Source organism: Trifolium pratense, linkage group LG2, assembly GCF_020283565.1.
Source record: "Trifolium pratense cultivar HEN17-A07 linkage group LG2, ARS_RC_1.1, whole genome shotgun sequence".
NCBI classification, from domain to species: domain Eukaryota; kingdom Viridiplantae; phylum Streptophyta; class Magnoliopsida; order Fabales; family Fabaceae; genus Trifolium; species Trifolium pratense.
In genome coordinates this window covers 29292243-29363448 of record NC_060060.1, presented here as the reverse complement: position 1 = coordinate 29363448, position 71206 = coordinate 29292243, and the positions used below count along the sequence as shown (strand labels likewise).

Genomic DNA, 71206 nt, shown 5'->3' with positions numbered 1-71206 from the left:
AAACTATTTTCAAAAGAAATCATACAAAAGATCACCTCATAAGAAAACACCATTTAAAAACACTAACCATCAAGGACCCAAAACACTATGGGTACCAAAAGTCTTACTAAACTCAAATGCAGGAATGTCTGCTAGCAGTCAAGAAAAAGCCATGGTACTTGGACAGTGGCTGCTCGAGGCACATGACTGGAGACAGACACAGCTTCCTTTCCCTTGAGGAAAAGGAAGGAGGAACCGTTACCTTTGGTAATAATGAAAAAGCTAGTATCAAAGGTAAAGGTATAATAGGTAAAATTAATTCTGCTAAATTAGAAAATGTTCATTATGTAGAGGGTCTAGAACATAACTTAATAAGTATCAGTCAACTGTGTGATAATGGTCTTGAAGTAATTTTTAAAACTCATACATGTGAAATTAAGCAAATATCTACTGGAAAAACTCTTTTTAATGGATCAAGAAAAAAGAATGTATATGTCATATATCTAGATGAACTGCCTGTTGAGTCATGTTTTGTATCTCTTGAAAAGGATAAATGGATTTGGCACAAAAGGACAGGACATGTAAATATGAGGACAATTGCAAAACTTTCTCAACTTGATCTAGTAAGAGGATTACCAAAGATAAGTTTTGACAAAGATAAATTATGTGAAAGTTGTACAAAAGGAAAACAAACCAAAAGTAGCTTTAAACCTAAAGACTTTATTTCAACTAAAAGACCTCTTGAGTTACTTCACATAGATTTGTTTGGACCTGTCAAAACTACTAGTCTAGGTGGTAAAAATTATGGCTTTGTTATTGTTGATGACTACTCTAGATATACATGGGTTTTGTTTTTAAAAAGTAAAGATGAATCTTTTGAATCTTTTAAAATCTTTTGTAAAAAGGTTCAAAATGAAAAAGGTTCAAATATCATTTCCATAAGAAGTGATCATGGTGGAGAATTTGAAAACTCCTATTTTGAATCATTTTTCAATGAAAATGGTATTTCTCACAACTTTTCTTGTCCAAGAACTCCTCAACAAAATGGAGTTGTTGAAAGGAAAAATAGAACCTTACAAGAAATGGCAAGAACTATGATAGATGAATCCAATGTTGAAAAATATTTTTGGGCTGAAGCTATCAACACTGCTTGCTATATCTTGAATAGAATGTCTATAAGAAAAGTTTTAAACAAAACACCTTATGAACTTTGGAAAGATAAAAAACCAAATGTCTCTTATTTTCACATTTTTGGGTGTTATTGTTACATCTTAAATATTAAAGATAATCTAGGAAAATTTGACTCTAAATCTGATAAAGGAATTTTCTTAGGATACTCTCTAACCTCTAAAGCATATAGAGTTTATAATCTAACATCAAAATCCTTAGAAGAAAGCATGCATGTAAAATTTGATGAATTTGATGATATATCATGTGTAAGAGAAATAGATGATGAAGATGAGCAAAACTCATCAAAAGAACAAGTTATAGAACAGGAATCACCACCACAAGAACCTCCTAGAACTTGGAAGGTTGTAAGCAATCACCCTCAAGAACAAATAATAGGTGACACTGCAGAAGGTGTAAGAACCAGAAGATCATTTCAAGTTGATGAGAACAATCTAGCTATGATCTCTCAAATTGAGCCAAAATCCATAGAAGAAGCAATCACTGATGAATCATGGATAATTGCTATGAAAGAAGAACTTTCACAATTTGAGAAAAATGAAGTTTGGAAGCTAGTACCAGATCCTTTAGACCATTCTATCATTGGAACTAGATGGGTCTTCAGAAACAAAATGGATGAAAATGGTAAGGTAATTCGCAACAAAGCAAGACTTGTTGCTCAAGGTTACAATCAACAAGAAGGTATAGACTATGATGAAACATTTGCACCAGTAGCAAGGTTAGAAGCAATAAGAATCTTACTTGCATATGCATCTCATAAATGTTTTAAACTTTTTCAAATGGACGTAAAAAGTGCTTTTCTAAATGGATTTTTAAATGAAGAGGTTTATGTCCATCAACCTCCTGGTTTTAAAGATGAGCAAAAACCTAATCATGTTTATAAACTTACCAAAGCTCTATATGGACTTAAACAAGCACCAAGAGCATGGTATGATAGACTAAGCTCTTTTCTAATTGAAAATGGTTTTTCTAGAGGAAAAATTGATACAACACTCTTTAGAAAAACAAATGAAAATGATTTGTTAATTGTACAAGTATATGTTGATGATATTATATTTGGTGCTACTAATGAAAAAATGTGCGAGGATTTTTCAAACCTTATGCAAAGTGAATTTGAGATGAGCATGATGGGAGAGCTCAGATTCTTTCTTGGCTTGCAAATCAAGCAACAAGATGATGGAATTTTCATTAGTCAAGAAAAATACATCAAAGATCTTCTCAAAAAATACAACATGAATGAAGCAAAGATCATGACTACTCCAATGCATCCATCAACAAATTTAGATAAAGATGAAAATGGTAAAACTGTGTCTGAAAAGGAATATAGAGGAATGATTGGATCACTTCTATATTTAACTGCAAGTAGACCAGACATTGTATTCTCAGTTGGTCTTTGTGCAAGATTTCAAACATCTCCAAAAGAATCTCATCTTACAGCAGTCAAAAGGATTTTTAGATATTTGGTGGGAACACCAGATGTTGGTCTATGGTATAAAAAAGGATCTCATTTTGACCTAAAAGCCTATTGTGATGCTGACTATGCTGGTGACAAGCTTGAAAGAAAAAGCACAAGTGGTGCTTGTCAATTTCTTGGTGAAGCTCTTGTAAGTTGGTGCTGTAGAAAGCAAAACACCATAGCACTCTCAACAACTGAAGCAGAATATGTATCAGCTGCAAATTGTTGTTCACAAGTGATATGGATCAAAAACCAGCTTGAGGACTTTTCTCTAAGGTACACAAATATTAAAATTCTGTGTGATAATACTAGTGCCATTAATTTATCAAAGAATCCCATTCAGCATTCTAGATCTAAACATATTGAAATTAAACATCATTTCATACGTGATCATGTTTGCAAAAAGGATGTTGAATTAATATTTGTTGACACTGAGTCTCAACTAGCTGATATTTTTACAAAACCTCTAGTTGAAGATCGTTTTAATTTTATTAAAGAAAATTTAAGAATTATAAAAATTCCAGCTGAACATTGTTGAACAAATTCCTCTTCCTGGAGAACGTCAGGAGAACATTCTTTCCCTGAACGAAAAAGATCATGTCTTAAAAATGATATAAGCCATGTCTGAAAACTCTTAAGTGTTTATTTCTCCAATTAATTATTACTTTTAAATCTTTTACTCTTCCCATGACATTTGTCTCTCTCTTTCTCACGCCTTAACTCTCTCTCTCTCTCTCCTTTTAGTTTTCCTAAGTACAATTTACAACTATTCATAATTGTACTAAGCTACACCTAACCTATCTATCAAATCCTTTCCTATTCTCTAGACACTCTCTCATTAGTGGTTTATTTAATCCAAACAAACTTTACACTCTTTCATCATCACTTCCGTAATCCTCATCTCTTCTCCACTATTCATCAAACCCTCACTGTTCATCTTCCCAAAATCAATTTGATTTCAATGGCTCGATTGAAGAGACCAGCCAACAAGAACAAAATGGAAAGTTGTTCATCCTCTTCTCAAAAGTCAGGTACCAAATCATCTTCCTCTACCTCGTCTAAATCCCTTTCAAATCGTGAAAATGAGATTGAAGTTCAATCAAATCCCTCAAATACTCCTCAAACAAACCAACCCACTTCAGAAACCACACCTGCATCACCACCACCATCAATGGTTCAAATCTCTGAAGTTTTAATTGGAGCCATTCCAATTACTTGTAAAACCGTCATTGAACCCATTCAATGTTCTCAAACCGCTGCTGAAATCAAAACCACCACTCCAAAAATCAAAACTAACCCTATCTCTAAAAAGACTTCAACTTCGAACAAAACCAAAAAATCCAAATCACTTGATGTTTCAAAAGTCAGAAAATCAAGTAGATTAGCCTCAGGTGCTGGGAGAAGACCAGCAATAGATAAAACTGTGTATTCTCTCTCTGATGATGATTCAGAAAATACACACTCAGGCTCTCCAAAAGCCAAATCCGTTCCTGAAATTAAAACCTACTCAAAAAGACCTTCATCGTCCAAACACCACTCCAAACCCTCAAAATCTGAATCTTCTGAAGAAGATATCATGATTAGAAAACTCAAAAAACCTGCTCCTCTTATTCATGAGGATTGTCAACAAAGCTTCGAAATCTTTTCAAAGAAAAAACCTGTTCTTCCTGGTAGAGTGTATAACTTTGATGATCTTATCAACACAGATCATGACCTAACTCAATATACCAACCCTCTTGGATGGACAAACTTGTTCAACATTAGAGAAACTCATTATCCTAACCTTATATCAGCTTTTTACTTCAATGCTGTTATTTCCTCTGAACAAACCTACATTGCCTCTGAACTCAAAGGAATCAAATTCAAGGTCACTGAACAACTCCTCAGTGATCTCTTAGATGTACCCTCATCTGGTCACAAACTGTATGGAGAAAGCTGGTTCTCCATGGCAGGAGTGAACAAGGAAACATTCATGTCTGAAATCTATGAACCCGGAACCTCTCTCAAAAATCCATCCTCTTCCAAACTTAAACTTGTGTTCAAAATGTTCCACAACATGTGTCTTCATGCCATCTTTCCCAGAAAAGGTAGCAAGGATAAAGTCACTGACAATGATATGTTGATAATGTATCATATGTTCAACAAAATTCCTCTCAACCTACCCTATGTCATGCTCAAACATATGGTTTCTGTCATTGAAAATGAATCCAGAAAAGTCACTCTTCCTTATGGTATGTTTCTAACAAGAGTCTTCAACAAGTTCAAAGTAAGCTTTGAAGGAGAAGAAGGAAAGAATTCATCTACCACATTCTCTCTAAAGAATATTGGAAGAATGAAGTTCATAGGAGATATTGAAGACCACACCATTAGTGAACAAGGCCAGAAAAGGAAAAGAGAAGAATTTGAAAAGGACAACAATCTGGACCTTCTAGCTGAAGTCATGACTACACAACAGGAAGACCGTCCAGAGACCGTTCTCCCTGTGTCAGCCAGTGAAAAAAGCAAGGAAAGTGTAAGTGAGAAAACCACCTCCATTCAGTTTAATCCCTTTGTATCCTTAGAATTTGATAACTTAGGACATAACTCTGAAAATCAATTCACCACTGTCTTAACTGATGGTTTTTCAAACAATCCAGTGAATACATCAATTTTCTCACCTTTGATGACATCACCTCAAACCTCTTTCAACACCACCACTTCAGATTTTCTGAGAAATTTCATTCAAACCCCTCCTGAGTATGCTCAGATGCATCAACCTGTGTTTACTGATGCTGGACCATCACTACCTTCTTTTCCTCCAAATTTTGCTTCACTTAGCTCTTTTTGCACAAATATCCCACATGATTCCGCTGCATATCAAAGTTCTGCCAACATTCATTCCTTCACTAACAAGTCTTCCAAAAAATCAAAAGTTGAAAAAGATATGACTAAAATCTTCCAAGCCATCAAAATCAACAACACTCTGATGAACTACACCATCAATGAACACCAACTCTTCAGAACTTGGCTCACAGAAGAATTTTGCCCAGCAATGCGTATCAATCCACCTCCATTCAATCCTCCTCCACAAGTTCCAGATTTTCCAGAACTTGGCAAAGACTCTAACTCTGATCCTTCCTCTCCTGCAGATCCTCAGTAGCACTCCTTCATACCTCCCAAGCCTTTTTGCTGTTGACAAAAGGGGGAGAATGGATTCTGTAGTAATTAGGGGTAGATTGTGAAACTTTTTAACTCTTTTGAATTAATTCTGTTTGTTTCCAATTATGTTTTATCAGTCTTAGAATTTGTAGATATAGTTGGAAGTTGTTTTGGTTTCAACTTCTAATTGTATGTTGTTTGAATTCTAAGAATTAGATTATGTTTTAAATCACTTTTATGTTTTGAATCACCTTGTTTTGATCATTAATCATGTACCTGAACAATGTCATATTCTCTGATTATGAGTTTGATTAATGAATGTTATGTTTGATTCAAATTTATGTCTTTACATACTTTTACTCAATTTGCATTTGCATATTTTATAAATTGATAAAGAATGCTAAAATTGAGGGGGAGCTTTATATGATTAAATCACAAGTATTATTACTGAATATGGTTTAATCAGAATCACAATCAAAAATTAATTAAAGGTTTTGTCATCATCAAAAAGGGGGAGATTGTTGAGACAAAATCCTATTTTGATGTTTTAAAGATAACAACCCTTAATTAAATTTTAATTTGATTCTGATCATTTTGTGATCTAACAAGTGCTCTTGAGTGATTTAATTTAAGAACAGATGCAATGGATTAAATTAACCTTGTTTCACTCATAAGAAAAGAATCAAACAAGTTTTAGACAAATCTGCAGTAAGAGAATGATCTCAGATTGGTCTCCAGACTTGTGTGTTCTAAAGCATAAGCACTTATTCAAGTCAACTTGGTACAAGACAAGAATGAACTTTTAAGTTGGACTTATTAAAGGATCATAACAGTGCAAATAAGTCATTTAAGGCAAGGAATTGATTTTGGTTCTTGAGCTTACTCGAATAAGCTTCTTTAAGGAATAATAACTTCACATCTTGCAACAAGGCTTTATGTTCTCCAAGAACATCATTAAAGAAGTTAATCTAGACCAATGAGAACTCAGCAACAAGTACATACAGCTTGCAATGAAGTTTCATTTCTGATCCAAAGTACAAGCTTATGACATGGGTGGCTACATTCTCCCATAAAATAGTACTTATCTCACTATTCATATGTCCTTTGAAGGACAAGTGAACAGTGGCTACTCTATGCCTTTGATGAAGAGTTTACAGCTGGTTGACAACTTGCAACAACTTGCAACAGCTATATTTTCGTTGGACCTTATCCACACCATCTCAGAGAATGGTCTCCAACGTCCTGGAGAATGATCTCCCAGTTTCTGCACTTAGGTGGCAATCTTATCCAAATGAATTCAAATCTTATTTTCCCACATGGGAAATACATTTGCAACGGATATACACTCAGAGACAACCCATTTACAGTTGGCCAAAGAATATTTCTGACCAACAAGTACAAGTGACTGTCAGAGACCATGAGAAGAACGATCTCCTGAAGCATCTGAAGGACAGAATCACATGGGCTGTTTTGTTTGTCTCTCAACGGCTATTTCTTCACTCACAACGGATATGTGTGATGTCCAAGCAACAAAGGAGCATCTCCATCTATAAATAGCATGTTGGTTTAATTGGAAGAGCAAGAACTTGAAGCACACAAAGCAATCTAAATACATTCCATCTCAAGCAATCAAGCTCTTCTTTTCACTCATACTCTAAAGCTCTCTAGAAATCTAGGATCATATTTTGTAAGAGTACTTTGAGTGTATCAATTTGTAAGCTTCACATCCGGTTAGGTGTATAAGCTTAGATCCAAAAGAATCATTGTTAAATCTTTAGGATTCTCTCAAGTCAATTGGGTATAATTGATTGAGGTTACCTTGTAAAGGTAGAGCAGCTGGTTATAGCTGGATACTTTGTGATCTTGGTTTAAGATCATAAAGGGTCTTTGATCTGGGCTTAGATCAAAGGGAAGTTTTTCTATAATCTTGGTCTAGATTATAGTGGATAATCTCACGCAAGTGGGGACTGGAGTAGCCCATACTATTAAGGGGTGAACCAGGATAAATTCTTTGTGTGATCTTCTCTTCCCTTACTTTTTTATTTGTGCAAACACTAACTCACACAAATCACTATATTGCACTTACATTTGAGGAGAACGTTCTCCAGTTAATCTAACCATTTACTATCATAGTGTGTTATTGTGCTTGAATCGTTTTTGCAGTTAGATTTTTAAAAGGGTCACAATTCAAACCCCCCTTTCTTGTGACAAACATTGTTACTTCACAACCTTCGACCATCTACCCCGAACAAAGGCTCTCCCCCAGGGTCACTCAGAAGGTAAGGAGGCAAGCCCTCCACGAACTCCAATAATTTCTTGTAGTCAGCTCTCTCCTCAGCTGACAACGCTCCCAGCGTAAAAACGAACTCCTTGGTCGACATGTGAAATTCTGGTACACAGTAGACAAGTGTTGTCCACGATGTTCCGACACTTGTCGCAACACTTGTCTTAGCAGTAAGAACAATAACACAGAGCATTAAAAACATATACTGAAAAGCATAAACGACACACATAATTGTTAACCCAGTTCAGCCTAACAGCCTAATCTGGGGGATACCAATCCAGGAGGAAATTCACTATCAGCAGTATTAATTCGGAGCTAAACTCCCCCGTTTACAACTCCTCACTTAATCCCTACCCAATGACACTTCTACCTAGGAACTCCTAGATATGAGACCCCGTCTCACTCCCCTCAACCTTACAACCAGTAAGGATTTCAATAACAACATAATGGAGACACTCTCCTTGACAAAGATGAAGACACACTCCAATAACATCACCACCTAGCCAACGACTAAGTTCACAATTTGGAGTTGCTTAAAAGCTTCCTCCAAATACAATACTCAACTCATTACCTACAGGTTTCTGAGTGAGGACATAGTGACCATCTCACAATCCGAGTGGTTCACTTTACACCAACTCTTCTAGAGAGTGGCTTAAAGACACGAAACCCTTAAAAGACTACATCTTTGATATTCTATTTTAGCTTCAAGTTTCGGTTCATAATAAGGGTTAGCAACACCCTTTAAATAGCAGAGCCTCGTGGGCTTTTCATAATGCTTCAGCTCCAATAAATCTTCTAGATGCAAAATATATATTTTTACCAAATCTTTATTTGCATCAAATATTCCTCCCATAAATATATTTGTTGTAAATATATTTTAAAATTAAATCTTATAATCTTCTTGAAGCACAAAGATTTATTTGAAATAAATCTTTTATATTTTCTGCAGCAATCTTCACAAGATATATTTTTGAAAATAATAGTTCTATTTTTGAAACACAAAAATATATTTTCCAAAAATATAATTCCTTTGGAAAATAGAACTAGAGTTCAGCTGCCTTCTGAAACACATTGATCACGTGCGCCTTGTTGTATAAGAAACCACGAAATAATTCTTCAAACAGATCTTCAAAAGATTGAGTAGAAAATAAAAACATCTAGCTGGCGCGCGCAGAACAGAGTCAGGTGTTGTTCCAAAGTGTAACAACATTTGTCACAACACTTGGGGTCAGCACATTTGTCTCAACACTTGGGGTCAGCACATTTATCTCAACACTTGGCTAAAATATGTTTTTGCAAAATGTAGCCAACATACAAAAACCCAACAATCTCCCCCTTTGGCAAATTTTGGCTAAAACAATATTAGACCAGTATATAGAGAGATACAGTATTACCTTTCCTTCGAGTCAACATGATCAACACAACTAGGAAAGAAAGTAACACATAGTAAGACTACTTCCAAGAGAGGTAAGTAGCATCAGAGGCATGCAATAGCAGGAATTAACACATATAGCCTCACAGAGCAGATAGAGAGAAATAAACTCTCATAGTGGATTCAAAGATAGGAGAAATAAACTCCTATAATCAGAGTACATCCATTCAACAAAAGATCACCAGGGAAAAATAAATTCCCACAAACATAGAACTAGGAAAAATAAATTCCCAGCCACCAGAGAATAAAGCCAAGATGTCTCAGCATCTGGCATCACACTTGTCACTTATTCATACTACCACTCCCCCTGAATTTATGCATGACAGAGCACAAGCATACAATGTAATCAACCATAGGAACTACAACATCCTTGTAATAGCAGAAGCATTCAATCAGAGAGATTAACGCTTAATAGTTGCTGTAGACACACATGTGTGCATTCATAAATAAGCATGTACAAGTTACCCATATTTCTATGAATGTAACTAACTAAGTCACCCATATTGCTATGAATGTGACCTAAATCACCCATATTTCTATGACTGTGATCCTAAGCATAAAAGTCATCCATATTTCTATGATTATGACTAAGCACAATGAATCATCCATATTTCTATGACTATGATTATGATCATGCCCTATGCTACAAATTTAAATGCTTTTTGGAATTCTTGCAACACATCACACAGAGCTGAAGGTAACATTTACTCCACTCAGACATAGGCCTAGAAGATTAACACATCGCAGAAAGAACCGCAACAACATACACACCAGATGTCAGCACATCTGTCCACACATCACGCAGATACCAGATGTCAGCACATCTGTCCACACAGATAGATCTTACATATCACAGATCACTACTCCCCCTTTTTAGCCACAAATTCTGACAAATAAAGTCAGTGTGCATTAAACAAAAGAATAGAGGCAAAGAGGTACCATAGCAGTATCAGAAGTGCAAGTTACATAACAGAGAGAACTAAACTCTCACAAAAGAACCACATAGGGAGAAATAAACTCCCACATACTGAGAAAAATAAATTCTCACACATCAGATCAGGATGTCTAGACATCAGACATGACATCACACATCAGGAACATAACACTCCCACAACCATTAAACACACTATCAGAGCATAAGCTAGCAGAACACATTATCAAGCTAGCTACACACTACTACTCCTCCTGAATAGCATTTCTCCCCCTCAACACATGCATATATATATATATATATATATATATATATATATATATATATTACTCATACTCCCCCTCAATACGAGCATAGAAGCATAAGAACATCAATACGAGCATAGAAGCATAAGAACAGCAACTTCACCAAATGTAAGAACATCGGTCCACACATTTGTCCACACACACACTACTCCTCCTTTTTAGTCATAATTTTGACAAACATCATACATATCAGAACACAGAGTAGCAAAAACAGAAATATCCAGAGTGCAGATATTCCAGACCATAGGCACATACAGGTGCTAGAAATCCATGGCCTAGCCCACAAAAGATACGGAGAACAAAAGTAGTGGAAAGAGAACATGCGCGCTTTCATCCACAATACCATGACCAAACTCCAACAGTATAGCATGAAGATCATAAGTAACAAGGCATAAACCTATACTATCTTCATCTCATCAACCACATAGTGCACAGAGCTACTACAACCAAATATAACCCCATGGGATACATAGTTCATCAGATATATATCAGAAGTGGAGGAACCATATCATATCTACCACATCAAACTCCATAGTTAACACTCATAGAATAGACATTTTCCCCTTGTTTCCACAACATGACAAGAGCATGAGAAAACATTGTTCTTGGAACCAACATGTACCAACCGGCAGAGAAAACAATGTTAGGAACATGTGGTCCGACAAAAGAAATCTATAGTCAGAAGTCAAAGACACTCCCTTTTTTTTTTGGCTTTGGAGTGCTTCTGATCTTTCAATCTCAAAGAGTTGTCTCATAATACTCTTAGAGATTACACCCATAAAGGTTATTGGTAGCTTCACCATAAACGTTGTAGCTTGCTTCATAGTTAAAAACATACTCACAAAAAAAAATCCAGCTTCTCATAACATTATCTTCTTCAAAACACAAATTTCTATTTCTAGACATTTTCTTCAAAATGAATGAAACATTCTCTAAGAGGACAGAAGAGATGTCAACTCTCTTTCTGTCAAGTGACAATGATGCCCAGAACATCATCCTCAATATTTGGCTCATAGTCAACCACATTCTAGCATTTTGGTGACAGATGTTGTACACAATGTTGGAACACTTGAGATAACACGATGTTGAGACAGATGTTACAACATCTCGTACCAGAACAGACAAGTTATTCAACACAGATGAGTATTATTCAGTGTCAATCTCAAGAGACATATACCAAAAACATCTTCAACAATAGATATATTGTCATCACATAAGAACATCAAACTAGAGGTTTCAGAAACAGGTCTGAAACAATCACTTACCATAGTAGTAATCACCTTTGATCATCACATATCTGAGCATTATCGCATCTGATCATAACACATTTGAACACATATAATACTTCTCAGCAGAATGCACATCCAAACAATCGTACCATGCTAGTTCTCTTTTAGTCACACTTTGAGCAACAACTTTGGTCAAGTGGAAGATCATCAAGATTAGTTTCTTCTACCACATTCAAAACCTTAATACTCCAAACCACCATTAGTTGATCTTCTACCTCATTAGATTGAGGACTCTCAGAACCATATCAACATAAGTTTGGGGGATTGCAGAACAGGTTTCAACAACACTAACTGGTTGGTCCAGGATGTTTCAACATCCGATATGACATTAGACTTATGTTAGGTTCCTTTGGGGGACTCAACCACAACTTTAGTGAGGGATGACAAAGTGTCAGAACCAACAACCTTGGAAGATGACACATGCACGATTTCAACAATAGTGTCATCAATAACAGCAACATTCATATCTGACAGATGTTCCAACACTACCCACAACATTTGAACTGACAGAACCTTTAACATGAGTAACAACATTTGATTCGATATTAATAAAATTTACCCAAGTAAATCTGGAGGAATCATCAACAACTAAAAAGACATACTTCTTTCGAACAGGGTTTTCAACTTGCATAGGTCTCATCAAATCAGCAATCATCTCTTTTTCTGGTCATGAGCCTAGAAGTTTTCGTGCCAGATGTTGCAACATTATGTGAGACATTTGTCCCTTCAACTAGTCTATAGTGCAATGTCAGAGGAGATTCCCTCTTACAGATAACATCAGGGCTGATCAAAATACTAGGATGCTGATCAAGAATAGTACTACAAAGCACATTGGAAATGTTGTTGGCATCTTCACATCCAAAGGCTTAGCATGCTTAGTAGTTTGAAAAATATAAGAGTCAAAATCCCATTTGGTCTTGGTACCAACAGTGTAGATAAAGTTACTCAAGCCTATAGCACTGTCAGAAAACTCTACCTCAGCTTCAGGTTCTTCACTCCTGCCCAAAACTTATTAATCACATCAGGTGAAAATTCAACACATCTACCCATGTCAAAAACCTTCATGAATTCTTTGCTCAAAGGATCATCACAGTCTTCAGTTTCCTGAGAGCTCTACTAGACTCAATCAAGTCAGTTATCATTTGCTGCCTAGTGAGAGCACCAGCTTTTGCTGGACAGATGTACCAACACCTGCTGCAACATTTGTCCCTGCAAGCAGCCTTTGCTCAATATTCAGCTTTCCTTTTCTTTTACAAGGGACATCAGTGTCCACAAGAATATTTGGATGTTGGTCAAGAACAATACCACACAGTAAAGTAGGAAATGCTATGGGTAGAGCAAAAGATTTAGCATGTTCCAAAGTGGCATAAAAGACATAAGCACCATAATCAAACCTGGCCTTAGTTCCAACAACATAAATGAACCTAGCCAATTCTTTGGCTACATTACTGGAATGAGTGGTAGGAACCCGATTAACAACAACAATCTTATTCAGAACTGCATATAAAGGAGATAGTTGAGATGCAGAAAGTTTCATTTGACAAGGCCATTGCTTCAGCCTATTCCCAGTGATTGTTCTACAAATATTATCTGTGACTTCCAGCTCAGCTACTTCCTCATTACTTCTTCCCAAAAATTTGTTGATTATAGAGGGTGAGAAGTGAACACACCTTCCTCTCACAAAAACCTGCCTATACTCAGGGTTTTTAGGATCATCACAATTGTCACCAACATTCACTACAAATCCCCTTACCAGCTTATCAAAACAGTCACCTAGATCAGACACTGTTCTCATCAGACCTTCATTCCTTTCACACTTCTTCTGAATGTGTCACCAGATGTAGCTACACTTGTCTCCCTTTCAAAGTCTGATTTACTAGAAGGGGGTTCTTTCTTTTCAGACTCTTTTTCTTCTCCCAGTAACAGATAAATTATTACTTTTTGTCCTTGGTGGACCGTAAAAATGTTTCTTCCCAACAAATCTTATCACCTTTCATGATTTAGATTTCTGGACAAGTGTATTGACAGTTGTCACATTTTTACCAGCCCTACTTCTGATTCTTCCTACAACATTAGCACTAGGTGTCTTATCTAGTGACTTGTTACCAGCCACTATATCATTCACAATGACAACATCAGGATCATCACCCACACTTTTGTCAACAGAAGGTTCTTTATCAGCAAACAAAGACCTAATACTCTCATCAGATTTATAGTTCACAACACAGTGATCAGCAGAATTATTACCAGTCATAATTACTTTTGTAGTATTCTCTTTCTCAGTAGTATTCATCTGGTAAGAAATATCTGAAACATTATGATCTATTATAGTTTCAGGTGCTGCAGATGTATCAAAATATGTGGCAGTTGCAGGTGCCACAAATGTACCTACACTTGGTACAACATTTGTCTCAGGGATAGTTTCCTTGAGAGTTTCACCAACACAATCACTTGTGGCCTTAGTGGAAGCACCAAAGTCACAATTAACAACAGCAGGGGGACACAAGAGGATCAACCATCAGTAGTTGATTAACCTTCAATACCAGATCATCCACACATGTTTGAACAACACTCTAACCCTTTTACTTAACAAGGACATATCTTGATCACTGTCCTTGCAGAACCACACTCTGTATCATGACCTTTTGAATAGGCAAGATGTCATGCTTAATAAGTGTGAAGTCACTCACAAACTCCAAAACTTCTTAGTTTGCTTAAAAGCTTGACTAAGATTCTGATTATCAGCCCTTTTCTCGAGTGACTTGCAGTAGATAACCAAAGACAATTATCAGACCTCAGTATCTGACAATATTTTGCTGCCCTTACATCCACTACTAGTGGAATCAATAGTCATGCATTGCTAGAGCATACTATTAAAGAAAGATCAGAACCTCCACATTCTGATTCACATAGGCAGATAAGCTTCTTCTGACCATACAACTTGAGCACTCCTATGCATAATTCCAAGCACCTTACATGCCCAACTGTCATCCAACACAATTCTGCATAATCTGCAGGTCAGATGTACCAACATCTGGGAGCACATCAGTCCCCTTCTCAGGTACCATAATAATAGATCCTTTATCAAGCTTACACAGGAAAAGCAAAACACACATCTGCACTACCACTTACTTGGATCAGAAATAAACTCACCCAAGAAGTCAACCATAAGTTTCTAGTGTCAAAATAAATCCAACAAGATTCTGCATACTGCTGGTCAGATGTAGCAACATCTGGGACGACATCAGTCCCCTTCTCAAGGAACACACCAAGAGATCCTTTATCAAAGCCACTGGAAGTTGGCTTTTAGGGTTAGAAGCAAAAATAAATTGCTCACAACTTCGTTCAGATCTCTCTTCAACAAACTCATATATGAGTGCCTTTATGAGTGGACTTGAGATCACCCTCAAGTATCGTTGGCATCTCCAACAAGTTAGTTGAACCTCACCAGAGAAGAACAGAGTGTAGCACACTCAAAACCACCAGGAGTTTTCCCATCATATATGTATGCAGCGGAATTCAAACCAGAAAACTCCTCAACAAACTTCAGGCACACCATAATGACCTTTGCACAAACTCCACACTTCAGGTGCAACAGGTTAACATAGGTTTGAAAATAAATCAAACCATACAGAAGCTCAAACATCAAAGCTATACATCGTGCCATGAATAGTCCATCCTCCACTTCTAGGGACCATTCAAACAAATATGAACTTCTTCAAGTCCAAACAACTTTTCAGTATTCCTTACTTGTTCATAACCAGAAAGTATCTTCCCTAGGATCTCACCCAGATACAGAACAGGATGCCTGCTCTGATACCAATTGAAATTCTGGTACACAGTAGACAAGTGTTGTCCACGATGTTCCGACACTTGTCGCAACACTTGTCTTAGCAGTAAGAACAATAACACAGAGCATTAAAAACATATACTGAAAAGCATAAACGACACACATAATTGTTAACCCAGTTCAGCCTAACAGCCTAATCTGGGGGATACCAATCCAGGAGGAAATTCACTATCAGCAGTATTAATTCGGAGCTAAACTCCCCCGTTTACAACTCCTCACTTAATCCCTACCCAATGACACTTCTACCTAGGAACTCCTAGATATGAGACCCCGTCTCACTCCCCTCAACCTTACAACCAGTAAGGATTTCAATAACAACATAATGGAGACACTCTCCTTGACAAAGATGAAGACACACTCCAATAACATCACCACCTAGCCAACGACTAAGTTCACAATTTGGAGTTGCTTAAAAGCTTCCTCCAAATACAATACTCAACTCATTACCTACAGGTTTCTGAGTGAGGACATAGTGACCATCTCACAATCCGAGTGGTTCACTTTACACCAACTCTTCTAGAGAGTGGCTTAAAGACACGAAACCCTTAAAAGACTACATCTTTGATATTCTATTTTAGCTTCAAGTTTCGGTTCATAATAAGGGTTAGCAACACCCTTTAAATAGCAGAGCCTCGTGGGCTTTTCATAATGCTTCAGCTCCAATAAATCTTCTAGATGCAAAATATATATTTTTACCAAATCTTTATTTGCATCAAATATTCCTCCCATAAATATATTTGTTGTAAATATATTTTAAAATTAAATCTTATAATCTTCTTGAAGCACAAAGATTTATTTGAAATAAATCTTTTATATTTTCTGCAGCAATCTTCACAAGATATATTTTTGAAAATAATAGTTCTATTTTTGAAACACAAAAATATATTTTCCAAAAATATAATTCCTTTGGAAAATAGAACTAGAGTTCAGCTGCCTTCTGAAACACATTGATCACGTGCGCCTTGTTGTATAAGAAACCACGAAATAATTCTTCAAACAGATCTTCAAAAGATTGAGTAGAAAATAAAAACATCTAGCTGGCGCGCGCAGAACAGAGTCAGGTGTTGTTCCAAAGTGTAACAACATTTGTCACAACACTTGGGGTCAGCACATTTGTCTCAACACTTGGGGTCAGCACATTTATCTCAACACTTGGCTAAAATATGTTTTTGCAAAATGTAGCCAACATACAAAAACCCAACAACATGGAATAATGATCCCTGCGCCAATAGAAAGGAAATCTGGCAAAATCCTCCTCGATAGGGAGCCCCTGTTCATCGAGCACTTCCCGACCCAGCTCGTCTATACGATGCCCCCTACGAACGAAGTTATTCCAGCCTTTCGTCGTTATGGGCCTAACTCCATAGAAAACGGATTTGAAACCCCGTACCGACTCGTCGAACATATCAAAGAGGCGTTTCCGTTGCCTCAAAGAAACCCATCCATGTTTGGTGTCCGGTACCGGGGCTCCTTTCACGAGTTTCCCTTTTGCCTGTTCCCCCCGAGGGCAGCTCCGTTGAAGGCCAAAATGGTAAAAGAATAAAGGCAAGGTGGGGCCCAGACCCAAATACTCAGCAGTTTTTTCGAAAGCCTTGATAAAGGCCAACGAGTTCGGATGAAGTTGAGAAGGGGCCAAGCGAAGATGACGAAAGATGGACACCTCCAGATCTGTGAAGGGCAACCGAATTCCCAGATGCTTAAAGGCAATCTCGTACATGGGAATCGTCCCCCAAGCCCAATTACTGCAGATCCTATGACGAGTAGTAGGAATCCGCACTTCAAAATCTTCGGTAGGAGGAGTCTGTATGTCCGTGCACATCGTCTCCGGGATGTCACTCTCGCAATTCTGATAAACCGACTCTGTCTCTCGAGGTTCATCCGCCACCCACGAAAGGTCGGCTCGGATACGAATTGACGAGGACGGCTGTTGATCTACAAACGAGACTTGACTTTGAGATCCCTCAGCCATCTAAAGAAAAACCTGAAAAAGCAGAGGAAGGAAAAATGAATTCGACATTCAAATCCACCCTTCCACCGCCAAATCAAGTGAAAGGGCGAGGATCTCAACAAAAGCCTACGCGAAAACGGAAAGGGATAAAATAATCTCTCCGGGCGCTAAGTTCATACAAATAACCGAGCACGAAACGCATGTGGTGCTCGACACTGTTCTAAGCCAAAACCCAACCGTCAGTTGGTAAAAACAGCGATTTCTCGCCTGAAAACCGCAAAAAGGGTGCTAATCATCACCTACAACCTTCAAAAAAGACTACCCAAGCTACACAGGAAACAAAACTACAAACCCCTATCGCGCAACTAACTACATAATCAAAGTAAAATCCAAAGCAACCAAAGCAAAATCTTCAAAGATTAAAAGGGATAAAACACTTACTTGTTGATTAAATGAAGATGGGAGTAAGGAGTTTGTAGTACAAGAGCAGAAGAAGAGCAAAACCACCAAAGGAAGCTTGAACCGGAAGGGCAAAGTGATGGAGAAAGTGAGTGAGAAACTGTAAAGTTTCAAACGAAAAAACCTCCCTCCTATATATAGGCGAACGACCCTGTGTAAGGAAATTCACGCCACTCCCATCTGGACCGTTAGATCAATCCAACGATTCAGATCAATCGCGATCAACTGGCCCAGATTCAATCTCAGGAGAAACGAAAAGGCGCGAAAATCCAACGGTTCATGAAGACCTCGAGATTCAAATCACAGTAATAGCCACTCGAGTGCTATTTAAATAGTCTTTACACGTGGCGAGAGGAAACGAAGCGACTCGTCCTTTCAAGTCACATCCGTCTGCTCGCGCAAATCTCGCGAAATCCAAGACACCACATCCCGAGAAAATTGCGACCAAATAAGGAAATGCAAGATCCTCGGAATCCATTCCCCTTATTTCTTTGCTAAAAATACGGGGAAGGCCGCAGCAACCGAATAAGAACACCGCGCTCCTCGACAAATTCGTAAAGTCGAAAACATGCTCGAAAAAGGAGTACAGTTTTTGATCGAAAAGTCCGCTCGGAATCATTCGGAAAACCCACGACATTATTAAATTAAGAGCATACATAAAGCACGGATGCAAATAAAATGTGCTCGAAATATTTAAAGTAAAAACGTTCTTTATTAATAAGAAACCAATACAAGGGAAAGAAAGTTACAAAGGACCCGAGCACCTAATCCTCGTGCTCGGAACCCGAACTAATTACGGAATCCGAATCGGTCTCCAACACCTCCGCTGGCCAAATCTTGGACTCCTTCCCATCCCAAGATCTTCCTTCACCAAGAGAGGGGCAAGGAGGATAGAGATGGGGAAACTTGTGAGCCCTCAGGAACTCCTCAAATGGATCCTCCGATTCATCGGAGCTTGAAGTGTCAGAAGTTTCTGAAGATAGGATCATCACCTTGGCTTCCTTCCCCTTCTGAGAGCGAGCCACCGCAGCCTTGGGAGCCTCCGCTCTCTTCTTTCCCCTTTGAGAACTGAAGCTCTCAGCAACAACCTTCTTGGAATCCTTCTTATCCATCGCTGACGCTCAAAGCACAAGGTATGGGTGGCTAAAGAAAAAGCAGCAGGTATTTATAAAGATACTTGCCGCCCAAAAAGCCTGTCGTTTTGCCTGACACCCCATAAATGCGAGAGGCAGCTACTGATACCTAGGATTGACCACTTGGAAAAAACGCTTCTTCTTTTTCCAAAGCTTGACTTTGACCAAAGGGAATCGCGAAATTCGACAAGTCCAACTCGAAGCAGTTATGTTCGACAAATCGAGACAAATCGAAAGAACTTCAAGTTATTATCCTCGCCTACGAGCATAACAACTTGGGGGGCTCCTGTTCTGGGCCGAGCATCAAGCTCGAGCATCAGAAGGTGTCGAACATACACGATCCGAGCAAGACTCCAACGGTCTGATACTCTTACGTATTATAACGGCCGTAAACCGGAATGATGAGCATTAACTGCACATCATGGCTCCTTAGCCGTTTTCCGGCAGCCACTTGATGGCCATTAATGCCATCAAGGGCCTTGGCCCTGCGCTGGGGGCTATATATATGTGACTCCACTTCATTTGCAAGGTACGCATTATTTTAGCCAAGAAAACCTTACACACAAACTGACTTGAGCGTCGGAGTGCCTGCAGGTACACAACCCCCCTCCGCTTCAACAGGGGTCTCAAACGCTCTCAACCACCGCAAACGCCGGCGAGGTCGCTTCATTCTGGTCAATACGATCAAGTACTATCTTTTTTGACTTAAGGGATGGAATAGAATAACCTGCTAAATTAGTAGTAATAGCAATATTAAGAATATATAGTAATGAATACATATAAACTGTGTTAACAAAGAAAAATACAATGTAAAAAAAGTGGGAAGAGAATTTTCTTTTTTTAATGAACAACTGGGACGCTTTATATTGTCTTTTGTTTGAATAATAATTGAAATTGAGGTCCTACACAGCTCATGTGTGTACTTAGTAAGGCAGAAAGATTGAATAGAATAGAATAGAATCTGAATCTCCTTTCAAACTGTATATACTGTATACTTCTTTTACCGGATATATATACTTTAGAGTAATTAAAAGAATTTTCTCTATCAACACCTTAAATAGATCTCAGTTACCTCGAGGGGATTAGTCTCAACAGTTGCGCGCGGAGGATAGCTTTGGTTTACCAAAAAAAGAATTTTCTCTATCAACCAAAACATTTTATTCAAGTGACGAATCGTTTAGGAGATCTCATGTTCAGTTTCTGGTGGAAATTTTTTTTGGCTAGACTTTACTTAGTCCGTGGCCGAACTCTGCATTACTGGGGCCCTTGAGAACCAGAAGGTTAACACACTAAAAAATAGCAATTTCGATATTTATGTACAGCGTTACAAGGACTTTATGTATAATGTCAAATAAAATAAAATAAAATAAAAATCCATATGCATCTTGCTAGATTTGCATGACATCAAACAATATTTATCAAACAACTAAGGACATTAAATAGACTCAATACACTGATCATTTAACTTCACATAAGTAATAAGCACAAACTACATACTATACTGCAATTCCTCAACTTTTCTATAGGTTGCCATCTAGCAATCAGTAGTGTTTATTCCATTCTAGGATAAAAATAATAGCAGTACTTATCTTTCTTGCATTCATTTAGCAGGAATTTCAACCAGGATATACATGGTCACTGTACATGTGAGCTGTCAAATTTAAACCCTCGAGCATTGCTTCTCCTCGAGTGTTGAAGTTGAATACACATATTCCACCATTGTTGATATCAAGGGATCGAAACCTGAACATTTTGATCAAATGTCTTAATGTTAGCTCAGCTGCTAGATTGGACAAAGCATCAATAGGTTGCTTCAACCGTGTAACAGATTTTGACATTTTAAGCAAGCTATTGAAAAAGAAGTGGTAAGTATTGAGGTAGTAACATTTAACCAAATGGAAAGCAGATGACTTAAAATCAACGTGTAAAAATATCCGAACCAAACCAGCCAATTCAACTGATTAAATTGGTCAATTTGGTGGTAGGGTTGGTTGACCCAGAATTGAACTGGCTACTGATTGAATCATGGTTGATTCAACCGAACGAACACTGATCCGAATTCATGGTTGGTCATTTGGAATTTCTTTATGTTAGAAGACAATATCAATTAAAATTAAAATCAGAAGTACATTTTCGAATAAGCACAAGATCGTCAACTTAATTATTTAATGATATGACCAAACAATGCTTACCTCTCTGGGCCAAGGCCTAAAGCAGTGCAAGTTAATGCCCTCAATATTGATTTGTGAGTCACAACCAGAAAGCTTTCTCCCTGAAGAGTAACATAAATCTTGCAACTCACTTTCAAATCAAGATACTTGCAAAACTAAGTATCAACGAGAAAGAAATCTTACAGGTGACAACAAAATTTCCTTCCAACAATCTCTTGCAGCTTTCCATAGATCTCGTACGGGATATCTACCATTCATTAAAAAATTGGCTGGATCTTCTCTCCAGATTTTGTATTCCTCTTGATATATTTGCTTAGCATCCACTGCCTCCAAATTAGAAACAAACTGATTTAGTTGAATCATGAAAAGCATAATAAGAACAATACATATATTGAACAATGAAATAAAATGACAGCATATCATCAATATTCAGTAGCATCAAATATACTCTTCCTATCAACAAGTATGACAGTTTACTATAAAATAATAGTCTATTTAAGCATGCCAACATCAAAATGAAAAATGTAATGTATAAACATATTAAAAATATGTGATCGTTGTTTTCAAAATTGAGTAGAGACAGGCTCACCATTTCTCAAACCTTCAAGGTGATAAAGAGATATTTCTTTAAGTGGGTCAATGTAAACCAATGGTTTTTCCCTTCCTTGCCATATAATTTCAGCAGTTTGCTACATCAAACAATGTCAACCAACTATATATATAAGTTGATTATTAGTAATAGTATTAGCACATTTGAGAATTAATTTTACCAGCGCCTAACCTTAGCGCGAGATATTGGACTGGCGAGACATTGGTCAAAGTAAATGTTTTCCAATGCTTTCTTGCACCTCTCGGCTTGCTCCACTCCAGCTTCAGTTAGTACTGACAAATCCGAGCTTCCCTAAACACATATGATCAATTGAATGACAAATAAACGAAAACTTCAGTCCTGGAAGGAGTAAGGCTACTTAAATTTTTGAGCTACTCTATGTACATTTTTTAAATGATCAGTAAAGTATTTCAGGATAGAGACATAGGCTTTGTTTGGTAAAAAGTAGTGGATGACGAATAAGCTAACTGGTAGCGGATAAGCTTATAGTGGATAATATATGCTAGTAGCTGATATTGGATAGCAAATAAGCTAATTGGTTGAATTTGGAGTGTATTGTGTATGGCAAAATTAGTGGTTGAATTGAGAATGAGATAAAAAAATGATACGCTGAAAGTTATAAGCTCAAACACTACTGTTAATAAACGATTTAAACTCATGAGAGAATACTGTTAATAAACAGCTATACTTTAACCATAGCTTATATGCTAGCAGTTTGGCCATAAAGGAAATAAAGTATCAGACAGGCCCCAACTTCATGATTGAGCTAATAACCTAAAAAGTAGAGAACAAACCTGAATCCTACTTTCTGCATTCCAAGTGCTAAGACCATGCCTTAAAAGAGTCACTTTCTTTGATGAAGAGATTAACTCATTTGTAAGTGATGTTGTTGCTTTTGTGAAATCATATGCACCACCACTTACAGAAAAATCAGTACTACTAGTTGGAAGTTTATCTGCATCAAAACACCAGAAAATCAACTTTAATTTAGACCAAAGTTGGAGTACATGTCAATAATATAACAACCATTCCACTATTTCTTGACAAATAATCCTCCTCACTCACAAACTAAAAGCTTTTGAAGTTGGCATTGAACCATTAAATTAGTATAATTACTACAAGTAGTAGATATATAGGTAGAATAATGACAAAGTAAAATGCCCCTTTTGTTCCTAATTATGCATATTTAGGCCATAGATAAAAATATTAAAAAAAAATGAGGGCAAGCAAATACTCCTAAAACTTTTAGGGTGTGTTTCATCCACTAAAAATCAAGTCACCAGACAACTTTTTTTGTACCATGTTTGATTTAAAAACCGGTATTCCCGGATACTCGGGTTCAAATATCCATGGATTTGATGTTTCTTTACTGGCCTCATATAATTCAGAAAACACAAGTTTTCAGGAAGCCTCTTGTTCATATCTCTCATCAAAAGGTGATATTCGATAATGTCTATTTAGCTTACTCCCAGCTAACCCGAGTGAGCATTCCAATAGCTGTCCTACATTCATTCGTGAGGGTACCCCTAATGGATTGAAGACCATATCAAAGGGTTTTCCATCTTGCAAATAGGGCATATCCTGTCTAGACAAAATCTTTGAAACAATACTTTTATTTCCTGAGATCCGACAAAACAGGTAGCAAGAACTGACAAAAACAAGAATTTTTGTCTTCGTTGAACCATGGGACGACTTTTTGTCCCAAGTAAGGACTATAAAAAATATCAAAGTACTATTTTGACTTTCCAACATACAAAATATTATGTCTCTCCGATACGGAAATGGATTCACTGCTGTCACTATTTGACTGCAGGTGAATCTTAGCCATCCATTTTTAAAACTGGACCCATTAAAATTCAATCTAAAGGCATGCAAGACATGACTGCATCTGCATGTACTTTTTGACTGCATAGAATCCTGGTCCTATCGAGTACTTAAATGATTTGCGAATGAAACGCACCCTTAAACTCAATTATTAACATTACAAATAGAATAAATGGAGAAGTTGAGATGAATTGACCTGTGGCAGGGTGTGAAGTAGAAATTGAGCAGTGAATACGGTGAGTGAGAGGAAGATGAAGCTTAGAAGAAGCTGTGGAGGAGCGGGAAATAGTGATACTGATACATGGTGATGGTAGTGAACACATGATAGTGGTGGTGCTCAAAAACACAACCTTTGCCATTGTCTCCTCTCCTTACACTGCTTGTTTCTGTTGTGGTTCTTGTTCTTCTTTTCATTTCATCTCTATGGTCCACATTATCTTCACTTCATCTTCTAATTGGTTATGTGGTTTCAAAATATTTAATTTTAACTTCATTTAATTTAATTTTATAAAATTAAGTTAAACTTAACGTAAATTATGTATGGTTTATTACATGAGAAAAAAAATATATATGTACGTGTAAAATAAAACTTAACATTGTTTTTCAAATATATAAATTAACATTATTTATAAAAGGTTAAATATAATTTTTTTTTTACAATGGTTAAATTATAATTTTAGTCCTCTAAATATTTCAAATTGTTCAAGAGGTGATATATATCTCACGTTAATAAAAACACTTAACAAATTAATGGAGCTTAATTGCATTTTTTGTCATTCTATTTTACATGTTCCATAATTTTGGTCTTCCATTTTAAAATCAAACATTATTATCCTCCCCTTTTTTTTTGTTACAGATTTAATTGACACATAAAACGTTGACGTTACAATACACATGTCATATATAATTATGGCAAAATCTTCTTCATCAGAGTCAAATGTCTATTTCATTAGTCATTTTAGTTATTGAACATATTTTTATGTAGTTTATTTTGTCCTATGATACATTTTGTTGTTGTTAATTTAGTCAAATAAAGTATTAAAAGTGTATTTACAATTTCAGCCGATTAATTCAAAAACCAAAATGATAATTTACTCCCTAATTCCTTCTATAACGGGAATGGATTCTCTAAGTGTAATTTACACTTAGGTTTGTTACCATTGATCAAGAGAGAGAAACATATAAAAATTTAGATAAAATAAATTGAAATGGTATTAGATTACACTTTATTCTCTCAAATATAAATCACATTTTTTAGAAAATTCATTCCCTTCTATAACGGCTCCTTACTTTTGACCAGAGTATTAAAATCTCTTCCTGCGGTAGGGGCAAAGGGCACTACCCCCTTACCAACTATTTCTTTCACATTTTCAGATCTTCCAAAGTCCAAACCCAATTCTTTAAGGGGAGGGTGCTTTTGGCTATTAGTGCCTTTAAGATACCAATTAAAAAAATAAAAGAAGTCATTTTTACATTAAAATAAATATTATATAACTAATATTTCAGAGAGACACTAGCCAATATTTTTCATTCTTTTAACATTATGGATTAATTAACTCACTTGGGGTTGGTCTAATGGTGTTGGCTTGGGTCATTGAAATATGCTTCTCTCAAAGTCGATTCCTCTGGTGCCAATTTCGGTGGGCTAAGTCCATACAGAGTAAAAAAAAATCTCCGACTTTAAATGGGATCCTCGCAAGTGGGCGGTGAAATTGGTCCCCTTGAATTAATCGATCCTAGGGTCGAATACCAAGTTTTCAAAAAAAATATTATGGATTAATTTCTAATATTATGGATTCATTTCTATCATGAAAAACAAACAATTTCAGCTCTCTATAGATAGTAATTGCGGAGAATCTAATTGTAATACTCCTACTAAATTCAACGTGAATCTTATTGGACTAACTATTAATTAGTTTAATTTATTTTGATGTCCAAATGCATTAGTTCGAGTTTAATTAAGAGATATCTAATGTGTAACAACAAAAAAAAAAGAGATATTTAATGTTAAATAGACAAGGAAAGCTAGGTTGGCTGCAAATGTCTAACTTGTTTTTTTGTCGTGACAAATGCCAAACATTGCCTACTTTTTCTTTTATACTAGCTTTTTCTTTTCTTTAGGAAATTGTCTCTTTTTCAAATAAACTTTTTTTAAGGCATTCAATAGTTTTATTATAGTATCTTTAATGTTGATACCATTTCAGTTTTATATATTACTAATAAATCGTTCCTAAATGACATATAATACTTATTAAACTTATACATATTTTTTTATTAAAAAAAAACTCGTACATATTTTACTTTAATGATATTAAATTGTATAATTCTTAAGCAACTCATATTAAATAAGCCAATATTACATTGAAAAAAAATATTAAGATGATAATACGTAGGGGTGGACAACGGGCCGGGTTGGGCCGGTATGGTCCCAAAACCCCCACCCGGCCCAATCCACGGGTGGAAAAAACCTGTCCATACCGACCCAAATTTGTCCCACGGATTCGGCGGGTTCGGGCTGAACGGTTCGCGGGTTTACGGGTCGGGTATATTCGGATAATATTTCAAACACAGCAAATCCAAACAAACAAAATTAGATGAATAAAAAAAAATTCAGTATAAGCAAAGAATAAAAGATCTAAAATCTACAAAAAAAAGGAATAAAAGATCTATTGTAATAGAATTAGATCTGTTAGAAATGAAAAAAAAAATCCAGATCTACAAAAGATGAAGATATTAAGTTCAGACTGAGATTTTTGAAGAAAGAAGAAGAAGAAGAAACATGAGGTAGGGAGTAAGAGAAAATAAATGTGGTCTTGTCTTGCTTAGTTGGAGATAAAAACCCAGATTAATCGAACATTGATGGCGAGAACGAGACACATTGAAACATTGGTGGTGAATGATGATGGTATACTGATATTTTTGGTAGTTTTCATTTCAAAGGAAAAACTATAAAGAGAAATAAATATAAATATTTATTGTAGAGAAATAGTAGTAGTATAAATATTAAATTAATGTAAGAGAAATAAAGTTGGTGGATGGAATACAGCTATTATTATGTAAACACGGTTTGGTATGGGTATCCGTGGTTCCATTTTGTTGACCCGGACCCGACCGTGTAAACTCACTAGAAACCGCAAAACAGACCCGCGAACTCGTAAAACCGTCCAGATCCGACCCAATTCAGTTTTTTATTTTCGGTCAGTGCGGGCTGGGCTGGTTTAACGGGCTTTGTCCACCCCTAATAATACGGTCCTTAAATATTTTTTTAATACCCGCTCTGCCAAATCATTGTTGTTCCAATAATAAGAAAAAATAAGGTACAAATAATTAGCATATGAAATGAATATCCCTATTGAAGATGTTCTTAGGAGTGAGGAGTATCACAAATGCTACCCGGTGGTGTATCAATAGTCAATACCATTATATGTTAGTGAATTAAAAAATGTTTAAAAAAATAACCAATAAATAAAAATATTGTTATGAAAAATTATTTTCTAACAAAAAAAAGAAGAAAGAAAAATGTATTTAAAATAGAAAAATGCTAAATAGTGCCCAGACACTAGTTAAGGATACAACAATATATGAAAAAATTTTCTCGTAAATTGTGCATTCAATGTTTTAATCATGTAAAAAATTATTCTTTCTCATTATTAATTTTATCATTTATTTTCTTTTTTAGTATGCTTAACTAGTGCATCGGGACACTGTTTAGCATTCGCTTAATCAGTAAGACATTTTTCAACACACTGATAGTGTCCAATAATACTCCTTCATTTGCTTATAATTACTCACTCCGATTTTTTTTAAGTGTCGTTTTAGATCACGGCCACACATGGTAATGCACAATTTTAATCACTAATATTTTTAATTATATATTATAAAAAAATTATATTTTGAAAATATCCATCGAGACAAATTGAACAATATCTTATGTGCTAACATTTATTTTTATATATCAATTAAAAAATTTGATCAAAATAGATTATATGAATAGTACTGCATACGATTCTCAAACGACACTTAAAAAGAAACGAAAAGAGTATAATTTTATTTTTTATTTTTTTACATATTATCAAAATAATTAAAAAATTCGTTACTTTTAATATCATTATTTTTCTATGGCACATTTAATCTTTATTACCTTATTCCTTTATAATGACAACTAAATGGTAATTTTTCCCTGCAAATAGACAATTAAAAAGAAAATGAGAAAATAATAAAATTGAAGAAAATATGTTAAGAATCAAATATGATAATAAACTCTGTTTGGTAAAAAATAGCGGATAGCTGATAAGTGTCTTGAAAATTGCATTGTCAACTAGTTAAAAATTAATAAATAAATTTTTAACACAACTTGTTTTTCTTAGCTTCTTAACAAAAGTTAAAATTCTATTTAAATTTGGACCAAATACATTTTAACTTTTGTTTATATTTAAGATTATCATATTTCTTGAAAAGTAAAGGTTGAAAATGATTGTGTTATATACTTATATGTAGAAAGACAAGTGTAGGGTATACTATAATTGTCAAAAAAAAAAGAAGTGTAGGGCATGAGCATGTATGATGTATGTACCTGACCCTGCCCTGCTCCGGATGATATGTACCTATTAGAAATTTAGAAGCGGTGTTGTCTGTCAAACTGTGGTAGGCTTGAGCTTGAGTACTACTATCATAAACCGGGACTGCATTGGCAACCAATAAAATCTCCTCAATCACGTAGTCACACTTATTTGTTTGATTTTACATCACTTTGTTTTTCTTAAAACTTTTTTATGAAATAAAAATTTCCTTAAAATTGACCAAACAAGTAACAATTACATATTTTAAGTTAAGTACTACTCAAAAAGGGAAGTGAGATGGGTAACTTAACTGGTTAAGTTAGTTGAGCTAAGAGTTAAGGAGTTGGAGATTCAGAGTTTAAGTCCTGACAAGGAGAAAAACTAACACAACAATATAATATACTAACAATTTGTTTATAAAAAAAATACGTACTACCCAATGACATAGTTGGTAACATCATACTTTAACATTCGATACTTAAGAGAAAACACGAATTGTATCAGTCTCCTTTTCTACGTTTCCATCATCAAAGAACATTAATTGTCCGATACGCGTATCGGAGAAGTATCCGACACGTATCGGTTATATTTTTTTAAAAAAAATAATATTAATTTCCGATACGTGTATCGGAGAGTATCAGACGAGTATCGGTATCGAGTACGTATCAGACACAATATTTCGCCATTTTTAGAGTATCAGGGCTTCACATGTATGGAGTTCGAACGCTACCCCTACATATAAAATGTGACATTTTTACCAATTAAGCTAAACTCATAAATGAAAATTTTAAATCATGTATAAATAGACATTTGTCGCAAAAATATCTAAATAGTATAAAAAAAATTATAATATTTTTTCATTTAAGTCAATGTTAGAACCATTTTCTTTTTATAGAAAAAAAACACTAGAAATATTAGTGCATTCAATCTTCTAAATATTAATTTTTTTTTTTTTATCTCTTCAATATATGCTCTAAAGGCTTAAAATTTGTACATTCAAATCCAACCTTTAAAATATTAATTTTTTTAATTCTTAAATAGAAAATTCCAATATTTAAATATCTTAATATATATATATATATTTGGAATCAATTAGTATTTTTTAATAACCATGTAATCATTTTGTAAAAAATAATAATATCATGTTATCATTGTCTTAGGCCTATCCAGCACTATATAGACACGAAAACACTTGCTATGTCTTCATTCATTTGTCGTTGCTTACACTCAAGAAATTTCTCAGAAAGCCAAAGCTGTTCCCTTTTGTATTTATCTTTTGGTATGTTTCTGTTTTCATTTTTGTTATATATTCTGTTTGATTTCTTTGATTCCATTTCCACTGTGCTTCTTTTATCATCATCACCAGGTTATTGTTTTTATCAAGATTGTTGTTTTTGTTTTGCAAGCCTTTACCTTGTAAACTAACAAGGGGTGTTTGGTTTCACTCCTTAGATCTCGTGTGTTTGGTTCCTTGCAAAGCCTTTTTCATTACTTTTATAGAATTCTGAGGTATGAAATGAATGCAAATCATGTGGGTGTTTATAAAAAACCAATTTTTATTTGGTTTATGTTTCAGGGTTTTTAATGTCAAGCAATTTACAGTTACCCTTTGTTTATTTTTGGATTTTGAACTAGGATCATGTTCATCTTCATGATGATGTGGTTGAATTTATAACTGTTTACTCTAGCCTTTATGTGTACCTTTTAGTAGTTTTTGTTCTATTCAAAAGCTAGGAAGGAACTAGCACAAAGGTCAAACATGATACTGATACTCACACTTATACATCGACACCAATAATAATTTGAGAAAATTGAAGTAATTAATGGTAATTACATGTGTTAATATCGTGTCAGTGTCACCAAAGCGTGTCAGATACTAAACATGCTTTTAATTTGAAGTGTCACTGATACATAGTGCGAGGTTTCCAGAGAATCTTAGCTGAGGGATGGATTTATTCCTATATATGCATTTTCTTATCAACTATGAATATGAATCTATGTTGTTAGCAGTGCTTGATTGGTGCTAGTACTTTATAAGCAAATTGGGCAAGTTGATGAAATTGTAATTGACTTATATACTTTCAGTTTCATGATCTATAGTTAGTTTCAATTATGCTTGACTGCATCTATTAATATGATTCTCCCATACTTTTCCGATTCTGTGTTATTAAGCTGTTTTTTCTCTTGTATATTCAGGGCTAAAGAAGCATCGGTAAGTAATTGTTTGCAACTTGTGAGAATTAGATCCTTCATTGATTCATGGCACTTCAGCATTGTTTTTCACATGAATCGAAAACCATTCCAAATTCCATGTCAGAAGCAGAAAATTCCAATGGTTGTTTTGATTGCAACATTTGTTTAGACTTTGCGCACGAACCGGTAGTCACTCTTTGTGGCCACCTTTACTGCTGGCATTGCATCTACAAGTGGCTCCATGTACAGAGTGATGATTCTCTTGGAGTCGACGAACACCCACAATGCCCTGTATGCAAAGATGATATATCACATACCACAATGATCCCATTGTATGGCCGCGGCGGCCATGCTCCACCGAGTGCGAAATCATCACATTGTGATGATAGTTTTATACCACCAAGACCAACTGCTTCAGGTGCTCAAGCTCTTTTGGCAAAAGTATCTCAAAGCGAACAGCAGCAACAACTTCCATATCGTAATCCTTACCGGGGTCAATATTTAAACTCTTCTTTGTACCAACAAGAGGATGATGCCACATCACAAATGCTCAACCTTGGTGCCTCCATGACCTCAGGATCTCACCACCATCCTTTGGTTGGGATGTTTGGGGAGATGGTTTTTGCTGGAGTGTTTGGCAACTCGCCGAATTCTTATCAGCAGGCAGGAAGTAATAGCTCTAGATTAAGAAGGGAAGAGTTGCAGACTGATAAATTTTTGAACAGAATTACAAATTTTCTGTTTTGCTGCTTTATTCTGTGTCTTATTGTCTTCTGAATGTGCAGCTAGGGGTGTGCATGGTTATGAACCGAACCAAAACCATTTGAATTAGTGAATTAGTGCAGCTAAGAGCTTGATTTAGTGAATTATCATCAGCTAAAGAATTTATGTACTTGTAGTCTACATTTAGTACACATCTATGGAGCTCAATATTGCAGAAAATCACTGTCAGCCAAAACCATTTGAATTCCAACCCTAAAATTAAATTTACTTATATACAGTAAATATGAAATGGTTAATCATTAGTACAATAAGTCTTTTTGTGAATTCAAAGGACTTACTAGTATTTTTCATAGCAGATTTTTAAAGCAAATAATGACAAATACTGGCATTTAGCATTTTCCTTTATTGAATTATTAAGATACGAACATATATTTATTACTCATTCTCTTTCGATACTCACTTCCACGTCTCCTTCTTATCTTTGCATACCTTTTGCTGTATGCATGTTATAAGAAGACAAAAATATGATGGGCCTTTGGTCCTCTATTGTACAAAAAAAAAGACAAAATGTGCTCGACAGTTTTCCAAACTTTATCCTATAAATGAGTCCCGACAAAAGAAGGGGACAGGGTATATACTTCATAGTAACATATCCAGATTCGGTTACGGCTCTTGTTTGATAAAAATAAGTTATAAGCTAGCTGATAGCTGATAAGCTAACTTATAGCTGAAAAGCTAGTTTATAGCTGATAGCTGATAGCTGATAGCTGATAACTTATAGCTGAAAAGCTAGTAGAATAAAATTAAAGTGTTTGACAAATTTAGCTGTTGTAAGTATAAAATGACATAAAAATACATGGTTAGTGGGTAGTTTTTTTTTTTGTAAGTGTTAGTGGGTAGTTATTATAATTTTTTAAAAATAAATAAATAAAATTAATGAGGGTAAATATGGAATAAAATGAAAAAGCTATAAGCTATAAGCTCATACGCTACTTGAAATAGCATCTCAAAAAACGCTATAAGCTAGTTAGAGAAGCTCATTACCAAACACTTCACATTTTTTTCAAACAAGCTTATAAGCTAGTTCAATAAACTATAAGCTAGCTTATTGGACTTACCAAACAGTGCCTACATTGCAATCTTATCTTAATAATAATGTGTCAAAAGAACTTGCAATCAACACTCAACAAGGAAGAAAGGCAAATTGCATTTGCTTGCACACCATGAACTGAAGTGGAAGGGGAAATGAATCTATTAAGTTATTAGTGCGAAGTATCTATCAACTTTGTCAATAACTAATAGTATTCGTCTGAAAATTTATTAACCAACTTTAGTGGAGTCTTGTCCAGAGAAGGGACCATGATTATTAAATGGTAGGGGTGGCCAAATTTGTCTACATGTTGGAGTGTTTGTTGACTTCTCACAGACAACTACAGTTGTAAAACTTCAACAAAATGCGGACATAAAAGAAAACAAAACAAAACCATTGAGAATAGACTACTAGGGTTCTATTATAGTTTATTTATTTATTTTCCCACAGTATATGATTTTATTATGGTGCAACAAGCATATAAAAATTTGGCAAGGAGACAAGCTACTATAGTTTTATATAGACTTAAATTAGATCGACGTTACATTGGGAACTTTATTTTCTTTTTCTTAAGATGCAATCAGATGTAACTGCCATAACTGGAAAATAGTTTTATATAGACTTAAATTACATTTTATCATGTAGAAGTTTATATAAATATTTTAGAAAATAATGCTATAACATAGTACTATAATTTAAGTCCAAGTTTTAGATCGTTCATGCTAATTGACAAGGATAGAACAGACTCTCTTGAGAACAATCAAACTAATTGAATCACAATCAAGGAGTGATATAAAATGAAATGTGTCTGGTTAAATGGTAAAATAAAATGTTGAAATAATAGATATACATATAAATGAATAAATCTTCCACTTCTTTCTAATCTAGACTAGCACTCTATCTTTTATTTGGCTGATGAACTATAAAAATGTAATAGATACTCTCTATATTATTTACAATCTATCAATTTAGTCCACAAACTATTACAATCTCTCTTTTGTTTAGAAGGGGAGAACCTACAGTACCTTGTGTACTCAACATATTCTCTAACGAAGATTGATCACCGTTAAACTGTGGTAGATTAATCAATGCTACTCCAGCACTTGCACTTCGTGGAACCCCTCTACCTAGCCTTGTAGGTGAAACCTGGGATGGAAGTAGACCATCCTTTGTTGCTACAAGAACAAACAATCACAATTCACGCATTTCTTCAAGTTATCCAGGATTCTTTTCAATGGCCAAAACACCGATTTCACTGCTATTCTGGGGAAAGAACCATCACATCCAACACAATCCACAACCACCACACTACCAGAATGATTCACCAACCTAGTAGAAAACAACCCATCAAATTCAAAGCTGGTATCAATTTCTCAGCTGTCTGGTTTTCCACCAACCCACAACATGATGCACCCGTGAAACAGCCACGACTTACTGTAACAGAATGGTCAATTTGAGATATTCTCTCATGTTCATTTGACAATACACCATATAAGTATGTTAGACAATTAGAACTAGATTTGGACAGAAGTCTTTGGGTCCAGAACAAAAACAGATAACTTATTGTTATTGAGTATCATTGCCAATGAGAGTCTAATTCTATGTGTTGCATATACATTATACTTTTTGTATTGGATTTCCAAGAATGGAATAAATCATATATTGAGTCTAGCTACGAATTGACTACAGAAAATTATTGGCAAAGGTATCTTTCAACCTTCAGAGTTTCCATCGTTCGTCATTTGGTACGGTTGTAAAGTTACATAATTTCAGCAATCTCCCCTTAGGACCCCTCTAAGCAAAGCATAAACTTGATTCCATTCTAACCTCAGACTCAACCCAGCTAAATCCACCAATCTTCTTCAATCCAGGGCCTCTCATTGTTTTCCGAACCTTATTAGCATCGTCCCACCTTTCAGAACTTGCATAAATATTGGATAACAAAGCAAGAGTACCAACACCAACATTTTTATCACGGATTTGTCCCCTAATCCATTCAGACATCTCTTCATTACCATGAATTTTACAAGCCAGAAGAAGAGCACCCCAAATAGGTCCCTCAGCTTCAACAGGCATACCTTTAAGGAAAGCCACAGCTTCCTCAAACAAACCAGCACGTCCATACATATCCACCATGCAACCATAATGTCTCATTTGCGGCACAATGCCATAACTATCTCCCATGGCTTTGAAAAACATAATTCCCTCACTAACCAAACCAACATGGCTACATGCAGACAACAAACCGATAAAAGTTACATCATCCGGTAAAACCCCATGAACCAACATACGCGAAAACATCTGTACAGCTTGTTTCCCATATCCATTCATAGCCAATCCACAAATAACAGTACCCCAAGAAATAACATCCTTGTGAACAACCATGTTAAAAACTTTCAACCCCATTTTCATATCACCACACTTAACATACATATTAACCAATGCATTTCCAATATTTCCATCAACATCAAGATCAATCCTTTCATCAACATAAGAATGCACCCAACATCCCAAACTCAAGGAACCTATAGAAGCACAAGCCGACAACACATTTACGATTGTCGCCTCATTAGGTTCAGCTTCTCCACTAACCACCATTTGTTTGAAAACCTCAACAGCCTCATCACAGTGCCCACCACGTGCATAAGCCATTAACAAAGTAGTCCAAGTAATAACATCCCTTTTAGACATTTTCACAAACACATTCCGCGCATTCAACAAAGACCTACATTTTGCATACAAATCCAACGCAGCATTATCAAAAACAATATTCCCGTCAATCAATGACTTCAACCCATAAGCGTGAATCGCTTTACCAAATCTAAGAGCTCCAATGCTCGAACAAGCCGAAAAAGCGCTTACAAGAGTCAATGCATTAGGCTTCACAGTCATGGAAGAAAGCGCAGCAATAGCTTGCGATTCAAATCCGCATTTTGAAAGACCTGAAATTAGCGAAGTCCATGAAACAACGTCGGGGAAAGGAATCGATTTGAAAACGCGCTTTGCTGAAACGACGTCGTTGGAAGAAAGGTAGAAATGGAGTAACGAGTTTTTGATGAAGAGATCGGAGATGTGACCGGACTTGATGAGCCGCGCGTGGATTTCGATACCTTTGGAATGCGCGTGAAAGGAACAACAAGCTTTGAGCGCGTGGGTGAAGGTATAGTGATTATGATAGGAAGAATCAGAGAGCATTTGATTGTAGAGGTTGAAGAAAGAATCGCCATGATCGTGTGATTTTGAAAGGAGTGCGAGATTTTGGTTTAATAATTTGGGATTAGGGTTAGGGTTTCTGATTAATTGAAATCGAGCGAATTTCACTATCTGATTCATTTGTATTCTGTTATTGTTCCCTCCAACCCAAATATCTCAAATTGGGTTATAAAACTGATAGGGTCGGGTTTGTTTAAACGGGTTGACCCGGTTTATGTTACAAATTAAATTACCCGGTTTTGGTACAAAAAGTACACTTTGCCTCGTGAGTTCATAGCTTCTTCGGTTACTTACCTCGTACCCTGTACGAGATTCGTCATACAATTCGATTTTGCTGTTTTGAAAGTACTCTTGTAGTCTTTGAAAGTTATTGGATAGTTTGATTCGGGAGGAAAGGTATCTTGTTAATGCTTGTGCTGATATGCACACTATGTGTTTGAGAAAATGGCTAAGACAGAGAAACTGTTTTTTTATTGAAGAGTTTCTTCTCATTTTGTTGTATGTTTTTGTTGTTTACAGAATTGGAGGTAGGGCAAGTGAGGGATAAATTATGGGCAAAGCTTCAAGGGATAAGAGGGTGCGGTTGATTTAACTCTGTTTTTTTTTTTTGGTTTGTTTTTTTTGGGGGTTGGCTTAATGTGAGATTAATTGGTTTTCAGGATATATATTACAGGAAAGCGAAAGAAGAAGGTTGGCGTGCTCGAAGTGCCTTTAAACTTCTTCAGATAGATGAAGAATTCAACATTTTTGAAGGTGGGCATTCTCAACCTTGAAAGCTGTTTATAATTGTTAAAGTTTGTTGGGCTTTTTTTTTTGTTGCCCTTTTTAGCAGATATAATATTGCCCTTGGTTTTGAATATATAAATAGAGATATTTTTTTTACCCTGAGATAGTAGCTAATGTCTCAGAAATAATGAAAAGTTCTATGACTCATTTTGTTCCACTGTAATGATTACAGTTTCAATTTTGTTCTTTTTTGCAGGGGTAAAACGTGTTGTAGATTTATGTGCTGCCCCAGGCAGCTGGAGTCAGGTACTGGTGATGAAATTATCACTGCCATGGCATATGAATTGTTAACAATCATACTGCCATTTGTGATTTATGATTCAACGATTTATTTCATATTTAACACAACCATTCTCTTGAGCTTTAGCTTCTCAGAAATCAAAATCAGCTTCAATTTTTTTTAACAAACACAAACTATGGCTCTTTGTGTTGAAAAGCCTTAAAATATGTAGCCGTAGTGTCAATGAAGGTTGGCTCACTTAATATCATTAAATGTAATTGACATGAGGGTCTTGGCTTAGATTTCTTCTGGCTATCCTTCTTTGATAAGTCGTCTATGAGCTTTCGCTTTGAGACCTATTGAATGCTCTAACTTCAGAGTGGAATAACCTCCTCCATTCCCCCTAAACTTTTCTTAAGAACCAGTTCATATAGTATTCACATGTGTTGTGATTTTAGCTAATGAATCTGTTTTTTGTCTTCTGCTTTATTATTTCCATAATCGTCCTTACATAGTATTTAAGGAATGATTTGAATATTACCTTGAGGTCATTCCATGAATTCTCGCATTGTGGCTAATGTGAACAAACATTTGACTAGTAAAAGATTTTAGTCTTTTTCCTCCTTCAAAGATTTCATTTATATAAAATACAGTAACAAAATGTTTTCCATATTAATGCAAATGAAGGAGGCAGAATGCACCAGAAATACCAGTTGTACTAGAAACCGCTTATGACCCAGTAAATAGTATTTGCTGTTTTGCTAAACAAATTAACACCATTAAGGATGACCCAGTAAAAATTATTTGCTGTTTTGCTAAACAAATTAACACAGTTAAGGATGAGAACCAAATTGGACTTAGGTATTAGTTATCGATGCTAGAATAATGATACAGGTTTCAAATTATTACCATGTATAAACAATAGGAGGATAATGACAAGATCAAGCATTCAAAAATCTCATCTGGCAGCCATCTTGATATCTGAACAATACTTAAATTCTTATATGCAGGTTTTGAGTCGTAAACTGTACCTTCCAGCCAAGCTTGCACCTGATGCAAAGTAAGTTGACTTTCTTTGGAAGTTCTATGTTTTGTTAAGGATTTCCTTTACATTGAGCTCTCAAATCCTGTAAATGCATTCTGGGACCTAGGATTGAAATTAACTATACTATCCTTTTCTGTTGGTCATAGTTATGTACAATTGATAACTTTATGGTATTGTTCTTATAAAAGAAGAATTTCATTATGCTGCCTTGTTATGTGTGATGTGAGGTGCAATCTCTGGATTAGTTCCTCATTTTTCCCGACATTGTTTTCTTGCTGTTTTGTTTTAAATTCTTTGATTTCTTTATGTTAAGGAGAGGATCCTTCACCGTCCAATAACACTTTTAATAAATCACATATATTGTCTCTGTCTCTATCATCATTAATTTCTTGCTGGATCATGATATGCAGGGATGAAAAGCTTCCTCTTATTGTAGCTATTGATTTACAGCCAATGGCCCCAATTGAAGGTGTTATCCAGGTGCAGGGTGATATAACTAATGCTCGGACTGCTGAAGTGGTATGTATGTACAGCAGTGTTCCTCTTTTACTTCTGTTAACAGATGTCTTTTTTTTTTCCTTCTCGAAATATGAGTTAAGTATGCACTCTTGTCTCAGTAGAATTAAAAAATGATATCAATTCTTTTGCGTGTGAAAACTTTGTTCCCCAAGTTTCATCATGTGATCAGGTTCATTACAAATTTAGATTTATTGAAACATGTGTATGCATTATGAGTTTCATTTGATATAATTATTTCTGCTTTTAATATTTTTGACAAAACATAATGACATCATTTGATATATGTATCCATCTCGGCCTATTATACAAAGTTTTTCATTGTTATTTCTCCGTTGTCAAATGTTAACTATATAATTGTTGCTTTATTTTGATATACCGTGTTTGTTTTTCCAATTGTTTTTGTTCAGTTCATGTTTCTGTAAGAAAGACTGACTGAAATAATTAAAAGACAGTGTGATCATATGAACCGATAAATTCATGCATCATAAAATCGACCAATTGATGTGTATAGGGTTAATATATACAAGTAAATCTCTTGTTGTTCTTATATTGATTTTTTTGCTGCTGGAAGTCTATGGTTTATGGAACTTGGAAGAATCATATAACTGATATAAGACTTGCTTTTTGGAGGTTGCTTTATCCCATCAATTAAACTTTCTTTGATGACTATTGTACCCAGATTGTGAACAACATTTTTTTTCTCTTGTTCTATTCAGGTCATTAGACATTTTGATGGGTGCAAGGCTGACCTGGTTGTGTGTGATGGTGCTCCTGATGGTAAAGAAAATGAATAATTTAAATTCATATATCTCAATACATAATATTTACCAAACAGCTACAAATGATGCGATACTTCTTTTTAATCTCAACCTCTTTCATGGGACTTATGAGAACCATTTATCTCTCTTATGCTGCTCCATGCCATTTATAACACATTCCATGGAAAAACTCTTCATGATATTTATGCTTTTACTCATTAATGGTTTGTAGCTTAAAAATATAACTTCGTTTTTTTTTGCAGTTACCGGGCTTCATGACATGGATGAATTTGTTCAATCCCAACTCATACTTGCTGTAAGTACTCAAATTCCTGTCATTATTTATTATTATTCACACTTTGTATCTTTTAGTTTGCCATCTTGATGCTTGATAGTTCATTATCCTTAGTCCTAACCTAAAATTGGGGATGGCAAAGAATATTCAAGGCTATAAAATTAGTGACCTCGCCTTTATTATCGCTTCTGCTTTAACCTCTTGCCAAGCAACAATGGACCAATTTTAGCTTGTCCAGTTAGTCTATTTCCTTATTAATAAGCACCTACTGGTATATAGTTTAATTCAAATGGATTATTTCATTGTTTGCTTAGAATTACGTGTGCCTTTGTCTATAGTTTTGAATTTTTGTTGCAAATTGATGCTTGATTACTTGCGTCTTGCAGGGGTTGACAATTGTTACTCATGTACTGAAAGAAGGAGGAAAGTTTATTGCGAAGATATTTAGAGGAAAGGACACAAGCCTTCTATACTGTCAGGTATTAGAATTTTTCCTTGCCATTAAAATTTCAGGACACATAGCATAAGTATGTTTGGCTTTAATCACATAGAGTCCTCCACCTTTTAGTTGGCTTCTGTAACTTCTGTAGTAAAGTGACAGTTGATGTCCATCTCTGGAAATAAAAGTAAAACAGAGAGTGAAAGTTTCAAACCTTTGAAACCAATGAAAGAAGTAGAAATACCACTAAGGCTTCTAACTTTGAAAGTTAGATCATCGGAAAGATCCAGAGTATTACCAAAATTCTGAAGGCAAACAATGAGCCAAATTGGTTGCTAACAAAGTAATTCACTTTGTGAAGGAAAAGGAAAGCCTACTCTCTTGATAAATAAAAAGAGTGCACTTGTAGGAGTTAAATATAACTTTTCTGAACTGATTCTGTCACTTGCAGGCTTTTGTCTGCTTGGAACTTAGAACCTACTCATATATCTAAGATTTTTGTTGTACTTGTGAAACTGTTGTGTTATTCCACTTTATGTTATCATAAGTCTTTGAATTCTAAAATCATAATTCCATTTATATGTTGTATTGTTTGTTTGCAGCTAAAATTATTTTTCCCCGTGGTGACTTTCGCAAAACCAAAAAGTAGCCGTAATTCCAGCATAGGTAAGAGTTTTAGTTTCCCTCTTTGTTATTACTATTTTTTTTGAAGCATACTTTTTCAGCTCTTTATAGTTTCTTTATATGATTGTCTTGTGAGCATTTTCCATACGTACTTAGCAGTCATACTACTCATTATATATGACATAAGCTTATCTTTTATATCTGACAATGTATATGAACTTAGTTGAATTTAGTTGTTTCCCTTGTGCCTCTAAACACCTTTCAATATGGGGCATGAGCTTAATTTTGATCTCAATTCTCAATGACTATGCTGAGGAGATGGTTTAAAATGATAAAAAGATAGGTTAATAGTAATACTATTTGTGATCATTTTACTTTTTCATCCCTGCAGAGGCATTTGCAGTTTGTGAAAACTACTCCCCTCCAGAAGGATTCAACCCGAAAGATCTTCACCGACTTCTTGAAAAAGTTGGAAGTCCATCCGGGGTAGATGATACAGGTATATGTCGGTCTTTATAGCTCTCAAGTCCAATCATAGAATTTAAACAAATTCAGCTTCAAAGTTTTACCCCTGAAATGCAATGTGCATCATAAACAAATTCATTTGTATCACTATCATGTATATGTATAGTTATTTTCATGGCATTGACGTGGAGTGATTAATGCATGCAGATTGTGTTAGTGGGTGGTTGGAAGGCCCTAATAAGGTGTATATCCCATTCCTAGCTTGCGGGGACCTCACTGGATATGATTCTGATAGGTCATATCCACTACCTAAAGTTGATGGAGGAACATATCAGAGCTTGGATCCAGTACAACCCCCTATTGCCCCTCCTTACAAGAGAGCTCTTGAGTTAAAAAAAGCCTCAACTCAAGGATTCAAAGAACTTGAAAATCTATCCTTGGATTCCTGATCTTGCATATCCACTCTTTATTCATTCACAGTGTCGTTTGGAATTTTTCTTTTCTCTTGCCATGATTAATTAGGTTTATGGATAAACAATTATCAAAGTACTTGTGAACTTGTACCATCATTGCCTTACCTTCCTTGCTAGTCTTTTATGATCACTGTTTTTTAAATGAATACAAATCATTTTATAGATAATCATCTCAAGTTCTAAACTGTTTCACTGGATAACTTGATGATGTTTTGAACTGTTGCTTTATTTTAAATGCTCATCGATTACAAATATGCATTAAAATATTGAATTATTATGGATGTCAATGTAAATCAAACTAATATAGTACATTGCATATTTAGTTTTTTACCAACCTAAAAATAAGCATTTCAAACTAATAAAAGATAATCTAAAAATAACAAAGCACAAAACATATAGATACTTATTACATGAATTATACTACCAACCTTTTTTACAGTATTTGTGTAAAATGTGTTATAAGATTTTATAAATAGGAATGAAAAGGGTAATAAAATATAGGCTTAAATATGATTTTGGTCCTGCAAATATAACTCATTTTTATTTTAGTTGTAATTTTTATTTATAAACCCTTGCAATTTTCAAAAAATAAAAATAAAAAAAATCCTTCAACTGAGTTTTTAGCTTGTGCTTATGTGGCCAATTTTTGTTGACGTAGCTCGCCAGTAAAAATATTACATACAAGATGGAAATTCAAATTTTGATACATCTACTTATTCATCATATCTACTTATTCATCATATTATAAGGTGAAACTATAATCACTTAACAAATGTGTTTAGGTGGTTTAGTAAAAAAATAAAAAGTGTTTAGGTGGTAGATAATTAATTTTTTTTGGTTACAATGAGACGGGAATCGAATCCATGAATTATAACGTACTATCCAAACCTCTCAGACTAATACTAGTGACTTGATAATTAATTAATTTTGTTTAAAATAAAATGGAGACTCTCATCCACATTTTTGTAAGGAAAAGACAAATGAAAATCTAATGTATCTAATCCATTAAATATATTAAATTCTCGATAAATTTAAAAAATAATTTTTCTCTTATATTAAGGACGGGAGGGAGGATTAACAGTTACTGAACCGTGGTGGGGCAGATAACATAACAAACCAAAAATGTGCAGTCTCGAGAAACGTGACAATCTATGGATCCTAACAATCACCGGCGACGATCAAAACCGTCTCAATCCAACCCTAATCCAATCCCTTCTCTCAACCCTAAAAAATCTCTCTTCTCAATCCACACCCGGTTCCGTCCTCATCACCACCGGCAAAGGTAGATTCTTCTCCAACGGCTTCGATTTACTATGGGCACGTGCCTCCGGTTCCGAATCCGCCGCAGCTGAACGATTAAATTTCATGGTTGAATCTTTCAAACCAGTTGCAGCAGCGTTAATTTCACTTCCTATGCCGACGATCGCCGCAATCAACGGTCACGCTTCCGCTGCCGGATTCTTGCTTGCGATCTGCCATGATTATGTTTTTATGAGGAGTGATCAAGGTGTGTTGTATATGCCGGAGGTTGATTTAGGGTTACCGTTGCCGGATTATTTTGCTGCGGTGATTAGAGAGAAGATTAAGTCTCCGTTGGTGTTGCGTGATGTGTTGTTGGCAGGTGTTAAGATTAAGGGGAAAGAGGGGGTGAAATTGGGGATTGTTGATTCGGTGTATGATAGCGCGGAGAGTACTGTTGAAGCTGCTTTGCGCTTGGGGGAACAGTTGGCAGGGAAGAAGTGGGTTGGTGGAGTGTATGCTGAGATAAGGAAGAGTTTGTATCCTCAAGGTTGTTTGGTTTTAGGGTTAACTCAGAAATCAATCATATCTAAGATATGAATTGAATTTCAAAGTTCAAATTTCAACTTTAAGATTGTGTTTTAAATTTCATTGCATGTGTGCTTGTAGATTGTGTTTGTGCATGTTTGGATTGACGATAACATTGATAGAATCACGGTGGCAGTGTGATTTTGTTGAAGCTCGAGAGTGTAGTATGCCAAAATCACTGGCACACCGTGATTCTGTCAAATTATCAAGCAATTCAAAGATGCATTTAGTGGGTGTTGGAAGAAGTTATAGACCAACTAAGTTATAAAAATTATACCATATGCAAAGAGTTACAGAAATAAATGTAGATTAAAGTTTCTCAGAATTGCTTTCTTGATTGTTAATCAAACTATATTGACAAAGTGGTATGGTAATGGAACACAAAGGATTAACTTCTATTTTCTGTTAATGAACATTTAGATTGAAATCAAGATAGTATATATAGCTTTATCTTTAATTAATATACACATCTCTTGCAAGTAATTTTAGAGACTGTTTCAACAACAATTTTTTAGAGACTAACTCAACTAGGAACCTCTCTAGAGGAAGAAGAATGCAAGAACTCAATGCAATCTTCTACAGCTTTAGCACGGTGTGAATCAGTGAGGTTTGAATTTGATAAGGAATGTGACCTTACCAAAGTGGATGAAGAAACCTTCCTAGAGGATCTTCTTAAAGAAACAGCTCTTATAGAACTTGCTACCTTTGCTCCAAGCTTCATTAGGACTCTAACCGGTGACAAAATAGGATCTCTGCAGCGAAATCTGAAAGTCCAAGTTCCAATTAGCCTCTTCCTGTTTCTTAACACTTTGCTGCAGTATCCATGCTTTAGAAAAATGGTTGGTTTCTCATTGACATCATTAGGACTAAAACATACCCTTTTGCTTTTTTTCAACATTTGAACAATATAAGACTTCCTAACTGCACAAAAAGCCAATTGTTTCAATTTTCTTTATAGTTAGGGAGAGATAGCAGTAAGAGGGGACAGTTGGAAAGGTTGGAAAATGAATGTATATATAGTGATTGTCAATGTATTAATTTTAAGGGAACATGCTAGCTAGGTAGTGAAATGGAAGGAAGGTACAGTAGGATCCAAGGTAAATCATTAAGAGAGTGATGTTTCAAGAACATTTAAGGACTTAGGTTATGGGAAGTAGAAAAGGAAAGAACTTGATAAGAGAGCAAGCAAGCTTCATATTCTTGCAAGAGACATGCACACATGGGCTTGTTGTGGAATCAAGTTTTACCATTAATGAAGTAGAGCCCTACCATGATCTAACTAATCTAAAGGCACAGTGTATGAAGTAAATGAAGAGCAGAAAATGTTAAGGGAGAAATCTTTAGGGACCCAAAAGAGAAAAAAAAAAGGTTTTTGATTTGGTCAAAAAGACAAAGTGGTGGAGCCATGAAAGACCATTGAGGGAAACAAGATTGAAAATGTTAAGGTTAATAAAAAGATGTAGTGACAGATAGAGATATTAGTATTACTCTTCTAATCAGCTTTTCTTTTGAGCTGGTTTTGGAGGGCCTACACACGCTTTTTTGTTCCTCTTTGTCTTTGGTTCTGTATCAGAAATCTGAAACTTTGATACCACTGCCCCCTCAATGTTGTGCATTGTTTGGAGGGAATAAGTTTGAATATGGCCAATAAGGTTGGAGTGAAAATTAGGGAATCAGTAAATCATATAGTGTTTTTTATGTTCCTTTTTCTACTACGAGGAAAATGTGCCTCCATTATGGCTTATCTGCAAATTTATTTCTCAAGTCATGCTTTTTGACCTGTGTTGGATTGGATGCACCCATTTTTGTCATAGTAATATTAAAGAATGAAGATTAAATATCCTTAGTGATGGTTGTAAACAGTCATCAATCAATACTGTTTTAACAGTAATGATTTCCTCTAATAATTCAAACATAGTTTTCAAATACAGTATTAACTTACTAAATAAATTCACCAACTCCTACGATTTCAAAGAACAAAATAATGATTGAATTGAACTTGTAGATTTGTGACACTTAACATATTGAACATATTGAACGCGGAAGGGATCATAAACTTTTAAGTGTCATGCTAATTAGTGCTCGGGGCACTAGTTAAGAATACCAAAAAGAGAAAATTTTGTACAGAAAACAACACTTTTTACATTATTTAGAGATTGACTACACCAGTTTCAAGAAGACTTTACCATATTTGATTTCTTAACTAGTGTCCCGAAGGCACTAGTTAACATTTTTCAACTTTTAAAGCTTTGTGCCATTATATGGCTCTGACTAATTAATTTTTCACAAATACATAGTGGTGATCCGGCTTTCGTGCAGTTGAAAGATCATGTATTCAAAACACTAGTGGCCTTTCTTTTATAAAAAAATTATCTCAATCAAACGGCTACTAATGTTTCAATACGTGAACGCGTTTATGGTATAATTATATTACTATTGAAGGACCAGATATAAGTCAAACCCACCATAATCCCGTATTTGGCCATTATGAATGAACGAATGAAGATGATGCGGGAGTTTCTATATATACACGTGAGAAAATTAGGTCAGATTAGGGTAAGGGATAAGTCAACCCCACCATAACCATGTATTGACCATTATGAATGAATGAAGATGAAGCGGCGCTTTGGAGCAAGGGTTTCTATATATACAAGTGAGGAAATTAGGTCAGTTGGCATCCAATTTCCATTAGGTGTAGTATTCCCATAAAAAATCCTAGAACTTTATTTTGCATTGATTTAAAAAACAATAATTATTTGTATCAAATATAGTAATTTAAAGATGTTGATTTTCATCCCCTAAATTAATCAGAACCCCCCATGCTCTCTCTACATAGAGATATTTCTCGATAGTATAAATCTTAATGGAAAATATCTTTCGATATTATAAATTTTATCAGAAGATATTTTCTTAGGTTCAAGGTTCAATTATCAGAAAATATTTTCTGATAATGTAAGTAATGCCGAAAGGGAAGTGAAAAACAACCATCTAATTTAAATTAAATAAATACAAAGTATAAGCTATAAAAAAAAATCATAATTGGGCCAAGAAGCCCAAGTATTGAACTTCATCTTCTTCAAAGCATTTCTTTCTGTTAACTGTTACCACCAAACATAACAGAAAGATAAACCCTAGCAATTGTAGCCATAGCCATGAACTCATTCAACTGGAAGCTTCTTCGCAGAATCGCCATTGATATCCGAACCATAAACAACAGATCATACTACACAAGCAGGACAAAGAAACCGAGTCTCTACTCCAAAATCAGTCCACTCGGAAATCCAACCACAAGCGTCGTTCCACAGCTCGACGATTGGGTCTACAAAGGGAACAAGGTCAGCGTTGGGGAGCTTCAGCGCATTGTTCGTGATCTTCGCAAACGTAGTAGATTCTCTCAAGCTCTCCAGGTTTCAAATTTCTCCACTTTCTATAATTTAGGAATTGAATAATTGCAAAATGAAACACTAAATTGATGACACTTTCTTACAACGGTGTATTCGTTTTAAGTTGGTTGAATTCACAGTGTTTTTGCTAAATGTTTGAACCTGAGTTGTTATCAGGCATTGTTTGAAATTTGGATAAACAACTTAATTTGTAGGTTATAGCATAAGCACTTGTCATATATAAGCGCTTATTATAAGATATTCCTATAGCAAAAGATAAAGGGTCCGTTTGTGTTGACATATTTTTGAGCTTATGAAAAATAATTTGTGCAAATAAATAGACTTTTATGTTAATTCTTAAGTTCTCACTAACAAAAAATGTATCCTCATAAGTTGTTTTTTCATAAACTATCTTGATAAGCTTATAATAATACATAAAAACATATTTATTTGCATAAGTTGTTTTGTATAAGCTAAAAAATAAGTCATTCCAAACGGGCTCAAAATAAGGTCGGACTGTTTTTCGTATAAAGCTATAAGCCATTTTCATAAGCTATCATGGAGAACTTATGAAAATAAACTGAAATCAGTTTATAAACATGTCATAAGTTTACATAAGTTCTCCTAAACAGTCTCACAAGTGCTTATGCCAGTTGTGTTCCAAACAGACCCTTGTGAAGAGATGCACAAATACTTGTTAGTTGTTACAATGACACTTGTTTTGATCTGTTTTATGGTGTCTAATTATGTTGTTTAATGGGTGCAGGTATCTGAGTGGATGAATAAGAATGGTGTGTGCATATTTTCTCCGGTTGAACATGCGGTGCATTTGGATCTTATTGGCAAGGTTCACGGATTTGTTTCTGCAGAAACCTATTTTAATAATTTGAAAGATATAGACAGAAATGAGAAGACATATGGTGCTCTTTTGAATTGCTATGTACGTCAGCGCCAAATCGATAAGTCTCTATCCCATTTGCAGAAAATGAAAGAGTTGGGGTTTGCTTCGACGGCTTTAACTTATAATGGCATTATGTGTCTGTACACAAATATCGGACAGCACGAGAATATTGCTGGTGTGCTGACTGAGATGAAGGAAAACAATGTTTTACCGGACAACTTTAGCTACAGAATCTGTTTAAATTCTTATGGTGTGAGGTCTGATATTGATGGAATGACGAAAATACTGAAAGAGATGGAGAGTCAACCACACATTGAGATGGACTGGAACACTTATTCTGTCATGGCCAATTTCTATATAAAAGCAGAACTTTCAAGTGAGGCAGTTAATGCTCTAAGGAAATGTGAGGAGAGGCTAGTTCACAAAGATGGAGAGGGTTACAATCATCTTATCTCTCTTTACGCTCGTCTTGGAAAAAAGAATGCGGTCCTGCGACTATGGGATATGGAGAAAAGTGCTTGCAAGAGATGCATAAACAGGGATTTTATAACCATGTTAGAATCTCTGGTAAAGCTTTCTGAGTTTGATGAAGCTGACAAGATACTCAAGGAGTGGGAATCCTCTGGTAACTGTTATGATTTTGGAGTTCCAAATGTGGTAATTGTTGGGTACTCTGAAAAAGATTTTCCTGAAAAAGCAGAAGCCATACTTGAAGATTTACGGAAGAAGGGAAAGGCCACTGACCCAAACTCTTGGGTTCTAGTGGCAAGTCGATACTTGCATAAGGGTGAGATGGAGAAAGCATTTGGGTGCTTGAAAATTGCCCTCCCTTTGTATTCGGGAAATAAAAAATTGAAGCCTAACCACAGGGTGATTGCGGCTCTATATAGTTGGATTGCTGATAATGCTTGTGTTGAAGATGCAGAAGCTTTGGTTAGCTTATTGAGAAATGTCCAAAACAATAGACACATGTATTATGCCCTGACCAAGGCTTATGTGCGAGCTGGTAAAGAAGTGGAGGGGGTCTTGGAACGAATGAAAACAGATAACATTAACGAAACTGGAAAAATTAAAGAAATTCTGGACATGAGGAAGGCAGGAAAGTTGTAAACATACTTTCACATTATATTCTTGGGCGGCTTCTAGCATTCCAGACTCATTCATGTTTCGCATGGTGCATGACTAATTTTAGTCCTCGGATTACTGGCTTTTTCATGATATTGTGGTGCACCTTCCACACCTGATAACTCATTTCTCAACCAAACCCAAGTTCTATAGTTCAACACCATTCCTCTCTTCATGGTGAAACCACATTTGTTAATGGTACAACGATCTGCAGCAAACATTACAAACCCGGATAATTAGATATAGAGAGCTCGCATACGCCGAGGAATAGAGTATCAAAGGAAAAAGAAGCAAGGAAAGGCAGAGAGAAGGGTCAAACCGCATTGCACACCTTAGATATATTCTTGTTTGGCTGAATCCAATAATTCCCTTCCTATCACTGCATTGCAAAGTTCTGTGTACAAGCCATTTATTCGTGATTTTCTCAAGAAGACCTTAGATAGAAAACTAAAGAGAGTGACATCAGTGTAACCATTTGAGGCATGTTTTGATTCAACTAGCATTGAAAATTCTGTGCCAAGAATTGATCTTGAGCTTCAAGGGGGAGTGCAGTGGACTATTCATGAAACCAATGTGATGGTTAATGTAAAGAAGACTGTAGCATGTTTGGCATTTGTTGATGGAGGGACAGAGCTAAGAATGTTGTTCACAAAAGCTTCAATTGTTATTGGTGGACATCAATTGGAGGACAATCTTTTGGTGTTTGATTTAGCTTCTTCAAAATTGAGCTTAGTTCCTCACTTTTGGTCCACAATGCAAGCTGTTCCTAATCATACTCTTGAATTATTGGCATAGGTTTTGTTTGTTTCAAACCTCTAGTTAGAGATTTTGTTAAGAAGGCTAGTGATAAAAATATATAGAAAGTTGCATCAGTGGTACCATTTGTAGAATGTTTTGATGGATTTGGATTGTGTGGGTGTGACAACACACAATCAACCCATCTAGACCGTTTAATTAAGATTTGATGTTTTAGATTTCAATAAAAAAATTACTTTCTTTTTAATCTAAACAAGTTTGAAATTAGAATCATTCGATCTTAATTAAACAGTTTAAATATAACAAATTGCATACAGTGACAACGGATTGTGACTACACACAACCTAAATACTTATTTGATTTGTGTTTATCTAATGGGAAACAATTTGAATAACTTAAAAATGAAAGTACATAAATCATCAAAATAAATTGTTCCAGCCACAATCTATCAAAGGTCTTCAACAACAAACCCCCAATACAATATACTGTATATATCATTGGTCAAATTGTTACAAAAAAAAAGATAAAGGACCAAAGTGTTACAAAAAAATAAGATAAAGGACCTGTAGTGTAATTTTGCCTAATATATAATAGTTTTCATATTTGATAAATATTAATTGGTCAAATACTAATTCATGTATGATACAAAGAAATGGGAGATAACATATACTCAATTCAAATATAATATCTTATTTATTTACCATGCATATATCACAGATTAAGAAAGTCATTGGCAAACAGCAAGCAATAAATTTATGCAGCACAAAAATAATGAGAAATGAACAATATAAAAAAAGTGTTCTTCATTTACTAGTAGAGGTGAAATTGAAGTTTGCACAAGTAGTTAGAGGAGCTGAATCCAGGTCTTGAATTTTGCAAATTAAATTGCAAAAGAATGTCTTGAACCTGATGTCCACCAATAACAATGGAAGTGGTGACTTCTACACCTCCATCTACAAATGCAAGACAATAAACCTCACAACTCACTTGGACCATAGAATTTGCTCCAACACATCCTCTCCAAGAAACATCCTTATTTTACAACACAAAGTCAACCGTTGGCACTGCAGGTCAAGCTGAGTTATCCGGGTTTTCGATAAGCGGCGTAAAGATAAGAAATTTTGAAAACATAAGGGCCATCGCCAAAGAACAAAACACAACTAGAACAAAACACAACTAGACGTAGTTGTTCAAACAAATTGCAAACTTTTTTTGGAAACTTAAAGCAAAAGAAAAAAGTGAATGTAATGAAATTTCACTCCTTCCAAAACCTGCCATGCCATTGACTCCACTAGCAAATGACCTTTCAAGAGATTTGTTCTACCACATGCGAATAGAAAGTTTTTCACAGTAACCTGCTTAGCAAGATTTGATTCATCAGATGAATGGACAACATCTAATGAAACTTCACCAATTTCCTTGGTATGAGTAAGAACATTACTTGGATGAAGGTTACATGTGTTAAATGTTGCATCCAGGATTTTTAATGGCTTTTAGCGTTACCAACTCATTCACGTATCGCCTGGTGCACGACTAATTTTAGTCCTTGGATTAATGGTTTTTTCATGATATTGTGGTGCACCTTCCACACCTAATAACTCATTTCTCAACCAAACCCAAGTTTATACTGCAACACCATTTCTCTCCTCATGGTGAAACCACATTTGTTAATGGTAAAACAATATGCAGCAAATTCTATGGTCCCATTCCGCACCATAGCAAGGAAAGGCTGAATCATCATGTAGATTAACTATGCCAAATATTGCTAAACCATATGCCTCTGATATATAATATCTTATATGTTAGTGTTATTAATAAATTTCTATGTATTAAAATAGTTTTAGTGGTGATTGCCGATCCTGCTAGATCGAACACTTCTATTTGGGTTCAAATCCAATGTGTGTGAATTTCAATTGTAATTGTCACTTCGTCTACAAACAAAAAAGTTTTATATACATGTACAATTACATGACATTTTATATACATATCCTGATTTTATAAAAACTCTAAGTGATGATCATTAATATTTTTTCATCGCCCGTTTGGTTGACTTCTGGATCCGTACAATGGAAACCAAGAGTTGCACGGGATTGTGATTTTTACTTGGAAAAACCACATTAATTTGGATTTGATGATTAATAATGTAAATGTCAAAATAATGAGTTCATTATTACGTGTAAAGCAACTGTGAAAATAATACCTGCCATGTTATACTCCCTCCGGACACAATGCAAAAAACCATTTTTTTAGCTTCATTGAAAAAGTAATGTATCTGAAAAAATATTTTTTTTTTGCTTATAATTATGACCGGAGAGAATATATCACATTGCCTTCATCGTTTCAAAAAACAAACCAAATACCAAACTAGCAAGATCGCCAAATTATGATTTCATTGTTTTTTAAATTGCTTAAAATCAGAACAAACGATCAAACTATTCGAATTAAATCATACTACTAGAAAGTTTACTCGTTCAAGAGGATGAAACTATTCAACGTTGAAAGTGCCAACTGCCAAGAGTCATCTACTATCTAAGAACAATTCTAGAACCTCCAATGATATTAACACACCCAACCTCTAGTCACATAAAACTCTGAAAGAAACAAAAGACCGAACTTAAATCAAATCAAGATTTAGGTTGGTAAAAATAAGTTTTAAGCTAGCTGATAGCTGAAAAGCTAACTTATAGCTGAAAAGCTAGTAGAATAAAATTAAAGTGTTTGGCAAATTTAACTGTTGTAAGTATAAAATGACATAAAAGTACATGGTTAGTGAGTAGTTATTATATTTTTTTTAAAAAAAATAAAGAAATAATAAATAAAAATAATAAGGGTAAAAATGAAAAAATGTAAAAAGCTATAAGCACATACGCTACCTGAAATAGCATCTCCAAAAACGTTGTAAGCTAGTTAAAGAAACTCATTACCAAACACTTCACATTTTTATCAAATAAACTTATAAGTTAGTCCAATAAATTATAAGCTAGTTTATTGGACTTACCAAACAGTGCCTTAATTGTTTTAAATTGCTTAAATCAGAACAAAATTGCAATCAAACTATTCAAAAGTTAAACCAGTTTGATTTTGTTCACAAGTCATAATCTATCACTCTCACCCTACCCCATGGAATTTTTTTTTTTTAAAACTACCCCATGGGATTCTTTAATATACCATTTGTTCATTAGAATTGATAAACAAACACGGAAAAGTGACAAGTGACACCATATTGCGACATTTTTGCAATTTCCATTAAAATACAGGGCCATAATCGAGTTTTCGACTAAAATTAAGGGGTAATTTTGTGAATTGATATCTCATTTTTCTCTAACTCAACACCCTAACACTCGTCTTCACCACCACGCCTTTCTCACAACCACCGAATCACCACCATCTTCTCCAACTCGTCCATCACCACCACCTTTCTTCCCGTTTTCACTCACTCTTCTTCTTCCCCAATCGGCCGCAAGTTCAACCACCTAGCCACGACCACCATGTTGTTGAGCTTCACCTTCCCAACTTCAATTTCCCTAAACCACTCTTTCTAACCCAAATACCATTATGCCTAGTTATCATTACCTAGACACGACACGACACAACACGTACAAACATAGACAACGGACACATACAGACATTTGACACATAAAAAATGACATAATTGAACACCAAAACACCTAATCCGAGGAGTGTCTGTTTCATTAATCATTACTATTTGTTCGCAAGTGATAACCTCTAACCCTAACCCCTTGAGATTCTTTCCTCTAACAATAGCAAGTCCTTGACTCTCAAGCTTATTTTGAATGAGATTCAAAACTCAATTATACAATGAGCTTCAATTTTCCTCAAATTAATCAAAAACTATATCAAGGTATTATAAATTTCTATGATTAAAATATATAACACATTATAAACAAACACAACAGAATTAAAATCAAACTATATTGTTATAGAAAATGATTCCATTGACTGTCAATATCCACACCAGAAAACTAAAAACAAACTAAAAACAGTTTCTCATTCCCAAATATCTGGAAAATCAAAATAAAACTAAACAATCAAACAAACAAAATAACTGTAAAGAACAATCTGGCGCAACAGAAATCAACAACGGAAATCATAATCATAATCGATTAAGCAGCGAAAACCTTAGCAATCTTCTCAGTAGGAACCAATGGAAGATAAGCAGAAACTCTATAACCTTTCTCAGCACTCAAAGCAACAGCTTCATTATACTTCTCACTACAATAAGCAGCTTTAGGCAAAACAGCGTTTGCAACCTGAGGAAAAAGTGGAAGCTGATTCAACTTCTTCCAAGCAGAAACAGCACACTGTTCAGCTTTAGGTTCATATTTATCATAAACAGTTTTCGCCAATCCAGAAGCAGATTCAACAACTCCGGTACGACGAACTTCAGTAACAACAGATCTAGCTTGAGATGAAACCTTCTTCACGTTAGTAGGAACATGACGATCTATCTCAGCAACAGATTCATCAACCTTACGATCAACGTATTTGAGAAGCTCAGTTGGAACTTGATGGAATTTGTCGTAAACTGGACCTACGACGGTTTTCACAGCTTCTTCTACGGTGTCGACGCCAGGTTTGAGTGGACCGGAACGCTCCTTAGCGTAAGCATACAAGATCGCGCATCGCATCAAGGCTTGAATTGTTGCGAATTGCACGAATTCAAGGTACTTGAGTTTTTGTTGTTCTTCTTCGGTGGTATGATGATTCTCCTCAACCTTCAATTAAACAAAAACAAAATCAAAATCAATTAGAAAAAGTTAGAACCCTAGAAAATTAGAAAAAAACATATGAAAATTGAAATCGATGATTGAATTAGAGATGCGTACCAATTGTTGTGGTGATTCGGCGGCCATGGTTGATCGGTGAATTGATTGAAGTTTGTGTGTGGTTTTAGGGTTAGGTTTTGAAGGGGAGAAAATTGGGAATGAGAAATTGGTGAGTTATGATTGGGTTTTATAAGCGGAAGGAAAATTGAGGCGGTTCGTGGAAATAGGAAAGAATTAATTGTAAGAGAGAAAAACGAAGGGTGGTGAAACGCATAGTATCTTTCCTTACTATGGTAACCAACTTTGCTTCCGCGTTAAGTTAGTTATTAGATTGAATTTATTATTTTTCGACTGAATTTATTATGATTTTTCCTAATAATAACACCCTTAATTTAGAGTTTAGGGTTAATTAGTTGGAAAATGCTAAACAGTGTCCCCGGGACACTAGTTAAGGATGCAAAAATAGTAATTTGACATTGGAATTTGTGCAGTCAACTTCTCGAAAGTTTAAAAAGTGTTATTTTCTTTTCAAAACTTTCTAATTTTGGTTTCCTTAACCAGTGCCTCGGGGGCACCGGTTAGCATGACCCTAATTAGTTAAACCATCTTCTAGAATATTCTATTTTATTTTATTTTGGTGTGAGAATATTCTATTTTTTTTGTTTGCTTTATTAATATTTTTTGGGTCTTGTTAACATGTGCCCTTAGGGCACATGTTAAGATATACCAAAATAGAAATTCATCATTTAATGATACAAGAAATTTAATGCTTCAAAAGTCAAAATGCACAAATTAGCATTTAATAATTTCTATTTTTGCTTTCTTAACATGTGCCTTAAGGGCACAAGTTAACATTCTCCATATTTTTTTGACGGATGTTTGCTTTATTTTATTGAAAATACTTTTTTGTTTTGACTGAATTTATTGCAAATGCCAATCTATTAAAAAATTTAGCATGTTAGTACAAATTTGTTGTGAAATAATTAATTGATGCATAATTTTCTACCCAAAAATACGGATGCATAATTTTCTACCCAAAAATCAAGTGGTTTTGACCCTCTCTAATCGTAGTTGCGGGATATTGAACTGTGACCTTCCCTATCAAATCTTTCCTATAATGTTATATTGATTTTTTTTTTAATTAACTAGTGCCTCCTATTTTTTATTTTTTTTCTTGACAATTCTTTTTTATTTTTAGTAATGCTTTATGTTACGGGGAGGAGTAACACGCGAAAGGCAAGAATATGTATGTGTCATTTTTTTAAAACCAAAATTGTAATACGGTATCTCTTTAACGAAAATCACGGGGAAGTTGATTGTATAGTTGTATGGCCATGATCTATTGTTGTTGTTGAATTGAGACAAAAATGAATTGCAAGTAATGAAAGATAGAATGATGCATTATGTTATTGTTTTAATTGCATTGTAATATATTATTAAAATATATATTGTATGTTACAATTCCTACTAGAACTTTGACCCATGCGGTGCATGGGTCTAATTAGGTGTAATATGTAACAATAAAAAATAAAAGAGTAGTATAGGGAATTTCATGGACTAATTATTCTATATTTATTTATGTGCTTATTTTATATTTTATATATTTTTTAAATAATTTTTGAACCCCATCGTTTTGTTTACTTATTAAAAAAAAATTGCTGATAACTAAAGGTTAAAAAATTGATGATAATTAAAGGTTAAAAAAAATAAATTAAAGACGTAATCAAGAACATAAACTTAAGTAGACATCCATAAATAAATAAAATTTGTGATTAATTCCGCCGTTCAAATTTATTGAAAACAGGGTTGATGAAAATTTAGCAAGTGTACTAAATAGTCGTCAAGTAGTATAATAAAATCGTTCTCTCCGCAGGGATTGTTCTAAATCAATTGTAATTTGAAGACATACTCATGTAAATTGACATAAATTGTAAAAAGGGGGTTCTTGTTTGGTTTCAAGTTCAAATTTTTAAACTTTGGAATTGCTTTGGTGTTTAGATTTATGTAAGAAAAGCGATTGGTCCTTTTTGGGTCATCTAATTACTATTTCTCTTGGTAATTTCATGTATGATAACGAATTAGTCGAATTAGTTTCATGATTTGATCAAAACATAATTGATTATGCCCAATGTCTTGGTAACATAATCCTCTCTCATGATCATCAATCCCTAATGTCTTAGTAAGACCTATGATCATGTGAGGAAGAAAAACTTTAATCTTTTAATCTCAATTAACAATCCGAAATGTCTTAAGTGAAAGTTAATTGATTAATCGTTCCTAGATCGATGATTTATTCCTATCGTCATAGTAAAACAAATCATTGCAATCATCATATAAGTCGCGAATTCATACAAAGCATTAAGCACAAAGAACAATCAATAGAAACTAACTTCGTAATTCATTAATCATATCATATGACAATCACATAATTCAAGATCAAAAGTAATTAGAATCACCTAAGGACCAATCATGAGAATTTAGCTAGACATTGCAAATTCAGAAATTACATCAAATAAAATAAAAGAAAGCATGATTACAAGAAGAATCTTGATGTGTTTCCACACTGGAATCCTTGCTTGGTCGCTCTTGATCCTCCAAAATCGCTCCAACAGCTGTTCTTTTGCGTAAAAATTCGATCATGATCCAGATCTGATGTTTCCCTTTTATAAAAATGATCAAAAGTAACGTTTTCCGCCTGAGGCACAGACTTTCCGCCCCAGGCGTAAGAAGTTACGTTTCAGGCACAAGAATTACGCCTGAAACGGCAAAACAGTGAGCAAACCAGCTTCTTCAGTGAAATTTCCGCCCCAGGCGCAAAGAATTCCGCCCCAGGCGTAAAAATGCTATATAATCCACCAATTTTCATTTGCTATCTTTCTTCGCATGTAGCTTCAAATCAATGTCTTCTTCTTCATGATTTAGGTCAAAAACCTCTAAAAACACTTGAAAATGGTCTTTATTTCCATGTAATGACTAACGTCATCACAACCCCAAACTTGAACTTTTCCTTGTCCTCAAGGAATATCTCAATCTCTAGGAAAACAAAACACTACCTCAATCCATCTGGCTAAACAAACTCAAACTCAATCAAGTTAGACTTAATTTGCATAACATTTCAATGATCAATTTCGTCATGATTCAAATACACACAGTTTCAAATTTAAGCAAAACAAAGAGCATCAAACAAAGATTGACCATACTTAATCTCTTCACACCCTCACCGACTCTCCTGTTTAAGGGTAATATAATCACTCAATCAACACATCATAACTAGACTACTATAAATTTGCAGACATTCTCAAAAATCAATTACCATGTCATGAGCACACACATTAGAGGACTTTTTAAAGGTTATAACGTGGCTTGGTTAAAAGGTGGATGGTGGCTTTTTTGGTAAGTGAGTAAAAAAACTTGAAGTCAGATACCACTGAATTGAATAGATACAACACCCCACCCTACTTTGTAAGAATTGATACTAGAGAACAATTTTCTTTCACAAATTTTTCTTTCAAGGAGTTCCTTTTTGTTTTCAAGAAGATCACCATGATTATATATTTTTTATTTTTCTTCTTCTTTTTTTTTTCTTTTTTTTTTTCGATACTTCTTTTCTTGGTGAACTTCTGAATTTTTCTTTCATAAATTTTTTAGTTCTCTAGTATACCCACCCCAAACTTAAGTTGTTGCTAATTCCAAAAGCAACCCCAAACTTAGTGACATGCATTGTGCAAAAACCACTAAAGGTATCTAATTCTCCAAGAAAATCATTTTTTTTTTTTTTATATTATTTTGATAACTTGGGTCAGATAACAAACAAACATTTTTCTTTAAGCTCAAAAGGGGTTAAACAAAGGATAAGCAATGATAAGGGTGGCTAGAACAGGCTCAAGGTACCAAACAACTTGCCTCGTGTGTACATCACAACAATAAATCAATTAAAGAGAACATGCGCAAATTCTAGAGACATAGCTAAGTGTGGAATTCTCATAATCATCAAAAGAAATCAGTGTTTGGGCTCAAAATCTCACAGTTTTTGCTGAATTAAACTATGGTCAATATTTGTGAGAGTCCCTAAGCTTTGCCTAAATCATCACTATGATGCATCCGAAACAATCAAAAACATCACAAATTCATATCACACATTTGGTCAACAATTTTGAATCTAAGATGATAGCCAAACAAATTTCAATAGTGTGAGGTTTTCAAAAAGACTAAAACATTCAAAGAAAACAAAACGACTAGCTCAAGTACTTATTATAGACCAACATCAAGCATGCAACAAATTAAACAAAAGTATCATAATACACAGGCCAAAAAGAATCTATAGAGGAGAAGGACAGTAAAGGTGAATGGCACAAAACCTCAATCCTGCTCGGGCATGTTATGATCATGATCAAAACGAGGCAGATTTCCAGGAAATTGCATTGATGAGGACCCTCCTTCATCTGGAAGGCCAGCTGCCCTCCTTTGGCGAATGTAGGTAGCACGGTTCATTTCATGTGTAGCCGCCATGCTCCTAACTCTTTGATTGTGAGCTTCGTCAAAATCATGCATTGTTGGATATCTCGGATAGAAATATGCCGGGACTTGCTCCCGGTAACGCATGGATGCTTGCCATAAGGCGGATGAAGTGTCATAGTGGTCCGCCATATCAATGCCCTGTTGAGTGCTCATGTCCATTTTCCACACCATGTCAGCAAGAACATTCACATCAAATTGCGGAGCTGGAAAACTCTCCATTTCCGGAACTTGTGGTATGTCATGGTGCATCATATTTTCAACATTCTCCTCCCTTTCTTCACCTCCTCCCTCAACCGTGTAATCCATTACATCATCCTCATCAGCAAATGGAATGAATGTCTTCCCAAAAGTTTTTCTTCTCACATCTCTCACAAAAGCCGTAGTGACTTTTCGAGGTTCTTCTATTTGATCATCATCAAAAGTAGCAACATTTTGATCCAGACACAGTTTAGTGATCAAACAGAGATGTGTTAGACTATATGACCCGGGATCTTTCTGGATAATTGCAGACAAATCATCACTCAGAATTGTGCCCAAATCTATGTCTTCACCTAACAAAATAGCTTGAAGTGCTAGCCCTACATCCATAGGAATCTCAGAATTGTTCCCACTTGGCTCCACGTTATTTATCCAAAATTCAGCCCAAATCCGTGGAATATCCAACAAATGAGCGGTTTTAAACCGCTGGGGTGGGAGCTGTCTAGATGGTCTCACCCACACACTTCCGGGTGCAGTCAGCTGAGATTTTAAAGCCTCACGCTTATCTGATGCCATGGTTGCCCTATTCTCACGTCGATGATTCAGAACACAGAATTCAGGAACATTAAAATGAAATATCCTATTTATAGTTTCCGGGGAGTAGTCTACATCTACCCCGCGTACTTTAGCAATCCGTGGTGACGAATTTTTCACTTGCCATGCATTACTCAAAAATTCTAATGCTAAAGTACGATTTCCAGACCGAAGACAGAAATTAAACTCATACCAATGCCTGTTGCGGAATTCTGCTTCAATTAAGGGAAATGCTAGCACTTCATCCGTGAGACGCTTTTCAGGTTTGAAGTCCTTACTTTTGAGAGTCTGGTACCGATTGTAGGCCGTTGGACGAACAAAACGTGACCGAGGAATTTCAGTCACAACCGGCGTTGGAGGAGGTGGTGATTGCTCTCTAGGCGGTGATGGTGGAGGAGAAGGCGAAGGTGACGGTGTAGGAGTTCGGACTACTCTCCTTTTCTTCACCACTTTTGACCTTGATTTTGAAGACCCAACTTCAACTTCTTTATCTTTTGAGGATTTTTTGAATATGTTCTTCATGGTGAGAAAGGTAAAGATTGAGAAGGGTGATTGGTTATGGGTGATTGATGGAAAAGATGAAGATTTATGGTGGTTTTGGATGAATTTTCGTGTAGGGTTTTGAAGGGTTTTTGATTTTGGGCTTTGGAAAAATTTGAAGAATTGGTTGTTGTTGATGATGGGTTTTGAAGAATAGAGTTGGATGGAAGAAATTTTCGTGGGTTTGGTGTTATGGGTGTGAGAGAGGTTGTTGTTTTAATGGGGTTTTGAAGGATTTGGGAGGTTTAGGTTCAAGAGGGGTTTGAGATTTGAGGATGAAATTGGTGAAAGAGAATGGGTGAATTTGTTGTGGTTGTTGTTTTAATGAAGGATTTGTGTTGGGTTTGAAGGTTTGGTTGGTTGTTAATGGAGGATTTGTGTGAGAAAGAAGATGAAGTTTTGTGAGAAGGGATAAGGTTTGTTGAAGAAGATGAAGTTTTTGTGAAAGAAAGAGGGTTTCACGTTTTTCTACGCCTAGAACGCGCAATTTCCGCCTAAAACGTAAGCTTTTCCGCCTGAAACGGCAAAACAGTGAGCACCATTTTTTTTCAGTGTGATTTTCCGCCCCAAACGGCAGTTTTTCCGCCTAAAACGTAAAAACAGTGAGCAACCCAATTTCTTCAGAATTTTTCCGCCCCAAACGGCAATTTTTCCGCCCCAAACGTAAATCACTCAGGATTTGAATTTTTCTGCTCCTTTCTTACGCCTCAGGCGAAATTTTGGTGCCCCAAGCGTAAATTCCTGATTGTGACACTTTTCACACTCCTCTTTTTTTTTTTTTTTTTTTTTTTTCAATTTGACCTGCAAAACACAAAAAAAATCACAAGAAAAATTATTATGGTTAAATAAAACCTTGGGTTGCCTCCCAAGCAGCGCTACTTTTAGCGTCATTAGCTCGACGGTCTCGAAACCTCAAGGGTCTTCGAAAAGTACTGCCACCTTGTGGCGATTAAAATCTCCTCCCTTATAAAACTTGAGTCTTTGTCCATTTACTTTGAAAGATTTCTCCTCCTCTCCTGGTGTAAAAATTTCCACAGCCCCGTGTGGAAAAACTTCCTTAATGACAAACGGACCAGACCACCGAGACATCAGCTTACCCGGGAACAACCTTAAACGAGAATTGAATAACAAGACTTGCTGTCCTTTCTTAAACTCCTTTCTTACCAGCCCTTTATCATGATACTTCTTTGTTCTTGCTTTAAAAATCACGGCATTTTCATATGCTTGCATCCGCCATTCTTCAAGTTCATTCAGCTTAAGCAATCTTTTCTCACCCGCAAGACCTGCATCAAAATTTAAAAATTTCACAGCCCAATATGCCTTGTGTTCTAGCTCAACCGGTAGGTGACATGCTTTGCCATAAACTAGTTGGTACGGAGAGAACCCCAAGTGTGTCTTGAACGCGGTTCTATAAGCCCAAAGTGTATCATTAAGCTTCATTGACCAGTCTTTTCTTGAAGTAGAAACCGTTTTCTCCAGAATTTGTTTCAATTGCCGGTTAGATACTTCAACTTGTCCACTTGTCTGAGGATGGTATGGAGTGGCCACCTTGTGCTTGACATTGTATTTCTCCAAGACATTCTCCAAGTATTTGTTACAAAAATGTTTGCCTCCATCACTAATGAGAATTCTAGGAACCCCAAACCGAGTAAAAATATTTTCTTTAAGGAACTTCACCACGGTATGAGAATCATTTGCTTGGCAAGGAATAGCTTCCACCCATTTTGTAACATAATCTACACACACCAATATATGAAGATTAGACCGTGAAGATGGAAAAGGTCCCATGAAATCAATCCCCCAACAATCAAAAGGTTCTACTTCGAGCATTTGGTTTAGAGGCATCTCATCCCGCTTTGAAACATTGCCGGTCCTCTGGCAATTATCACATCTTCTAGCAAACTCTACACAATCTGCAAACAGTGTCGGCCAAAAGAAACCACTTTGAAGCACCTTTGCTGCTGTTCGTGGACCGCTGTGATGACCACCATATGGAGAACTGTGGCAATGCCACATTATGCTTTGTGCCTCTTCCTCATCAACACATCTACGGATCAAGCCATCTTGCCCCACCTTAAATAGGTATGGATCATCCCAAAAATAGAAGTTAGCATCTCTAAAGAATTTCTTCTTTTGCTGATAGGAATAGTCCTCCGGGATTTCATTTCCTGCTTTGAAATTAGCCATGTCAGCAAACCAAGGCCTTTGAGAAACCATCAGCAATTTTTCATCCGGGAACTCTTCGTTAATGCACTTCTCTTTTGTGGTCACCATTGGATTTTCTAACCTTGACAAATGGTCCGCGACCACATTCTCCACACCTTTCTTGTCTTTTATCTCCAAATCAAATTCCTGCAAAAGTAGTACCCACCTCAAGAGTCTAGGCTTTGAGTCGCCTTTTGTGAGGAGGTACTTAAGTGCCGAGTGATCTGAAAAAACAACAACTTTCGATCCAATCAGATAAGAGCGAAATTTTTCCAAAGCAAATACTATTGCAAGCAACTCTTTTTCAGTAGTTGTGTAATTGATTTGGTTTTCATTCAAAACCTTGCTTGCATAATATATAGCATGGAAAAATTTCGCATGTCGTTGGCCAAGCACCGCTCCAACCGCATAATCACTTGCATCACACATTAATTCAAAAGGGAGATCCCAATTAGGTGCAACGATTATGGGCGCGGTGACCAACTTTTCTTTAATCACAACAAAAGCATTCAAACATTCATCATCAAATTTAAATTCATTTTCCTTCACAAGGAGGTTACTTAAGGGCTTAGCTATTTTCGAAAAGTCTTTGATGAAACGCCGATAGAAACCGGCATGACCCAAGAAACTTCTCACTCCCTTAACATTAACGGGAGGGGGCAATTCCTTAATAACCTCTATCTTTGCTTGGTCAACTTGAATGCCCTTTGAAGAGATTTTGTGTCCAAGCACAATACCTTCTTTAACCATAAAATGACATTTTTCCCAATTTAAAACTAAATTGGTACTTATGCATCTCTTCAATACGGCATTCAAATTGGCTAAACATTTATCAAAAGACTTACCAAACACAGAAAAATCATCCATAAATACCTCGATTGTGTCTTCCATCATATCAGCAAAAATAGATAGCATACACCGCTGGAATGTGGCCGGTGCATTGCATAACCCGAAAGGCATCTTCCGGTAAGCAAATACTCCAAAAGGACAAGTAAAAGCTGTTTTCTCCTGATCCTCTGGGTCTACCACAATCTGATTGTACCCAGAATATCCATCCAAAAAGCAATAATAGGCCTGCCCTGCAAGCCTTTCCAACATTTGGTCCATGAATGGAAGAGGAAAATGGTCCTTCCTTGTTGCCGAGTTCAACCGCCTGTAGTCTATACACATCCGCCACCCAGTGACGGTGCGAGTGGGTATCAGTTCATTTTTTTCATTTCTCACAACTGTCATACCACCTTTTTTCGGGACCACATGGACAGGACTAACCCACGCACTATCCGAGATTGGATAAATCATACCAGCTTCTAGAAGTTTAAGAACCTCTTTCTTCACCACTTCTTTCATGGTTGGATTTAGTCTTCTTTGAGGTTGCACCACAGGTTTGTATTCATCTTCCATTTTTATTTTATGCATACAGAATCCGGGACTAATCCCTTTCAAATCAGAGATGCTCCAACCCATGGCTTCTTTATTTTCTCGCAAGACTCTAGTTAGCTTCTCTGCTTCCAAAGAACTCAACCTGCTGCTTATGATTGCCGGTTGTGAAGCATCTTCTCCTAAGAAAACATATTTTAAGTGAGGGGGGAGCTCTTTCAACTCCGGAATAGTAACTTTTAGGTCCTCCTTACCACTAGCTTTCTCTTCCACAGCATACACATTTTCAAAATCTTTTTGTGCTTCTTCTTCTTTACATGATTCAAGTTGACGGAGACAAATTTCAATCTCCTTGTCCCATTCCTCTTCCAAATCATCGATGGAATTAACAATTACTCTTTCTAAAGGTAAGGATGGTGTTTCTTCCACTAAGACATCTTCTACCACTTCTTCAATCACATCAACCTTGTAACATTGTGGCTCATCATCATGGTGTTTCATAGCTTTGAACACGTTAAACATGACTTGTTCCCCATGTGTTCTCAACATAAGTTCTCCCATCTCAACATCAATCAATGCTCTTCCGGTAGCTAAGAATGGTCTACCCAACAACAATGGTTCTACATCTGCATCATCTTCCATATCAAGGATGACGAAATCCGCCGAAAAAACAAACTCCGCAACTCTTACCAACACATCATGAAGTACGCCGTAAGGATGTACAATAGAACGATCAGCTAAAGAGAGCTGCATCTTTGTGGGTTTTGCAACAGCTCCGGGTATCTTCTTCATCATTGACAATGGCATTAGGTTGATGCTAGCTCCTAAATCACATAGAGCTCGACCAACGGAGATGTTACCTATTGAACATGGTATTGTAAAGCTTCCAGGATCCTTCTTCTTTTGAGGAAGTTTCTTTTGGATTATGGCACTACATTCCTCTGTCATCTCCACTGTATCATCGTCAAGAGGTTTCCGCTTCTTTGTCATAAGTTCCTTCATGAATTTGGCATAGACAGGCATCTGTTCCAACACTTCAGCAAAAGGAATGTTAATTTGGAGATCATGAAGCATCTTCATAAACTTTTTGAATTGTTGGTGATCATTAGCCTTTGCCTTCTTCTTGCGCGGATATGGCAATTTAGCATGGACAGAATTTTCTTTCTCCTCTACACCCTTGCCTCTCTTTTCAACTAACTTCTCATCATTCTTTTTTTCAATTTTTTTATCTTTCTCCTCTTCAACTAACTCCTCTTTCTCACTCTCAATCATTTTCTCTAACTCATTCTCAACTTCTCCCTCATTCTCATGTTCAACTTCCCCCTCAACGTTATTTTTTTCTTTCACTTCCTCAACACTAGACTCACTCTTTTTCTTCGTTACAATCTCAGGTGAAGGAACCACTCTATTTCTCAAATTAATCGCCTTGCAACTTTCATTCCTCGGATTATCCTTTGTAGAACCTTCAAAACCATTATTTTGAGTAGCCGCGAATTGCCTTGACAATTGTCCAACTTGAGTTTCCAAGTTCTTAATTGAAGCTTCATGATTCTTGTTGGCAATATCTTGGTTGGCTTTCATTTGATCTTGGCTAACCTTTATAGCTTCGAAGTTCCCTTGAGTCACCTTTATGAATTGAGTAAGTGTATCCTCTAATTGAGAAGGTCTCCTTTGTTGAGAGTTTTGTGAAGAAGATTGTTGTTGAGATTGATTTGAGTTTTGATTTCCTCCCCAACCAAAGTTTGGATGATCTCTCCAACCTGGGTTATAAGTGTTTGAATATGGATCATACTTTGGGTTGTTCCTTTTGAAGTTGGCTAGGTACTTTGCCTCTTCTGACCCTTCAGGAAAACATTGGCCATTAGCATGCCCTTGTCCACAAAAGTCACATTTCACTTCATTAGCTGCCATGACTGGCATTTGGGCATTAGGAGTGCTAGTGAGGTGTTTCAACACAGCTGCCATTTGAGAATTCATCAATGTAGATTGGGCCAAAAGAGCAGTTTGAGTATCAAGCTCTATCATGCCTGCCTTCTTCTTTGCACCACGATCATTTTCAACTCTGTACTCATTTTGAGCCATGGATTCCACCAACTCTCTAGCTTGAGTTTGATTTTTATTTTTCAAAGATCCACCTGCCGATGCATCTAGAAACATTCTAGTTTGAGCTCTCAATCCTTGTGTGAAATGCTGCATTTGAGTATGACTATCGAGCCCATGCTTAGGACACTTCTTCAGGCTCAGTTTGAATCTTTCCCAAGCATCATACAATGTTTCGGAATCTCCTTGCTCAAAACTTGTAATGTCAGCTCTTCTTTCAAGATACTTGTGAATTGGAAAGTACCTATCCATGAATTTCATCTCTAGCTCTTGCCAAGTAGTGATGGTGTTAGGTGGTATTGTGTCCAGCCAGTCTTTAGCTCTTCCAGTTAACGAGTACTTGAAAAGCCTTAATCTTTTATCTGATTCAGATACTCCTGGTGGGTCCGTATAGTCACAAGCTTCATAGAAATGCTCCAGGTGGAGATTTGGACATTGTGTTTCTGCCCCTGAGTATTGATTCTCTTTGAGGGCGCTGAGCACTGAATTCTTGATATCAAATGACACATGATTCCTTGGTTGAAAACCCAGATTGGCAAGCTCTCCATTGTTTCTTTGCCCATAGTCACCTAACGTCCTCTCAGGCACAACTGGTGGAGGTGGTGGTGGATTCTCAGCCATGATGTTGGCTTCGTTGTCCGATGTGTCTGGACTAGAAACCGCTTCTTCACTACTTTCTTGTGCAACACCTGCTAACCGGGCAACCTCTCGGGCTAACCGAACTGCTTTTCTGTTTGCTTTAGCTGTTTTCTCTATTTCAGGATCAAAGATTAGTTCTCTTGCTACTCTCCTACCTTGCATAAACAACCAGAAAATACCTTAAGAAGCAACTGCACTACACAAGAATGAAAATGAAAATAAAATTCAGAACTTATATATTTTTTTTATATATTTATAATTAAAATAAACAAAAACTTAATCAATAAAACAATAAAATTTAAAAGTATGACTCAATTGCCTTGTTGATTTAATCAACAATCCCCGGCAACGGCGCCAAAAACTTGATGAAAATTTAGCAAGTGTACTAAATAGTCGTCAAGTAGTATAATAAAATCGTTCTCTCCGCAGGGATTGTTCTAAATCAATTGTAATTTGAAGACATACTCATGTAAATTGACATAAATTGTAAAAAGGGGGTTCTTGTTTGGTTTCAAGTTCAAATTTTTAAACTTTGGAATTGCTTTGGTGTTTAGATTTATGTAAGAAAAGCGATTGGTCCTTTTTGGGTCATCTAATTACTATTTCTCTTGGTAATTTCATGTATGATAACGAATTAGTCGAATTAGTTTCATGATTTGATCAAAACATAATTGATTATGCCCAATGTCTTGGTAACATAATCCTCTCTCATGATCATCAATCCCTAATGTCTTAGTAAGACCTATGATCATGTGAGGAAGAAAAACTTTAATCTTTTAATCTCAATTAACAATCCGAAATGTCTTAAGTGAAAGTTAATTGATTAATCGTTCCTAGATCGATGATTTATTCCTATCGTCATAGTAAAACAAATCATTGCAATCATCATATAAGTCGCGAATTCATACAAAGCATTAAGCACAAAGAACAATCAATAGAAACTAACTTCGTAATTCATTAATCATATCATATGACAATCACATAATTCAAGATCAAAAGTAATTAGAATCACCTAAGGACCAATCATGAGAATTTAGCTAGACATTGCAAATTCAGAAATTACATCAAATAAAATAAAAGAAAGCATGATTACAAGAAGAATCTTGATGTGTTTCCACACTGGAATCCTTGCTTGGTCGCTCTTGATCCTCCAAAATCGCTCCAACAGCTGTTCTTTTGCGTAAAAATTCGATCATGATCCAGATCTGATGTTTCCCTTTTATAAAAATGATCAAAAGTAACGTTTTCCGCCTGAGGCACAGACTTTCCGCCCCAGGCGTAAGAAGTTACGTTTCAGGCACAAGAATTACGCCTGAAACGGCAAAACAGTGAGCAAACCAGCTTCTTCAGTGAAATTTCCGCCCCAGGCGCAAAGAATTCCGCCCCAGGCGTAAAAATGCTATATAATCCACCAATTTTCATTTGCTATCTTTCTTCGTATGTAGCTTCAAATCAATGTCTTCTTCTTCATGATTTAGGTCAAAAACCTCTAAAAACACTTGAAAATGGTCTTTATTTCCATGTAATGACTAACGTCATCAACAGGGTTAACATATTAGGATTCCTAAATTCTTTCATAATTGAAGCACATGTTTTAGCGGTTGAAAGGTTTTATTGTAAGTAAGAGATGCAGGTTCGATGACAAATCTGTATATTTTTAATATAAAACTGCAATAAAAAGAAAGAGAAAATGAGGGGGAAAAAATTTGGTTTAGGGTTAGCTTATGTTAGCAAGCTTATAATATAAGAGATTATCGGTTTTTAATTGTTTAAATTGTGCAATGAAAATTGATGGTGCTTAATTGTCGTATGAAATCTTTCATATGAAAGTTGATGGAGCTTAACACTTTGTGGACATAATTTAAATCATAATTGGTCCGCTAGTGCATATTATATCAATTGATCATCGGTTAATATTAAATCTACAATGTTAAAAACAAAATAATGAATGTGATTAGAGACATGACTATGGTTGTGTTTCTTTGTATTGCAAAAAAAATTGATTTAGTTGAATTGAGTTTGATAATAAATTTCCAAATTACACGTGATAATAACTTTCCAAATCTCACATGATAATTATTCTCTAAATTTATGATCCGGTAGAAAAAAAATCATTGATCAGGAAAGACATAAAAATATTTCGTGATGAATAATATAGTCAACAATAATTTTGATATGATATACTTTTAAAATTGATGGTGCTTATCAATTATTGCACATAATTTTAATCACAATTGGTATATTTGCCATAATGGTTGGAAATATTGTCTTGTATTAAAGGGTTGCGGGTTCGAATCCTAGTCAAGACAAAATTGTATTATTTTTTAATAAAAATTGCAAGATAAAATGGAGGGAAAACAGGGAAAACAAATTAGGGTTTAAAGTTTGCTTGTGTATACAAGCTTATAATATAAAAGATTAATGCAATTGAAAGCAAAGAATTCTTGGAGACACTAATATTGAATATGTAAATTTAGCTAATTATCAAACACAAGCTCTATATAAAGTTAACCCAAAAGATAATTATCATCACCACCATATCAGGAAGTCTACCTTCTATGTTTTAACAAAATTTTAATTTATCTATCTCATGGCAAAAACTCTATGGTTTCTTTGTCTAACATCTCCATGAGAAAAAGTTATGCATTTTCACCTTCCATATGTTAAAGTTACACATTATAGTGTCTTGAATTGATTTAAAAGCTATTGTGTGCATATATGTAGTTACATCATAAGTATATTGGTTTTTGTCTTTGGTAGGTGATGATGTCTAACCTCTTAGAATATCAGGTATGTCTACATGTGATTGATTAATAAATTGATATACATATATGTGATAGTTGCCTATTAATATGTTTGTAAATTGGAATTTTTCTATTACTAGAGTTTATAACATCTCTAATCATTTTTTATATTTCTTTTTTAGGTTGTATAATTTTTTAAATATCAACCGCTGTTTTGTTCGATGATTAATTAAACTTTGAGTTGAATCGATTAATATGAATATGACTATTTTTTTATGTGAAGGAGGAGAACAGGATAAAACATACTTCTATTTTTGCTTACGTTGCATCTTTGCTCCTTATAAAGCTTATGAAATGGCACCTCATGTAAGGATGTGTATTTAACTCTAATGGCAGTTTGTAAACCATCATTTTTTTTAATTGATATAATGTTTGTAATTAGACAACTTTTCTTTTTCATTTATTATTTTATTAGTCTAATGTTTTAGCTTATTTGTTTCTTATTTTCTTTTTCATTTATTATTTTATATAAGGTAAAAGATTTGTATAAAAAATTGTTGATTAATGGGAATATAATTAATTTTTTTCATGTGAATAAGTTGAAGAGGATAAAAGAGACTTCTATTTATTGATTTTGAAGTGTCTTAAAATTTATATAGATCGAGGGTATATTGATGTTGGAGGCATTCAATTAAAAGAGGACAATCCAAATAATTTAGAAATATAAATATGTGTCTCATTTTTAAATACTATATTGTCTACAATGTGTATGTGATCTACTTGATCTCAATCAAGAGAAATATAGAAACAAAAACAAAGTAGAAATTAAAATAAGTTTTTTTTTTTTGTAGTTAACACTCAAGTCATGCGGTTCTTATAATTGTAATACATGCAAGAAGTATATTGATTCAACTTGACTTAGATGTTGTCCAAAATCCAAATATATAATCTTCATGCATTTATCGTATAACACTTGCCTAAATCTGGATGGTTCAATATGAATATATATGAATTTTAATAGACGGTCCTATTTTAATCTACGCATGCCATCTTATTCTTACAACCATAAAATGAATCGATGAAAAGAATTGTGCTAAAAACATGTTAGTTTAGAAATTGTGCTAAATACTTTTCCCCCCACTTAGAATTGTACTAAAAACTTTCTAAATTAAATTAAAAAAAGACAAAAATTATTAAATAAAAATTGTTGATGCTCATTTGTCAAAATAAATTTTAGAAATTTTTAAAACCGTAGATGTTAAAATATATTTACATATATTTAGAAAATATAATCACACATATATTTAAACATATTTACACACAACTAAAATTCACCAATAATTCAAAAATTATTAATTTAATTTACATAATATTATAACTTTTTGGATAAATTAAGTACATATTCTAAAAGAATGTTTACGTTAGTAGATAAGCTATTTGGAACCTTAAATTGCATAGAACGTAGTAAGCAAATACGCTATTTGATACATAATTTTCAAAAAATGAGATCACGTGGAACAAATAGTCAAATCCACCATATATGAATCATATTCAATAATCAAAACTTATTTTAACATTTCTCATGAGCAATATTGTCTACAAATATAATTAGGTATGCCTCCAACTCTTATTGAAAATAATAAAATAAGGGATACATCAAAAATAAAAAACATTTGACTATAAAATTGCAACTCATATAAAGAAAACTAAAATCTTATATGATTACACTAATAAAATAAAAAATGATACATCCTTTCCAACTTATGAAATATTATAAGAGATCTATTACATTAAAATATAAACAAACTACGATATAAATTAATAAAAAAAACTAATATTTCTAAACTACTTTTTTTTTACTCATATATTAATATTAAATATAATCATATTTTAAAATAATATATATTATTTAACTATGTGATAAAAATATTTTAATTATATGTGATATTAAAAGTAATGTGAGTTTATCTTCTATAATGTAGCACGGCTTTACTAAAATAAAATTATACTATTTCTTTTTTTCTTTTTGGTACATATTTCTTTTTCTTTCAAGATACATACCACCTAGAAAACACCGACACCTTTATGATTAGACGTGTCGCGGTGTCCGACA

At 35.2% G+C, this 71206-nt stretch overlaps 9 protein-coding genes across 12 annotated transcripts; 4 read left to right on the top strand and 5 right to left on the bottom strand.

The window, feature by feature from the left end:
• Window positions 1-20806: 20806 nt before the first annotated feature.
• On the bottom strand, window positions 20807-24441 carry LOC123909141 (probable 2-carboxy-D-arabinitol-1-phosphatase). Its single transcript, XM_045959912.1, has 7 exons — window positions 24194-24441; window positions 22968-23128; window positions 22345-22464; window positions 22153-22252; window positions 21747-21886; window positions 21585-21664; window positions 20807-21135 (listed from the first exon to the last, which is right to left on the bottom strand). Exons 1-7 carry the CDS (start codon window positions 24354-24356, stop codon window positions 21009-21011), a joined length of 891 nt encoding a protein of 296 aa, XP_045815868.1. The 5' UTR covers window positions 24357-24441; the 3' UTR covers window positions 20807-21008.
• Window positions 24442-29688: 5247 nt separating this feature from the next.
• Window positions 29689-31781, top strand: LOC123909577 (E3 ubiquitin-protein ligase RMA1H1-like). 3 transcript variants are annotated; one of them, XM_045960443.1, is made up of 2 exons: window positions 29689-29835; window positions 30753-31691. In XM_045960443.1, exon 2 carries the CDS (start codon window positions 30816-30818, stop codon window positions 31524-31526), a length of 711 nt encoding a protein of 236 aa, XP_045816399.1. In that variant the 5' UTR covers window positions 29689-29835; window positions 30753-30815; the 3' UTR covers window positions 31527-31691. The 3 variants fall into 3 exon arrangements, with proteins under 3 accessions (XP_045816399.1, XP_045816401.1, XP_045816400.1); XM_045960445.1 differs by lacking the exon at window positions 29689-29835 and adding an exon at window positions 29847-29922 and having other exon boundaries at window positions 30753-31781; XM_045960444.1 differs by lacking the exon at window positions 29689-29835 and adding an exon at window positions 29851-30065 and having other exon boundaries at window positions 30753-31781.
• Window positions 31782-34095: 2314 nt separating this feature from the next.
• On the bottom strand, window positions 34096-35895 carry LOC123907101 (pentatricopeptide repeat-containing protein At2g29760, chloroplastic-like). The gene has a single exon (XM_045957203.1). It carries the CDS (start codon window positions 35893-35895, stop codon window positions 34357-34359), a length of 1539 nt encoding a protein of 512 aa, XP_045813159.1. The 3' UTR covers window positions 34096-34356.
• On the top strand, window positions 34344-41599 carry LOC123907102 (putative tRNA (cytidine(32)/guanosine(34)-2'-O)-methyltransferase). Of its 2 annotated transcripts, XM_045957204.1 has the most exons (12): window positions 34344-36171; window positions 36295-36352; window positions 36435-36528; window positions 36758-36807; window positions 37792-37841; window positions 38237-38345; window positions 39062-39122; window positions 39367-39419; window positions 39785-39877; window positions 40440-40503; window positions 40853-40960; window positions 41134-41599. In XM_045957204.1, exons 2-12 carry the CDS (start codon window positions 36326-36328, stop codon window positions 41373-41375), a joined length of 951 nt encoding a protein of 316 aa, XP_045813160.1. In that variant the 5' UTR covers window positions 34344-36171; window positions 36295-36325; the 3' UTR covers window positions 41376-41599. The 2 variants fall into 2 exon arrangements, with proteins under 2 accessions (XP_045813160.1, XP_045813161.1); XM_045957205.1 differs by lacking the exon at window positions 34344-36171 and having other exon boundaries at window positions 36449-36528.
• An 855-nt stretch (window positions 41600-42454) lies between these two features.
• LOC123907100 (enoyl-CoA delta isomerase 2, peroxisomal-like) lies at window positions 42455-43551 on the top strand. The gene has a single exon (XM_045957202.1). The coding sequence runs from the start codon at window positions 42522-42524 to the stop codon at window positions 43236-43238; it is 717 nt and encodes a 238-aa protein (XP_045813158.1). The 5' UTR covers window positions 42455-42521; the 3' UTR covers window positions 43239-43551.
• Window positions 43552-43749: 198 nt separating this feature from the next.
• Window positions 43750-44124, bottom strand: LOC123904508. Its single transcript, XM_045954166.1, has one exon. The coding sequence runs from the start codon at window positions 44122-44124 to the stop codon at window positions 43750-43752; it is 375 nt and encodes a 124-aa protein (XP_045810122.1).
• Window positions 44125-46036: 1912 nt separating this feature from the next.
• LOC123907098 (pentatricopeptide repeat-containing protein At4g21705, mitochondrial) lies at window positions 46037-49913 on the top strand. Its single transcript, XM_045957201.1, has 2 exons — window positions 46037-46633; window positions 47376-49913. The coding sequence occupies exons 1-2, from the start codon at window positions 46379-46381 to the stop codon at window positions 48618-48620; spliced, it is 1500 nt and encodes a 499-aa protein (XP_045813157.1). The 5' UTR covers window positions 46037-46378; the 3' UTR covers window positions 48621-49913.
• Window positions 49914-53310: 3397 nt separating this feature from the next.
• LOC123907097 (stress-related protein) lies at window positions 53311-54531 on the bottom strand. The gene is made up of 2 exons (XM_045957200.1): window positions 54239-54531; window positions 53311-54127 (listed from the first exon to the last, which is right to left on the bottom strand). Exons 1-2 carry the CDS (start codon window positions 54263-54265, stop codon window positions 53516-53518), a joined length of 639 nt encoding a protein of 212 aa, XP_045813156.1. The 5' UTR covers window positions 54266-54531; the 3' UTR covers window positions 53311-53515.
• A 6409-nt stretch (window positions 54532-60940) lies between these two features.
• LOC123904507 lies at window positions 60941-66511 on the bottom strand. Its single transcript, XM_045954165.1, has one exon. The coding sequence runs from the start codon at window positions 66509-66511 to the stop codon at window positions 60941-60943; it is 5571 nt and encodes a 1856-aa protein (XP_045810121.1).
• Window positions 66512-71206: the final 4695 nt, after the last annotated feature.

Bases quoted from the DNA above. Each gene is read 5' to 3' on its own strand.
- LOC123904508 (XM_045954166.1), bottom strand. From the start codon at position 44,124: ATGTTGAAAAAAAGCAAAAGGGTATGTTTTAGTCCTAATGATGTCAAT.
- LOC123909141 (XM_045959912.1), bottom strand. From the start codon at position 24,356: ATGGCAAAGGTTGTGTTTTTGAGCACCACCACTATCATGTGTTCACTA. The intron at 23,129-24,193 runs GTCAATTCATCT...GTTTTGATGCAG, and splicing joins TACTTCACACCCTGCCACAG to ATAAACTTCCAACTAGTAGT. The intron at 21,136-21,584 runs GTAAGCATTGTT...CAAAATGTTCAG, and splicing joins TTAGGCCTTGGCCCAGAGAG to GTTTCGATCCCTTGATATCA.
- LOC123907100 (XM_045957202.1), top strand. From the start codon at position 42,522: ATGTGCAGTCTCGAGAAACGTGACAATCTATGGATCCTAACAATCACC.
- LOC123907102 (XM_045957204.1), top strand. From the start codon at position 36,326: ATGGGCAAAGCTTCAAGGGATAAGAGG. The intron at 36,808-37,791 runs GTACTGGTGATG...TCTTATATGCAG, and splicing joins CCCCAGGCAGCTGGAGTCAG to GTTTTGAGTCGTAAACTGTA. The intron at 39,420-39,784 runs GTAAGTACTCAA...TGCGTCTTGCAG, and splicing joins AATCCCAACTCATACTTGCT to GGGTTGACAATTGTTACTCA.
- LOC123907097 (XM_045957200.1), bottom strand. From the start codon at position 54,265: ATGGCCGCCGAATCACCACAACAATTG. The intron at 54,128-54,238 runs GTACGCATCTCT...GTTTAATTGAAG, and splicing joins CCGAATCACCACAACAATTG to GTTGAGGAGAATCATCATAC.
- LOC123907098 (XM_045957201.1), top strand. From the start codon at position 46,379: ATGAACTCATTCAACTGGAAGCTTCTTCGCAGAATCGCCATTGATATC. The intron at 46,634-47,375 runs GTTTCAAATTTC...TAATGGGTGCAG, and splicing joins GATTCTCTCAAGCTCTCCAG to GTATCTGAGTGGATGAATAA.
- LOC123907101 (XM_045957203.1), bottom strand. From the start codon at position 35,895: ATGAATCAGATAGTGAAATTCGCTCGATTTCAATTAATCAGAAACCCT.
- LOC123909577 (XM_045960445.1), top strand. From the start codon at position 30,816: ATGGCACTTCAGCATTGTTTTTCACATGAATCGAAAACCATTCCAAAT.
- LOC123904507 (XM_045954165.1), bottom strand. From the start codon at position 66,511: ATGCAAGGTAGGAGAGTAGCAAGAGAACTAATCTTTGATCCTGAAATA.